General features: G+C 41.6%; 1 protein-coding gene across 1 annotated transcript; it reads right to left on the bottom strand.

Moving 5' to 3' along the window:
* Positions 1 to 34,340: 34,340 nt before the first annotated feature.
* LOC135699806 (vitellogenin-A2-like) lies at positions 34,341 to 48,665 on the bottom strand. The gene is made up of 2 exons (XM_065220152.1): positions 47,500 to 48,665; positions 34,341 to 34,711 (listed from the first exon to the last, which is right to left on the bottom strand). Exons 1-2 carry the CDS (start codon positions 47,903 to 47,905, stop codon positions 34,677 to 34,679), a joined length of 441 nt encoding a protein of 146 aa, XP_065076224.1. The 5' UTR covers positions 47,906 to 48,665; the 3' UTR covers positions 34,341 to 34,676.
* Positions 48,666 to 72,089: the final 23,424 nt, after the last annotated feature.

The raw sequence follows: 72,089 nt of genomic DNA, 5'->3' as shown, positions 1-72,089 counted from the left end.
GAGTGATGGAGTATGATGAGCACCTCGCTACTACCGATACCTTGCTACCAAAGGGAACTACGGAGAAAATGAATTTAACTATCTTTGTTTCTATGCACGTTGAGTGCTATCTTTTTTCTCTCTTTTGCACACTTGTACTTTGACACAAATAAACACGTTTCGCTTGAGTTCGGTCGCGTCTTTATTCCGCTTAGAGAAAAACCTTTGCTATCCGTTTTTACTCCGGTTCCGCCTATCTGCTGGTTGTCCGTCCTTCATATTTGACGTGCTACCAATAATGATGCACTCGTCTATTTTTGATCGCATCTCGATTTTGACGCGATATTTTTTAACAACTTTGCTACACTTAGAGGTGTGCGCCGCTACGCAACGCCGACGCCGCCGACATTTTTTGGGCCACGCCGCCGGCAAAACAATTTTATCGGCGCGTCGATTGCTCAGAAATCGTCACACCGACGGTCAATTTTTTACAGTGCAGACGGCTCTTAGGATGGCGTTTTATTTTTTTTATACCTTACATACAAACCTTGATGTATCACTTTTGATGAATCAGGGGGGTTTTGGAAACTGTGACAATTTTTATGGAGTTTTTCGTCATCACCGATTGTTTAACTCTTTTTTGCTACTAATACCATAAAATACCCTTTTGTGTCACAGCTGTATATACCTTATTGGACTTGACAATCGGGTAGCGATTTCGAGCCAATTTGCTGTCGAATCCGAGCCAGTTTTTGATTGGTCGATTTAGTAGTAGCAATCGTGGAATTAAAAGGACAGAGGGATCGCATCAATCTGACTGGCAGGGATGCCGGAATCAATGTTGACGTCAATGGCGTTGTTAATTGTTTATATTTACGAAAGTTGAGTTGAACAATTGACTGCACTGTGTGTTTTAAGCGATGGATATTGTTGTTTGTTTATGGTTGTTTTTTATTGTGTTGTAAACAATATTTTACATTCCTGGCATCATTGGTCAACTCCGTCAAACACCAATATAACCGAGGGGGGCGACAATCTGCTTTTTTCGATCAGTGTACTTTATTCAGAATAGGCATCCTACTGTTCGCTGCATCAGGTTGCATCTACTTTTTCGATGCTGTAAAAGATGCAGAAGATATACTTAGTTTTTGACTTAGATTTCAGAATAAGAAATGAGAAAAATACATTCGAATATGCACAGAAAAATGTTCGGGTTTTTTTAATCTTTCCGTAAATTTAACTGTTTTAGGTGATGAGTGTTGTTCTATTACATTTCGTATTATACTGTGTGTGGTGCCCTTTACTCTGGGCAACAAGCATACTACATGACTATGATCTTATAAGCCAGACTACCTGTAACGAGAGAGTGACTATGGTTAAGAGAGTGTAGGAGAGGTAGCGAGCCTAAGAACAGAAGGACAATAAACGTTTCGTAAATTGTTAAGATCAAGTGTTGATTATTCAAACAATTACTCACCCGGAAGTACCCTGAGGATTCCACAAGTGGCGACCGTGGATGTGGATTTGTAAATTGGTAAGAACTTTAGTTTTCATCAACTAGAAAAAAAAAACGAAATGGCTGTCCAAGGGCTGCTGTTTTTAGCGCATTGCAAAATAAAAGTGAGGTTAGTTGTGTGCATTTAGAAAAAAATGAATGAAAAATGACTTGTCGATTACAGACAAGTTTTGGTCAAACATTATTGTGCAGTTCGAATATTTATCGCAAAAGAAGGTTTTGCGATAATCTCACACTCCTAAGCAATTGAAAAATGTAGCTGGTGTACGACACAGTTAATAGGTCCAAGAGACTGAAAGTTAAAGCTGGTGCACGGCACAGCAGAGGTCCTCGAGACTGGAAGTTGCAGCTGATGCATGGCATAGCTAATAGGTCTAAGAGACTGGAAACTTAAGCTGGTGCACGGATTAGCAAAGGTCCTTGAGACTGGAAGTTGAGGCAGGTGCACGGCACGGCCAGTAGGTCCAAGAGACTGGAAGTTAAAGCGGGTGCACGGCACAGCAAAAGGTCTTAGAGACTGGAAATTATGGCAGATGTAAGGCGTTAAACACAGATAAACAGGTCATAGAGACTAAATGATGAGACTGGTGCATGGCACAACAAGTATGTCTTAGAGACTGACATAAATAGTTAGTGCAACAGCTTTAAGCTAAAACGTACAACGTTTTTGTGAAACACGAACAATAAATTTTAAATGTAAAACTGACGTTAAAATGATTTGTATTGTTAGGAACATCGTTACGTCTAGTAAACAAGGTCGTTGAATCGAAAAGACACTTGGTGAGACAGCGAGACTGAGGTAAAATTTCATTGTTTGAATGAGAAATGGAACCCTGAGAAATCTTCTAAACTTTTACAGTACCCCAAGCATTCATTGAGGCTACAATGGATAAATGGGATCTTCCTGCATTCAGGTTAAAACTGATCCCACCAAACGAGATCAGAGATGAGTGGGTGCGTTACAAAAGGCAGTTTGAATACTTAGCTCTGGCCAACGGCGTAACGAATAAAACTCGCCTTTAGCACATTTTTCTTGCACGGGCAGACCCGGATGTTCAAGATGTATTCAACAGCATCCCTGGAGTAGATGTTGAGGAAAGGATTGGAGTTGACCCATTCAAGGTAGCAATAGGCAAACTGGACGAGTACTTTGCGCCGAAACAGCATGAAGCCTACCAAAGATTCGTGTTCTGGTCATTGACGCCGAAGGACAAAGAAGAACCATTGGATAAGTTTCTTTTACGTGCAATGAAGTATGCTGGTAAATGCAACTACGAGGATTCTGAACCACGCGTGATATGCTATGCCAGCAAAAGTCTGAGTCCAACTGAAAGGAGATACTGCCAGACCGAAAAAGAAGCTCTTGAAAGATTTTCGACCTACCTGCTGGGGAGGAAATTTGAACTCGAAACGGACCATAAGCCTCTCGAGACAATATTCTCGCCCACTTCTCGACCCTGTGCGCGCATTGAGAGGTGGGTACTACGTTTACAAGCGTTTACCTTCGTTGTGAAATACCACAATGGATCAGGAAATGTCACTGATCCGTTTTCGCGACTGGCAGTCGAAAGCATCTCTCGAGATTTTGATTGTGACAGCCAATTCCTGGTTTTGGCTATTATGGAATCAGCAGCAATAGATACGAGCGAGTTAGAGAAAGCTTCAATTGACGATCATGAGCATCGTCCGTGAGTGGATACTGGTACGTGGATCTAAAAACAGAATGCTAGTTTTAGCGCATGAAGGTCACCCGGGAGAGACCGTGATGAAGCGTAGACTGAGGGACCGTGTCTGGTGGCCGAAGATGGACCGTGAAGTTGGGGCATACGTGACAGCTTGCGAAGGATGTAGATTAGTAGGACTACCGAGTAAACCAGAACCGATGCAACGTAGAGAGCTGCCAATTAAACCGTGGATTGACGTAGCTTTAGATTTTCTGGGACCACTTCCGTCTGGAGACTATCTTCTCGTTGTGATCGACTATTATAGTCGCTACAAGAGATCGAGATAATGAGGCACATTACCGCAGAGGAAACCATTTCACGACTACACAAAATCTTTACTCGGCTTGGATTTCCAGTCACGCTCACTTTAGATAATGCCAGACAATTCATCAGCTCATCATTTGAAAAGTATTGCCAACGGAATGGAATTCATTTGAACTATTCCACCCCCTACTGGCCACAGGAAAATGGTTTAGTGGAGCGTCAAAACCGCTCCCTGTTGAAGCGTCTACAAATTAGCCACGCACTTGGCCGTGATTGGAAGACTGATTTGCAAGAATATTTGTTAATGTATTATACATCACCACACTCCGTAACAGGAAAAACTCCAACTGAACTTTGTTTTGGCCGGACAATCAGATCTAAAATTCCATCACTTACCGACGTTGAGGTTATGCCATCAAGAGATGAAGTAGCAGAGAGAGACTTCTCATTGAAAATGAGGGGTAATGAGAGGGAAGATGAAAAGCGTCATGCTAGACGTTCAGAGTTGAAGATTGGGGACACCGTCCTGGTCAAGAATCTGTTGCCAGGGAACAAACTTACTACTACGTTCAATCCTAATGAATGTGTAGTAGTTGCCAAGAAGGGCTCTCGTGTGACGATCAAAAGCAAGGAATCCGACAAGGTTTACCGCCGGAATGTAGCACACTTGAAGCGAATTACCGATCGTCACGAGGTTGCAGATAGCTGTGAGGATACTGCAACATCGTCTGAACGCCAGGAGCAGGATGACCCGGAACCGTCCCCATCGACGCTGCATACCGATAAGAGTGTACTGACTAACTTTGAACTTTCTAGGGCTCGACGTCCAGTGAAGTTTCCTTCGAAATTTAAGGACTATGATTGCTAAATGGGATTTTGGGTTTTAGAGAAAAAACGAGATGTGGTGCCCTCTACTCTGGGCAACAAGCATACTACATGACTATGGTCTTATAAGCCAGACTACCTGTAACGAGAGAGTGACTATGGTTAAGAGAGTGTAGGAGAGGTAGCGAGCCTAAGAACAGAAGGAGAATAAACGTTTCGTATATTGTTAAGATCAAGTGTTGATTATTCAAACAATTAGTCACCCGGAAGTACCCTGAGGATTCCACACTGTGTAACGGATTCTTAGAGTGTTTTATTAAAATTACGGGATAATGTATTGATCCCCTTGGCTTGTGGGCCCTGTATACTGTTTCCGGGAAAATGATCATCCAAGATCTTTGGCGGAACGGATGTCAGTGGGACGAGACTATCGACGACAAATCGGTAAAGAAGTCGTTCGATTGGACCGCGCTGTTGCCACAAGTGCAGGCAATGGAAATCCCTCGTTGTTATTTCCTTGGGGTGGAACCGTCTGACTATGAGAATCTTGAGCTACACGTTTTTGCGGACGCAAGTGAAGATGCTTACGGGTGCGTTGCGTGCTTGCGGATTCTGATGAATGGTCAACCAAGAGTTGCACTGGTATCGGCGAAGTCCAAGGTGGCTCCCCTACAGTACATGTCGATCCCTAGGATGGAGGTTTTAGCTGCGGTTTTTGGTGCAAGACTGTCCGTTACTGTGAAGGCCAATCACTCCGTGCAGGTGAAACGTCTGGTGATACACATCGATTCCACAACGGTACTCTCCTGGATTTACTCAGACCACAGGAAGTACAAACAGTTCGTGGCATATCGCATCGGCGAAATATTTAGCCTCAGGCCACATCCGAGCTGGAAAGGTTGCTGAAAATTCCGTTATTGGTAACCAAGACTCCCATGAAGTGCGAAGAACATCGTCAAACGGAGAACTACTTGTGGAAAGCTGCGCAGCAAGATGGATTTTCGGATGAAGTCAAGACGTTGCTGAAGAACCAGGAGCTGCCACAGGAGAAGTGGCACAACATTGAACGATCTAGTTCACTGTACAGATTGTCCCCATTTTTGGATGAATTCGGAGTAATCCGTATGGAAGGGCGGTCGGCCTATGCAGAGTTCATTGCTTTCGAGCAGCGGTTCCCCATTGTGCTTCACGATGTTACCGACAAGCTTCTTCTTCACTACCATGTAAAGTTCGGCCACGCAAACCGTGAGACTGTGGTGAACGAACTCAGGCAGCGCTTCTATATCCGAAACATTCGAGCAGCGTTACTGCAGGTAATGAAAAACTGTGCGTGGTGCAAAATCAACAAGTGCCAACCAGCAGTTCCCAGGATGGCACCTCTACCTGTACAACGCCTCACTCCTCAGCTACGTCCGTTCAGCTACGTGGGGATCGACTACAACGGTCCGGTAATCGTCACGGTTGGACGACGATCAGAAAAAAGATGGATTTGCTTGTTCACGTGCCTAGCGACCCGGGCAATCCACATGGAAGTTGCCCATAGCCAGTCAATCATGTGTGATGGCAATCAGGCGATTCATCTGCAGGAGAGGTGCCCCATTGGAGTTCTTTTCAGACAACGGCACAAATTTTCAAGCGGTCAGCAAGGAGTTGGTGCAAGAGGTGCAACGTATCGATCTGGAGTGTGCAGATGTATTCACCGATGCTAGGGCCTTCAATCCTCCTGCAGCACCGCACATGGGTGGCATTTGGGAGCGGCTAGTGAAATCGGCGAAGGACGCACTGAAGGCTTTACACGATGGCAGAAAATTGACGGATGAAATTCTACTCACTGTGCTGGCTGAAGCTGAGGACAAGGTGAATTCTCGGCCACTCACATATGAACCACAGGAATCAGCAGACTTCGAAGCCCTCACGCCGAATTACTTCCTCCGTGGTCTGCCTGCTGGGGAACGTGAAGAGGCTCACGTGCTGACCAATTCGGCTGAAGCGTTGCGGGACAACTACAAGCGATCCCAGGAGCTAGCGGATATGCTTTGGCAGAGGTGCCTGAAGGAGTACATTCCCGCCATAAATCATCGTACCAAGTGGCACGGAGAGCAGGAGCCTATCGAAGAAGGAGAACTGGTGTACGTCGTTGATGGGAACAACCGAAGAACCTGGATCCGTGGAGTTGTGGTGAAGGTCATTCGAGGCATCGATGGAAGAATACGTCAAGCACCATTGATGTAAGTGGAATAGTTACCGTTAAATTCATTGTATTTAATAAATAAATTTTACAGTTTTGAGTTGTAAGCTAAACGGCGCCGGTGGTGTAGTGGTAAGCGTGATTACCTCGCACCCCAGCAGGCCTGGGTTCAATCCCAGTCGGCACCACCGGGATGTTCTGAGGCATAACATCTCTGATCACGCCTTCCTTCGGATGGGAAGTAAAGCCGTTGGTCCCCGGTTCATGAGTTGATGGGTCGATAGGTAAGGTCCAGGTGTGGGAGCTGCCTTCCTGGCACGTCGGTAGCATTGGTGCTCAGCACGGAAAACAAGATCGACGGAAAAAACAAACCAAAGGAGTTGTAAGCTACGGCCTGCTTCAAGAAAGTGTATTTTCTGGTTATTTGATCTGGACAACGAGAAAGAAGCGTTCTATGCGCAGCTGGAGCAGGTGTTCGACGGCTATTCGCAACGGGACGTCAAAATCGTCATCGGCGACATGAACGCACAGGTAGGGCGGGAGGCAATGCATAGAACGGCAGTCGGGCCAAACAGCCTGCATGCCGTATAGAACGACAACTGCCAACTATGCGTGAACTCTGCAGCCTCCCGTGGTATGGTAGTCCGAAGTACCTTTTTCCCCCGCAAGGATATCCACAAACACACAGAAAACCAAATCGATCACGTTCTAATCTTCGGGAAATTCTTTTCCGACATTATCAACGCCCGCACGTATCGCAGTGTAAACATAGATTTGGACCACTACCTAGTTGCAGTATGCATGCGCTCAAAACTCTCGACGGTGCATAACACCCGTCGAAGTCGAAATCCGCGACCCAAGGACTAAGCGCAGCAGCTGGAAGTTGCACTACCCACAGAAAAGCAGCTTGGCGCAGCTACTCTTGAAGATGGCAGAAGGGGCATCCGTTCCGCCACAGGTAGTATTGCTGCAGTGGCACTAGGTACTGTGATCCCGGACCGAAGAAATGACTGGTTTGACGGCGAATGCAAACTGTTAGTAGAGGAGAAGAATGCAGCACGGTTGAAAATGTTGCAACACCGCACGAGATTGAATGTGGAGCGATACCGACAAGCGCGGAACAGACAAAACTCGGTTTTCCGAAGGAAGAAGCGTCAGCAGGAAGACCGAGATCGCGAGGCGATGGAAAATCTGTACCGCGTAAACGAAACACGGAAGTTCTACGAGAAGCTAAACAGTTCACGCAAAGGCTACGTGCCACAAGCCGATACGTGCAAGGACTTGGACGGTAACCTTCTCACGAACGAGTGTGAGGTGATTGAGAGGTGGAAGAAGTACTATGACGAGCACCTCAACGGAGATCCAGCAGAAAACGAAGGTGGCACGGCAACAGACCTTGGAGCACACGCAGAAGACGGCAGGCTACCGGTCCCAGATCTTCAAGAATTTCGGTCGGCTGAAGAACAACAGCAACTGGTGTCGATCAACTACCAAGTGAGCTATTGAAATACGGTGGTGAAGCACTGGCTAGAGCGCTGCACTGGGTATTTGACAAGATTTGGAAGGAGGAGATATTATCGGAGGAGTGGATGGAAGGTGTCGTATGCCCAATCTACAAAAAGGGCGACACGTTTGATTGCTACAACTACCGCGCGATCACACTGCTGAGCGCCGCCTACAAGGTTCTCTCCCAAATTCTATGCCGCCGCCTGTCACCATTTGCAAGAGAGTTCGTGGGGCAATACCAGGTGGGATTCATGGGTGCCCGCGCTACCACGGATAAATTGGCGCCACTGGTCAAGGTGACGATGGATCGAGTGATGTGCGTTGTTCGAGTATCCGGGGACACTCTCGAGTCCGTTTGAATCTCGAAGGGGGTTACGGCAAGGTGCTGGACTTTTGTGTCTGCTATTCAACATCGCGTTAGAAGGTGTGATCAGAAGAGCAGGGCTAGACACGAGTGGCACGATCTTCATGAAGTCCATCCAGCTTCTTGGCTTCGCCGATGATATTGACATCATGGCACGGAACTTTGAGACGATGGCGGAAACGTACATCAGACTTAAGGCTGAAGCTAGGCGGATTGGACTTGCCATCAACGCATCAAAGATAAAATACATGAAAAGAAGAGGTTCTAGGGAAGACAATGTTAGCCTTCCACCCCGAGTTCAGATTGACGGTGACGAAATCGAGGTGGTCGATGAGTTCGTGTATTTGGGCTCACTGGTGACCGCCGAAAATGATACCAGCAGAGAAATTAAAAGAAGCATTACGACAGGGAAACGTGCCTACTTTGGACTTCGAAAGACGCTCCAGTCGAATAAAATTCGCCGCCACACGAAGTTGACTATCTACAAGACGCAGATTAGACCGGTGGTTCTCTACGGCTACGGGACCTGGACTATGCTCGTGGAGGACCAACAGGCCCTTAGTGTTTTCGAACGGAAGGTGTTGCCATTACCATCTACGGTTGAATGCAGATGGATGACGGAACGTGGAGGAGGCGAATGAACCACGAATTACACCAGCTGCTGGGAGAACCATCCATCGTCTACATTGCAAAAAAATGGGCGACTACGGTGGGCTGGGCACGTCGTAAGAATGCCGCACGACGACCCAGTTAAAATAATTCCCGAAAGCGACCCAACAGGAACAAGGAGCAGAGGCATGCATGATGAATGTATCGACAACTTACATTTTTGTAAGAGTGATTATGTTTTGTATGATAATCAAAACATACAAACATGTTATACATTCAGTTTTTCTCCTACCGTACAAACTCTTCTCATCGTCAACAATCATTGATACCATAATGGTGTATTCAGACAACAGCGTGTATGGGCGGTGGGTTTGCGGTGGTATGGAAAAGTCAAAAGTACTACTTGTCTGAATACAGTCAATGAATATTCTTGAAGACATAAACATAATGTTTAGAGTTTCTTCAGATGCCGAAAATTCTAGTAGAAAACGAAACATGGAGAATACAGCAATAGCTATAAGTATCCCGCAAATATAAATGTTTCAATGTATTGATGTAATTTAACTGGACTAAAATAGCAAATAGCAAACCATTGATATGACTTATGCAACATCTTTAATTTTTTTTAGAACTGTACCCCTTAGTCATAAATAATTCGATTCCGGCTTGGCGCTTGCCGCTCTACGTAACAACGCAAATTCCACAAACAACTCTTAACACACATTCAAGGATCCGGTTATCAGCAATCATACTCTATGCTGACGTGTCTGCTATTTGGCCCGTGACACGCAAAAACAAGAAACAAAACACACCACAGCAACAAAAAAAACAGGCCGCAAGCTGATATGCGATTTCGCGCCAAAAATGTTGGCGCGAGCGCGCTCCTAATTCGCACAAATCACCCTCGTCTAAGACGAAATGCTAAGGCGTAGCAAAAAATCAACGCTACCGATCGAGCCCCATCATACACATTTGACCATTCTGCATACATTACCTCTCCAAACCCACAATCGATGGATGGAGCAAGCAACGGACAAAAATAATTTCAAGGACTTATGCTAAAGTCAATGTGAACGGAAAAAGAAGAATTATTGGAATAAATTGTTATGCAAGCAAATACGACACAGCGGCGACGACGACGACGATGAAAACAACAACGGGCCAAAGATGATGACGCGATCGCGACGCGTCCCATTCCGTCAAATTATGGCGCACAAACAACAATAAAACCACGAGATCTCGATCTTCGGCTCCGCGCCGGTTAGTACAGTTTGGTCGTCGTTAAGAACAAATCAAAATTCACCATCAGCTCGAAAATACACACGATCGCAGTTGGCGAGAAAAACGGCGCGAAATCGCGTAACCCACGAAGATCGGTAGCTGGATGACGATCGATCTAGTCATGATCAGGGGGTGGAGAGTCAGAGTTTTGACGACAGACTCGTGCGCATCGGTCGAACCATACCACCATCTAGTATAGTTAACACACGGAGATTCAAATGGCGGGAAAGCGCTAGTCATCGGGATTTACATGAATTTTTACGGATCGAAAGCGTGCTGGGAGCTTTAATTGAATTGACTTGGCGACAGAAAAATAATAACAACCGAAAGGAGAAGTGGACAGGACGTGTTTTAAGGGGGTTTTCCGTGAAATCCGAAACAACGAGGAGCATGAGTGGAGTGCTTTTTTTTTCTCGGTGGAATCACATTTTATAGCGACGACGGTGATCATCCAACGTAGCGCAGTCTTGGTATATTGTTTGTTTATTCTGTGTTTTGAATGTGTGTCCGAGGAGGTTGTGTTGATTTTCTGGCGAGGCTTAGCTTATGAAGGTAGGTTTCAATACCGGTAGCTGCGATAGAGCGTGTGCTGCTGCTTGCTCGGTTCATTTTATTTATATGTTGATTCAATGATCCATCACAATTTTCGAGGTAGCTGGCAGGCACACAAATCTCGAACGGGAGCCTGGCGTTGGAGTGGCTTTATGGTGAGTATAATAAACACACTGCTGGATGCTATAAAGGTATGCGATAGAGCTTTTTTTTTATCTAATTTCCGTCCTACTAAGCACAAACCGCGCTTTAACTTTCTTTTCTGAGCAAGTTTAAACCAAACATGGAATATTTCTGTCAAAGATGACTTCTAAATTTATTCACCTTTCCATACGTACCGTTGAATTTGATAAAGAGTCACAAATTGTTGAGATATTGTTTAAAATCTAATACTGTTTCTTTATTCTAAATTCGTTCTACGAGTTTCAATTCCGTCCTAACGCATTGAAACACCATTAGATTTTCTTCGTCCTACGGATAACCGTAGAAAAAGGGGATTCGCTAGAAGCGCTTCTTTTGTTTTGAGGACAATGCGCGTAAATATTCATGCAATGCATGAACAACAGGATTTATGTTGTAGCTAATGAACTTGAAGCGCCCATACTCCGTTGCGCATCCATGTTTCACTCCCGTGTTGAAGTGCCCAACGTAGAGCAACAACTTTCTTTCTCCGTAAAATGAAAGACAGTGTAGGGTAGGATGGTGCAAAACGCACCGTTTAAGCAAAATCGTCAATTGCTGGCGTATGGAAGCTAAAATCAAGAAGAAAGTAATGGTGTTTGGTTCATTACCATGTTTTCTACGAAGATCAAGTGATTTCGAACTACAGAAGGATGCATTTTCATGATTTTCAAGGTATTTTATAAATTGGTTCCAATATGATAGCGGGGCAAAACGCCTGATTCATGGTGATCTGACGCCTGATGATCATTCCTTTATGTTACATCAGAAATAAGGTCGCAATAGAGTGTTAAACTGTGATTCATTAAGTAAAACATCTAAAAAAATATACGAAAAGTGAATTTGTTCAATTTTTGCGATATATGTTAAAAGCTTAATTTGAAGTCGACGATTTTAACAACTGTATCATATTTTGCACAAAATGCTATTTTTTAAGGGAATCAGTAGGTCAATATATGATTTTATGATCAAGAATCATTTGCGAAACCTCCAGTTGAAAACAAACACAATCCGTTACCCGGAAAATGCATCTGAGGAAAAGTTATCGCTGTTTTTCTATAAGTGGGCATTTTACCCCAGGGGTGCATTATGGGCTGTTCTCCCTTAATTCCATTTCTACTGTATGGAAAAAGCTCTTTGATGAATCAGTTATCCTGAGGTTGGAACTGTGCTCGTCCGCACCTAGCAAACCTCGGATAATAAACTCATCAGAACAACTGCCCCGATTCTTTATTCTTCGAAACCTTTTATGCATGAATTTGTTACTTAAACTCTACACAATAGTTTTTCTCCAGTATGTACATATAAAGCGAGACAGATAGTTTTTCTCTTGGAAAGTCGGTGTCTGTTTTTTTAACAAGAATTAATGCTCCTCGCGGTAGGAACGGCTATGTAGGATGCTTACTCATCAATGTTTACTTTGACCTTTCGCGAAGCACCTAATTAAGCCAGCGCGCATCGCTGACGACGAGGTAGCAACTGTTTATAAACAACTGACCTCGGAAATGTGCGACATTTTTACTGCTGCTGTTAAGATGTGTATTTGCTCCTACCGTATGGGGGTCTATTACTGGTTAATTTCTTACTCAGATTGATATTGGAATTTGAGGCCTTTGCAGAACTAACGCATGGGAACAGACCTATAATTGATTTGTGCACGGTGAAATCATTGATATTATTGATCTTTTCTGATCGATAGAACGGAAATGGATGATTACGACGAAGTAGCGCTCTACACTATATCGAGTAATTTCGTTTATTTCACCTTCGCGGAATTTCACGGAATATTTTGAAACTGTTTCGCTTATATTTTTATTCGTTTCGCTTGGAGCAGAACATTTCAAGTTTAGTTATTTTGAATTTTTTGTAAATGTAATGGAAATCCACGGAATTTCGGTTATTTACACCAAAATTGAAATTTTTTTGAAATTAATTTATTTGTACAGGCTTAATCGAATAAACTTTACAAAGCAAAACAATTGAAAACTTAATTCCAGAAATTTTCAAAATAACCGACAATAGACTTTTCTAACATTTACTCGTTTGGGATAAATTATTAGTATGCATGACAGACAAACAGACATAACACATTGAATATTTCTCACTGTAAAACATCGTCGCTAAAACTTTACCGCCATCTGTTGAGTACACTGTGATGGGCAGTACGTTGAACAGATGGCGGTATGTTTTACGACATGAACAGATTCTGTGATGTGGTGATCGCCGGAAGATTTTTAAAATTATTTTGTTAATTTTAATGTTTGCTTATTTTTTGAACAAAGTTGGTTTGCCAAAATGCATTGCGCCTAGAAAATGATTGCGTGAAGATTTTATAGAAAAATATGCATTCTGGATAAAGTTACTTGTACGCTGCAGTCCATTCCAAGAACTGCCATTACATTTGATGTATGCAACATACGCAGATGATGTAATAAATACAACCTTACAATGGGTGTAAGGGAAATTTACGTTGCGTGCTGGTGCACGTATATGTACAGGGTTTTCTAGCACTTATACTTATAATTTACCAAAATTTCTACTCTAATACTTGCGCAGTCTGAAAAGTCTATATTGTCTCATCATCATCACAGATCTTATATTATATTACTTTGAGCTTCGCACATAATGGTTGAGTTGGTTGAGAGATCAAACTAAAAAAATATATTGCTTCAGGATTTTCAATCTAAAGCCTGGTACGCAGCTGAAAAGAAAACGGAAAAGTAATTTTTGAGGAATATTCCCAAAAGTAAATTTGACAGCTATAGGGAGGTGTCTTTTGCTAAATTTTGAGTTCATAGGTAGGTGTCGTCTAATTTTAAAATCAACAATTATCAATTTTTATGTTGTTAAAATGAATCCAAAACATCATTTTTACAACAAACGTTAAAATTACCTAACGGAATAATTGGTCAGACCATTATTCCGCAAGGAAAATGAAATTGCATTCAGAATGCGCCACCTTCATATCGATCACGATACTAATGTAATCGATCTTTCCTTTACCGATTTCTTTTGAACTGCGTACTGGGTCAAGAAATGCTAAGGAAAAGAAATTTCTTTAGCATTCCGTGTCCTATCCCGTAGCACGTGAAAACGTCATTACTTTTCAGCTGCGTACCAGGCTTAATTAAGGATGAGACATAGGAAAAGACTTCGGCTGAGCGGGGCTTGGAATAAACATTGGGCGATATTGTCATATTAATCGATCTCCATAGATTTTTTTGACGTAGGACTACGCATTTAATTTCTATACTGGGGGTCACATAAAAGATAATCAAAATCCAGACATGTAACAAAAAATCCCAAACACGGACGCAACGATAGAGCGCAAATCGAACACACGACACATTCCCCTTTCTCACATGAGCGAGCTCACCACTCGGTTGACCGCTCACAATTTCACCAATGAAAGAAAAGGAGGAGAAAAGCAACGGTAATAAAAACGCTTGCCATATCGTTTTCTTCGTCATTCTCTGCTTGCGACGAACAACAGTGATGTTGGAGATTTCGGTAAAGCTGTCGAAACCGAGAATACTGCCGAAATGAGCACGGCAAAAGTGAAGCTACCTCTATTGGTAGTGAAAAATGCCCATCCTAATGTGCTCATTGCGGATCTAGCGACGCTGGGCGTTAAAGCTGAATACAAGCTGGGCAGAGTCAGCACTAAAGTGGTGCTCCGTACCAAAACGGAGTTTGACGTGGTCGTCGCCCACTTGAGGACTTCCAAGGTGGAATTCTTTACCCACGACATTCCCGGTGAGAAGCCGTTCAAGGTCGTCATCAGGGGCCTACCAAACTTCGACCCGAAGATTATCGAACATGAAATCAGGGACCGGTACAAGCTGGCCCCAAGTGCCGTGTATCGAATGACAAGAAGAGACGAGAATGTGAATGCGTATCCGGATAGCCTTTTCCTGGTACACTTCCAGAAAGGATCGGTGACGCTCAACGCACTGAAAGCCATCCGGTCCATCAATTCGTCAGCGGTGTCTGAACTTCGGACACGGTACCCGCAACTGCAACATTAAGCCACGCTGCGGAAATTGCGCTCAAGACCATGCCACCTCCAAATGTGCTGCAGATGAAGCTGTGGCGTCCAAATGCGCCAACTGTGGTGGTGCTCACCAAGGATCTGACAAGCAGTGCCCTAAACGCGAGGATTTCAAGCGCATCCACCAACAATCAATCAGGACGAAGGAAGGATAAAGCTCCGGCTTTCAGGGCGGAGGACTTTTCGCCTCTTCATGGACGAGCGAATCCAAGGGTGCGATCCGCCCCCCTTCAAGAAACATCTGGATCTTCTGCCGGACTAAGCTCTCTATCCCCCCCTGGATTCTGGAGACAACCAACAGCTCAACCAAATAATCCCGATCTGTTCTCAGCCGATGAATTGATGGAGATTTTCATCAACATGACCGGTGCTCTACGTAAGTGCCGCAATAAACCCGAACAGATCCAAGTGCTCGGTAAGTTCATCATCCAATATCCTAAACCGCTAACCATCGCTGCCTGGAACGCTTGCTCTGTAAAAGCAAAACAGTTTGAGCTTGCCGACTTTCTCCGCAAGCACAGCATCGACGTGGGCCTACTAACCGAGACCCATCTTAAGTTCGGCGTCAGCTTCTGGGTGTCTGACCACAACATTATCCGGCTTGATCGCACCAGCTCCAGGGGGGGGGGGGGTGGTGTAGCGGTCATCGTCAGAAAGGGAATCAAGTTCTGCACTCTGTCCCACGTCCGCACGTCTATCATCGAGGCCGTTAGTGTGGAGGTGGAATAACCAACTGGAAACGTCCGGTTTATCGCTGTTTACTGCCCACGCCAGTGCACCGCCAACAATGGACTAGGAATCCAATTCAAGAACGACCTGACCACCATCACCCGTACTAGCTCCCGATTCATCGTTAGGGGCTACCTGAATTCCCACCATGAAGCTTGACGGAACTACCAGCAGAACCGGAATGGATGTCTATTGTTCGACCACGCACAACATGGACTGTACACTGTGCAGTTTCCGGACGAACCAACTTTTATCTCTCTGGCGGGAAATCCGTCCACCCTGGACTTTTTCCTGTCAAACATCGTACTATCCAAGCCGGAGGCGCACAACGATCTCAGCTCCGATCACCAACCGGTGGTGACTGAAGTCGGTGTCAACGTGGTTCCTGCTAGAAGCTGCCTGCGTAAAGACTACCACCATGTCAACTGGGTGCAGTACGGACGAATGGTGGACAGCAACATCGATGAAAATCCACTGCTCGACACTGTAGATGACATCGACCGGGCGTTGGAAGGACTCCAAGGACTATCCGTGGCTAACGAGGCGTCCCAACAAACAATTTTAGCTGCAGATTAGCTTATACAGCCAAAATTTGCCTTATGCAGCTAATTTTTGCCTGTATAAGCTAAGCTGCAGCTAAAATTGTTTGTTGGGGTGTGTTCGACAAGTTCCTGTGAGGGGTAAGTTTGTTGCTATTGATTCTCACACCCAATAACTGATTCGGTTGAGAAATGTTCGTAGACGCCAGTTTCAGAGGACTGGAGATCTGGGCAAAAAATGTGAAATGGCTGAATGGACTCACTCCGAAATGAAAGTTTTGGGCGTGTTGTCTACAATCTGGACGACTGCTCCAGACCATTCTGGAAGGTAGCCAAGGTCCTGAAAACTCATCCCAAACCAGTTCCACCTCTCAGAGTCGAAAATGATGACGATCGGCTTTTAATCACCCCACAGGAGAAAGCAAATGCGATCGGCAAGCATGTCGCTTCATCGCATTTGCTTGGCTCGACTAGAGGCGGTGTATAATGAATCACGCCAAGAGTGAAGCCAAGTCTACCTATTGAACTGTCAAACCGGCTACCTATCGTGCAAAGTAAACAAACATTACGATGCTATGAGAGGTCAACGAAAGGTAATGCAATAAAATATAAAATATGATCGAAGAAATGATCATAATCACGCAGTGAGCATTAAATTGTCATGGGATACGTTTGGTAATGATCAGTAATGAGAATTTCTACTATTTTTTGATAAGATAATTTGACAAAATCATTGATATAATGATTTACTACAGCCGCTATTTTTTTTTCTCGCTAGAAGTCATTTGAAGTTGATGTAGAAGTCCCCTGTTGCCAAGTGAAAAGAAAGGGAATCTTTCGAAAACCGTGATGGAAGTTCAACTGTTTTTCTCTTGGCGTGACTCATTATACACCGACTCTAGGCTCGACTATCCAAAGTCCGCTCGAAGATCAGGTTGCGCAATGCGTGCAAATCCTAGATGCCTCCCCTTGTGTCGTGCCTCCGGCGGATATGATAACAGTACGACAGATTTGCTCATCGCTGAAATGCACCAAGAACATGAAGGCTCCCGGGTTTGACGGTATATTCAACTTGATCTTGAAGAGACTCAGCATGAAAGTGCAGTCTCTTCTAACCGCTATCTTTAACAGATGCTTTGAACTGCACTACTTTCCAAGCATCTGGAAGGTAGCAAAAATCATACCAATCCGCAAACCCGGAAAGTATCCCACATTGCCTTCAAGCTACAGACCAATCAGCTTCCATTCAGCGCTGAGCAAATTGTTCGAGAAACTCATTCTCAATCGTTTGCTCAAGTTTGTCGAGGAAAATAACATTCTCAATCGGGAACAGCTTGGATTCAGAAAGGGGCACTCCACCAATCACCAGCTAGTGCGGGTGATGAATAACATCCGAAGTAACAAAGCTGTATCCAAGTCCACAGCCATGGCCATGTTAGACGTTGAAAAGGCGTTTGATAATGTTTGGTATGACGGACTTGTGTACAAGCTTTGTAACTTCAACATTCCATTACATCTGGTTAAAATCACCCGTAACTACCTGCAGCAAAGGTCGTTTAAGGTATCGTTGAATGGTTGTCTTTCAGACACGTTTTCCATCCCAGCAGGAGTCCCGCAAGGCAGTTTGCTGAGCCCCTTGCTTTACAGCATTTACACTTCCGACGATGCCTTAACGCCTTTGCTGATTATGCCACCAAGTGGAAAATCAAAATCAATGTCTCCAAAACTCAAGCGATCATGTTCCTCCATCGGCAATCGCCCAAACTGAAACCGGCTCCATCTTGTACTGTAATCATGGATGGCACAAGGGTTGAGTGGTCTGGCTATGTTGTTCGATGAAAAGCTCCTCTTCCGTTCGCATGTAGAGAAAACTGTAGTCAAGTGTTCTGCCTTGGTTAGGTGTCTGTATCCGCTGATTTGCCGCAAACAAATCATAGCACCTGCGATCCTCTACCCAGCTCCGGTGTGGGAATCATGTGCACAGACTCACAGGAACAAAATTCAGGTCGCTCAGAATAGAGTGCTGAGGATGGTACTTGATCGTCCTTTCGACACTAGAATAACAAATTTACACGAAGAGGCAGGCATTGCCAAAATAGATTCCAGAATTAACGAAATTAAGACTAAATTAGCACAAAAATGCATTTTATCAGAATATGCTTTGATAACCAATTTGTATATAGTAGATTAGGTGTATATAGTAGTTGTAGGTTAGTTGTAGTTGTAAATAGTAGTTATAAGTAGAATCCTTTTTCAAATTCAAAACTAACCAATCCCACCAAGGTGGTCATTCTTAAAACAGGCCTGTTAGGACTAGGAACTGTAATTAATAATAATTGAAATTTCAAAATAACTAAAGTTGAAAAGACGCATCTGTGTCACTTGATAAGTAATACATGTAAACCACACAAACACAAGAAATAGAGATAACTTAAAGTCAAAAGTTTTCTTCGTCATTTGCTTTCGAGCAATGGACGGGTAAGCGTCGGACACGACGTCCAAGTGGAACAGCACGCATCGCACCAATACGAAGACGAAGACAATGACGAAAACATCCACATCGACCGGAGGAAAGGCTTCCCGCAATAGGCAGCTTGACCAGGGCCACCAATTCAAAAACGGAAAGAGTTAAGAATTAAATGATCAACATATTTGTTTCGTCCACTAGCGGTCCTACGTCAAGCTTCCGTTCGTGCCTCTAGGCACAGACCCTTCTACTTTTTTGAAATGATCGATTCGTCAGATATGATTTAAAAATTCACGAACTCAAAACATAGTTATTCGGCTTTTCTATAAAATATTCGAACTTTGCGCTTAACTCCATCCATAAAGGTTTGTACAGACTCCTCAGACACCGTGGTGGCCGTCTTTGTCCTAATTTGTTGGAAGCGTTGGAAATCTTTGATTCCTTGTTTCTTTCCGGAAAGCATTCGCTGCATCAAAGCCCAATATCTCTCGATTGGACGTAACTCTGGAAAATTTGGCGGATTTGCGGGTTTTTGGTACAATATTCACTTGATTTGTTTCGCATCACTCCATCATAGTTTTAGCATAATGACATGCTGCCAAATCGGACCAGAACAAAGGGTTTTCTTTGTGGCTATTGATAAAGGGTAAAATATTGCACTTCTGCAGGCAATCTTTATGGTAAATCTCCTTGTTGATTGTGCCTGTGGTGACGAAAGATTTACTTTTTCGGTTGTTGTGATTTGGCATAGATCTGCCAGATTCCATGGCTGGTATCGGCTGGCCTGTGGCACTCTGCTAGGGTTAGCTCTGCGGGTGGCGATCTGCTAGACGTGCAAATTGCTTGCCAAATAAAGTATTTTTTGGGGAATTTCGATGACTTCTTCGTCCTGAAATACTCAGCTGGAGCATTTTTGGCCATAGCATAGCTGTTTGTAATCCTGCAGGACATAAGTTTCATCGTCCATAACAACGCATGAAAACTTCGTCAAATGTTCGCAGTACAAACGTCGAGCCCGTCAAATTCTGTTTGTCATTGCGATTTTGAACTGTTTTTACAAGTAATCCTATGTACAGAGTTTCGTGGAAATATTACCAGACAATTTGACAACGTGATTTGTTTTGTTTACAAAAGCTGCCAACACTTGCCATGGAGCAAAATGTCCCAGCTTTGTGTGTGAATTTATCGTAGTCTACGTTACGAGTTTGTTTGCATACGTTGTTTGAATTCTCAGTGAACTGGTGAACTATTCTTGCCAAGTTTTGCCCTAACCGCGGCTAGAATTTTGCTGACTACCGTCGAATTTTTCCTAGTGAATTCTATTCGTTTTGGCTGTGTATGTTACAACGATAATTATTTAATGGAATCTAGTTAAAATTTGATGCATCTTCCAGTACCACTTCGAGCACATGCAATTGTATTTTGATAAAGAATTAAGATATATTGCTGGAAAAAAAACAGAAATATTGCGAACTTCACACCAAAGTGGACAAATAAGCGCGTTTTCAATATAAAAATTAATTGTTATTAATGATACAAGCAATAAGTTCTCCGAAAATACGAAAACGATTTGACGGAATTGTGCACTGCTATCAACCCTAATAAAAAAATTACCATAACCGGACGATAACCCAAATCATTGAACTATTCCACTAATGGTTTGGATAATACCCCGAACACGTCGGTAAGAAAATTAACCAAACCATTTTTATAAGGGTGGTTGTTGCAACTTACCCAGTTTCAGATGCAATCACCAATATTATTTGAACTGAAAAATCTATTTAAAACCAATCGCAATTTATTATATGATTGTTAATTATACTTGAAACTCTCTTATGTTAACATGCGCATTTTACAGCTATAAGGTATAAGTTATAATTTTTTTTATTCATTAACGTTTTGTTTGAATTTATTTCATCCCGATTACAATACTTTTCAACGCAATAAGAAATCCTACGAATATTTTCTAATAATAATGCTCGTTTGGCTCACATTTTGACAGCTCCCGCAGCTCGATTGCTAGTTTTTACTTTATATTACTTCAGCCCCAAACGCTGAGTCCGCTTTGAGAAGCGTTGGAGAACGGTTTTAGAGCTCGGGCTATCTTTGTGCTTGCGTGTAGTTTTTCGGTGCTCTCATTTGAATAGTTTTTGGGGTGTTTACATCTGTGCGGATTTACTCGCGCTATTGTACTCGTCAACTAGCACGAATTTCAGTTGCTCCTGAAAGTTCATGCTGGTAGACACTGATGTGCTGTTTACATTATGCTAGTGAGCTTTTTTTGCTAGTAGCTAGCTCATTAGCGCTAGTGAAATAGCATAAGTGTAAACACCCCATTTCACACCCCCGGGCGCGATAATTTGATTTAGAATGGTTTGTGCTGATGTTTTCCCTGAAGCTTAGGTGCCTGGTGTGCTCTCGCTTTCCTTTGTTGCCAGTGTGACTCGACCGCGCGGATCTATTATTAGGTTTTTGCGATGTGCATTGCTATTATGCACAGAGTGACTTGAAAAAGGAAAGAGATATTTAGTTACTGTGCGGTTGGAATCGCTGGAGGAGGAATTGTTTAAAAATGACTAGAGAAAAATAAGCATCAAGAATGCGATATCTTGATTTGGTGAGTACGTTCCAGTTGAAGATTGTTCTTATACATTTCTCGATTGTATTTTCGAGGGGACGTGTCTGCTTTTGTGGGCAGTGCGTTTGATGGTCGGTTTGGTGTGGCTGGTGGCTCACCTGTGCGTGCTGCGCCGCTATCAGGTAGGGAAAATTTCCCCTATCTTATGGTGATGTTGGCATGCGTGGGCAGGATGTTGGTGCATGCTTGGCATGCACAGTTGTACACACCAACTGCTCATTTGGTAATAACTTTTCACTCAGATGTTGAAATTTATTTTTCTTAAAAGTAATTGATAGATTAGGCTCATAGTTTACTATAGGTATGCGAAGATTAGGTAAAGCTTAACATTTGAATCAACACTAATCAATTTAACACTTAAATTCCGAGATGTGTAGTCAGCATTTATCACCTCATTTTTAAAACGCAAAAACAAATACAGTTTACTACTAGCATTAAAATTTACTTTTTTTACATATCTATAACAAGCTTACACTCTATTCTATCTACTACTTCAGAGAGAACTATGTTCCGTCAACTGTGTGCAAAGTTATTAGCAAATGAGTAGTTCGTGACCAAAACTGTGTATGCCAAGCATGCTTCGGGGGAGTAATCGAAATTTATTTTCATCGTTTCCCATTTGCCAGAGGGATGGCCTCGATCGCATGAAGCATATTCCTCGGTTTTTATGGTTAGGTTCCTACGAATAATGAATTTTGATGTTTTTCATGTTGAAGCATGATTCGTTGAGAAAATAAATGTCGCGATCGAACATGCTCTCTTGGCACTCGACCGATTAACTTTTGTTGTGTTGTTAGGTGTGTTAGCATGATCATGAGGGCCGTGGTTGAAGACTGACGGTAGTCACTGCTGGTCGTGTTTGATTGTGGGGTTTGGTGGTTTTAACGACGAAATATGAAGGAGAAAACAGTAAATTGGTACGCAATAGAGTTTGGTAGAGATAGCTTAAAAGATGTGCAATAGACTTCTCTGACGTTTATGAATTGTGTGGTGACCGACTTCTTTTTCGCCGTCCATTTTTTATATTAAAGATTTTTTTTATGACAACTGTACACTCCAAGATTAGTTTTCTGAATCAAGCGCAAACAGAAAATGATTATCGTTATCCTCATCGAAAGGTATAGCCTCTTGAGAGTGATGTATCAGTCTTGAGAGTGCATCTGCCACGTTAGATTTTCCAGGGATCCTTTTCATTTCAAAATCAAAAGGCTGTAATCGAAGAGCCCATGCATCTGCCCGTACCACCGCTCGTTTGCCGACACGATGGTTTGATCCGAATATGAACTCGTTTGCCTCCGCATCGGTTCTGATGATGAAATGCCTGCTTAGTACGTACGATGCAAAACGCTCTACACCCCAAACCACAGCCAGCGCTTCTTTATGAGCATGAGGGTACTTTTGCTCGGTGGGCGTTAGTGATTTTGAGGCGCATGCTATAACTCTGGGTACATCATCATTATAAAATTGTACTAACACCGCACCCAAGCCAATGGGCGATGCATCCACATACAGTTCTAAAGCATCTGTTGGGCTATAGTATCCAAGCGTTTTTATAGCATTGAGTGCGTCGTCTTGTAGAAAACGAAACTCCTGTTCTTCCCGATCTGTCCAATAAAAATTGTTAGAATTTGCCAATGCCCTCAAGTGTTCTGTTTTATCCGCCCTGTTAATGATAAACCGGTCGATGAAAGTCACTAATCCGAGGAAGCTTTTTAGTTCTCCGCAATTCACCGGCGTTCTGAAGGTTTTTATGGCGATTAACTTCTCATCATCAATTTGCCAGCCTTCGGGTGTCAGGATAAATCCCAGGAATAGAACTGATTGAGAACCAAATACACATTTTGCTTCATTCAACATCACGTTATGCTCCCGTAATCGAGCTAGAACTTCAGCGAGATTTGCGTCGTGCTCCTCCTTTGTGCTCCCATGAACCAATACATCGTCCAGGTAATTTGTGACTCCTCTGCATCCACCGAGTATTTTCCTCTGCAGTACCTCCTGAAATATATCGGGTGCATTGCACAAACCAAATGGCAGTCGCACACAACGGAACATCCCGAACTCGGTAAAAAAAATTCGTCAAATGACGTGATTCAACATCAAGTTCGACATGGAAAAAAGCATGTTTCAAATCAATCGTTGAAAACCAGTTGGCTCCGTTTAAATCCGCAACTATACTCTCCAATGTGGGCATGCTGAACGGAGTTCGGTGGATGTACTTGTTAGGTCCTCTGAGGTCAATTACAAGTCTGATGTCGTGCTTTCCTTTTGGTACCACGATCATGGACGAGCAGAACGAGGTATCCATGTCATCTGTCACCGTTTCAATAATATTGGCACTTACTAGTTGCGTTAGACGTTCTTCAACTAGCGGTTTTACCGCCTGTGGAATGCTAAGGTAGATGTTCCTGCAGGGTGGTTCTGATTTGTTATATGCGATTTTCACCGGGGGAATGTTGAACTTAGGGAAAATATCATTCGTATTGATAGCAGCGATTTCTTCTGTCAAGAACGGTATCGTAGAACTTCCATCTATTGTCGCTGGTACCTTAACTCCTAGCATAAGTACCCTGTATCTTGTAGCCGTTGTTCTACTTAACAGAGATCGAAGCTCTCTTACAACGTAGAATTTCTCTAGAAACACCGGTCTATCGTCAGAAATAAACAGGTAGGCTTCAAACATTGCTATATCCTCTATTTCTCCCGCAGAAGCATATGCTTTAAGAGAACGGTCTGATTTCTTCTGTAGATTGAAAACTCCCTCGCAATACTTAGGGTCGGAGACCATAATGCGAAAAATACCGTCCGTTAACGTATTGACCTGTGCTCCAGAATCAATGAGGAACTGACATGGCATGCCAGCAACGGTACCTTCGATGACTCCTTCATCTGGCATATGTGAGACAGTAGTGATATGAATAACAGTCTTTCCGTGTGCTGCAACGGCTACGGCCTGTCAGAAGAATATCACAAAATGCTGAATAAGTGGCATATTCCCTTCATTTGTTGTTGTTTTTTTTTAATTCATTACTACTTATATTTGTAATTCACGTCCGGTGACTTTATTTATCAAGCATAAAAAAATGTTTACGAATGACCATTTCATAAGTAATCCAACAGTTCAAGTTTTAATAATAATAATAATGGTCTCAATAATAATGGCAGTTTAATTTTCAGTTTCATCACTTACATTTTCCGTAGGTACATTATCGTTGTCCTGTTTCTGGATGGCATCAATCTTACGTGGTGGAACATCTGGTGTGGACATGTCATACTCAGCCTCTCGTTTAGTTCCCGCCTGAACTTTTGTCTTGCAAGCGATTTGGATATGACCCTCTCGTCCACAGCTATGGCATATTTTATCGATGGCATGGCAAGCAGACGGGTCGTGGTATACACTAGTACATCTCCAGCATCTGGAACCTTGAGCCGATCTGTGATTACCTGCCCGTGTGAACGGTGGCCTGCCGTTGCCTACGTAGCGTTGATTTCCTGAACGACTGTACTGACGCCCTGAGTAGCCACGAGACATACCACGTTGATAGAAAGAAGCATTTGGTCGTCGATACTGCTGAGTGTTCAACGGGAAATCGGCACTAACTGGAGCGATGCTGACTTGTTCTGACGGTGCATGTCTTTCCTTAAAGAATTGCTCACTTAGGCGAATGCACTCAATTTCACGCACCTTATCGATCAGTTCCATGAACGATCCTTTGCGGTGCAACAATTTAAGGGCAGCGGTACGAACGTCCTTGCATCTGGCTTGATTTGCTACGGTACCCACACTGATAAAAAATCTGAATTTTAATTGTGATGTAAACATTCAATCATGTAGACTTGTATTTCATTTCACGCAACCGAGTAACTTGCAAACAATGTTGTTAACAAAGATGGGCTTTTGTATACAATATTTGCTACATTGCATGAAATGTGTCAGAACCTTACATGATATATAATGTAAACGTATATGATATGTGACACTCCATTTATGTGCATCATATTGAACAGAAATTTACACTATTTTTTCGAACTGTGTACTTAATTGAATGATATCAAGCGTTTCTCAAATGAGAATGATCATGCCTTCGTCAAATGACTCAGCCAACTGATATCACCCAGGTCCCTTTGATAGCGGATAGCTATACTTTTCTCATTTTCATCAAATATGTTCAATTGATCTTGAGAATTTACAGCACTGGTGGGCAGTATCTAAAATGAGCTAAAACTCATCAAATCACGTGAGAAAGAAAGGCACATATCAACGGTAGCTGGACGTATCAGGATTAAATGAGCTCAAATTAAGAGGGGATATAATTATTTTAAAATCTCTAAATTGTTTGTTTGCCATGTAAGTCTTCCAAACATATCCAATGGATATGATATCATATTGATTCGTGGAAAGGTTTCCTTTTGAGTTCTCTACACAGTTCAAAAAAGTAGTGAAAATTTCTGTTCAGTATGATGCACATAAATGGAGCGTCACATATCATATAAGTTTACATTATATATCATGTAAAGTTCTGAGACATTTCATGCAATGTAGCAAATATTGTATAAAAAGCCCATTGTTGTAAACAACATTGTTGCGTGAAATGAAATACAAGTTTAGGTGAATAAATGTTTACATCACTATTAAAATTCAGAATTTTTATCTGTGCAATATAACTTCAGACTCTCTATTTGCTCCATATTCGCACAACCGGGCTATAGCTCCAACCCTAGTTATGTAAGCCGACTCTGACTCTCCTTGCTTCTGAAACGTGAGAGCCAGTTTACGCCGCTGCAACATTACGTCTGAACCAGAACCAAAGTAAGTATTGAGCCGGTGCATCGCGTACGAAAACGGATTAGACACTGCATCTGGCGCAGTTTCGTCTGATTTGGTATTCCTGTAGATGTCCAACAATTGATTGCCTGCCTTTACCTTGAAGATCATGAATTGAGTTGCTTCATCTGAAATACCAGCCAGCTGCATCGAATCCACCAGCAGATCTTTCCATTGTTCGAACGCGTGTCGATGAAGTTCTCCATCATCACCAATAGGCTTACACTCCGGAACATTGACGGATGAAATGGACAGTTGGTTGATTGATGACATGAATCGAGACTCATCAAATGAAGCTGATGTGTTGTGTTGGGTGCTGTGTGGTCTGAAGTGTTCATTAAAATCACTCATGCTCCGGTTGTCAACATCACTTGTAGCTGTCTTAGCAGCCGCTTCAAGTTGTTCCTTCTCCACCCGAATTTTCTCCAATTCATTACGAAGCTCAGCAGTGAGCGACCTTTCAGTCTTCAAATCACTTGCCATAGCTTCGCAATATCGGGATTTACGAACATCTACCTTCTTCCTTTTCTTTATCGGAGTATCATTGATCTTTCTTGAAGTCGAGTTTTTTCCTTGCACCAAAGAAACATTTGTTTGCTTCGTTTTCTTCTTGGTTGCTATTTTCCTAAAATAAATGGATCACAATTCTTATAAATATTCAACCTATTTTTTTATGGATTTGTATTTATTGCTGTCTTTTATTTCTTCAACCCACTCGTACTTTATGGTGAGCTTACTAAATTTCATTTTTTTTTAATGTTTCAGCCTTCTCATCACCACCATTGTGACATGATGAGTCTACTGAATTTCATTCATTTTTTTTAATGCTGCTTTGCCTATGCCATGATGAGCCTACTGGGTCAATCCAGGCTACTCATCACCATCAGAAATATATTCAGTTTTTTTTTTATAAAGCAAAATGGCTGCCTTCAAATTTGTTCTATATATCAGAAAAATCATTTAAACTATACATGTTACTATTTACTTTCTTTATATCGTATTTCCATTAAAATACTTACTTAGTGGGAGCGTTAGCTGCGCCATTGTGGTTACCGACTTCTTTTTCGCCGTCCATTTTTTATATTAAAGATTTTTTTATGACAACTGTACACTCCAAGATTGTTGTGGTTATTAGTGTATATTTGAAGAGCACGTCTCCAGTTAGTGCTCTCAATTTTAGATGCTGCAAGAGCTTTCACTACCCCTTGGTTCTGTCGCTCCACTGCCCCATTTGACTGTGGGCTAAGGGGAATGGATTTACGCACCTTAACGCCTTTGTCTTCCCAGAACTTAATGAATTGAGCACCTTGAAAAGGAGGCCCATTGTCACTCTGGAGGATGAGGGGGCAACCCCAGATCTGAAACACCTTGCAAAGCGCAACGTTCGTGCTGTCAGCATCCATGTGCTTCATTTCAACTACTGATAAGTAGCGCGAGAAGATGTCAACAACAACTAAAAACTCGCCTGATCCAAATCCGGGAATACTGAGGAAATCTACTTGAAGAATCTGCCACGGGCCATCAGGCAACTCCCTGCTGATAAGTGGAATAGGAGGATTCTTTCTAGAAAGCCGAAGACATGTTTCACATTCTTTGACAAAACGCTCGACATCACTAGACATTCTCGGCCACCAGAAGTATTCCCTCATAATCCGCTTCATCGCAACTTCACCGACGTGACCTCCATGTGCCGTTTGCATGACACGCTGTCGTAGGGATACTGGTAAGATGACACGATTGTTCTTGAAACATCATTAATCCAAGAGCATGTAAGTACTTCTTTTGAGCCTCATACTTGCGGAGCTCTAGTGGCCATTGATCAAGTTGAATGGCGGCACGCAACAGTTGAAGCTCGTCATCGTTCTCCGAGCTGATTTCAATTTCTTCCCATGTAACGTCTAAGGAACCTATTTCGGGATAAATTGGTTTAAATATACTAAAATAATCGTTATATTTTCTGATACCACCTGAATCAAGCGCAAACAGAAAATGATTATCGTTATCCTCATCGAAAGGTATAGCCTCTTGAGAGTGATGTATCATGACTTGCTGTTACTTTGGGGACGACCGGAACTGAAGAATCAATGGACAAATCCGTATATTTAGCATCTTCGATGTCGTTCGATGAAACCATTTCTGCGGGAACGTCCTCTTCGTCCGATGAGTAATCTGCTATTCTGAGAGCCCTCTTCACGTCTTGCACATTACGTGCATACTGGATACCACGTCTGCTCATCACAACAACTTTTGAACCATCTCTGGCAACAACTTTATAATGTTCGTGTGTGAAAACACACCGTATCGCCAATTTTAATATCTGATTCTTTCGCCCCCCGAGCTAAATCTGCGTTTCGTTTGCTTACCAGTTTCGTTTCAGCATCTCTTTCACGGATATCGGTACGATCAAGCTGTCTACCTCCATGTTCCCAAAGACATGGGAAATGTCCGCGAAATTTCCACCCACACATCAGTTCGAACGGAGTTACCAACAGTCTCGAGTGTGGAACAAGATTGTTGTGGTTATGAGTGTATATTTGAAGAGCACGTCTCCAAGTATTAGTGCAGAACTTTGAGTGAATGCAAACGTTTTCTTGCACTAATACTTATAATTTACCTCAAGTTCTGCACTAATACTTGTGCGATTCATAAACGTCACAGAAGTCTATATGTGTACGGTGGTAAAATCGGCAAGCGTGAAGAAAGGGGCACGGTAGCCCAAATTTATGGATTCTGTTCCCATCTTACGTAAGGACCAAATCGAAACAATGAACGTCACGTAAGAGTAGAATTTAATGAAGGCATAAGGTATTTTTCGTAGCTTTGTTGTGGCTGGATTTGTTCGGTTGTTTTGATTAGATGCGTATGTTGAGTTTGAAATTTCGGAAAGGGTGTATTCGTGCCCAAGCCTCGTTATATTACTGAGTTGATCTATCCAGGCCTATATTGAAAAAAAAAACAAAAAATCGTGGAGGTGCCGGGCAAAGGTGTTATATCCTAGACAAATTCGCTGTTGTCGTCGTCGTACGCGCCGTCGTATTTGCCATCGTAGTCGCGGTCGTAATTGCCGTCGTAGTTGCCGTAGGCAGTACCGTTAGTATGTTTAAAATAAACCTATATGAATTATCGCGTATTTTTGTTGTGTATTACATACCAAGGGAAAACTTAATAATATTTTGTCGTGGAGTGTTGTGGTTGTGAGATGCTCGATAACCCTGGAGGAATCGGTTTTGCTTAATGAGGAGAATATCATGGGTTTAATCCCAAGCTCTCCCACAACAGAATAAACCACCATCGTTGGGTACCGAGAGCATAAAGCGCAGTTAATAACCAAAAGTTAAATAGTTAAACCATAAATTTCGGAAAGGGTGTATACGTGATCCAGTTTGGAAGACATTGTTGACTGCTTTCATAGACGTTCATTTGAATAACTTTTTGTTGAGTCGGTCGTAGATTGTGGTAATGTAAGGGGCATGGTGGCTATAGAGCAACTTTTTTGGCGTAGGATTACGTTTTTCGGCAACATATTGGGAGTGCAATTTCAAAAAAACCAAAATCGACCGCATTACGAAAATAGGTCAGGTTGTGACCACATATAGCTCTGTCAATAGCAGATGAATTTTAATTCTAAACAAGCCAATGAATTGGGAATTTATCGACTAAATTGAACACTTTATTAATTTTCAATAGGTCACTATTGAAAAATACACAAATGTCCAACTGTTGCAATGGTGATCAAAATTATCACCGATTACCTGCAAACAGCGTATTCCCTAACACAGATTTAAAAATCGAATTCGATCCTGTGTCACTGAACGGTCCCAAGTAACCATAGGCACGTTATTTCGCGGTTTTGGCTATATACGGGTCTCATCAGAACTTGCAAACACTGGAATAGCCGTTGTTCAGCTGTATATAGCCGGAAAGGCGAAATAGCGTGCCTATGGTTACTTGGGGTGCTCATTCAATCACCGTGTGTGGTGGTATCCGGTCGTCAACGTCGGCAGCAGCAGCATCAGCAGCATCAGCAGCAACAGTGCTTTCAGCGTGTGGCGTTAACATTCTTCTCCAGCACACCACGAAAGGCAGCCTGCAAGCAGTGAGCTGCAGAGCCCGCATGAGCACCCATAGAAGGAGGAAGAAGCCGCTGGATCGAAATCAGTTTCCTCGTGAGTAGCTGTGGGTCATCTATGCCAAGCGTGTCAACACCGATCAGATTCTCCGGATTTTGTACACTGAGAATGGATTGCTAGTCCCAAGCCCCATTCATATGCTTCTTTGAGCAAATTTCGCTAAATCTGGTCAATCACGGAGTAGCAACTACTGAAATGTATGGTCGTCAATGCTCATGCTCATGCTCATGCTCTTCTTGCATAAGATTCAAAAGTCTACTCGTAATATTCAATTTGTATTCATGATGTAAATAGGGCTTGCAACTATCCATTTGGTTAAACATCATTCGAATTTTGTATGATTAGTGATGATTTTCTTAAGGTGGCCAAACTGCCTCACTTTCCCCTACTAGTGATATCGGCGGTGAAATGGGACGTGTTCGTGATCTCGGTCAGAATCGGAAATCATTTTGATTTTTTCTGAGAAGCTCATTCCATGAGAATGACTTCTTTACTACCGTTTTTCTACTGATTCTTTATTTTGCGTGGCAGTTCATCGTCGTCGCCGCCGGGTTTAATTAATTTTATAACAACTCGATCACAAGTGGTGTGTTGTGATTGTGTGGGCACGTGGGGGATTTCGATTCAGCTTCGATTGTGAATACAGGTTTTTTTTTTCTAAAGGCTGACTAAAAATAAATTGGTATGCACAAAAATACCTGTATCTCGTGATTAAATAAGTTAAAAAAATCCATTGCGGGTTGCTTTACAGTACTTTTAATAAAACTTCAAAGCTACAATTAGATGGTTACATTTCTCCAGTTTGAACGAAATCTCGAACCTTCCTCTTGATGGAGCCCATCAGCACAGTGGAAACGGACACGGAATCAGCACATTTTTTTCCATTTTGGCCGCATTTTCTGGATGTCCTTGACTGCCCTGCCGCTTCGTCGAAGTCGCTGATTTGAAATTGCCCAGTATTTTTCGATTGATCGAAATTCCGGGCAATTCGGAGGATTCATTAGCTTGGGGACAAAATCGCTCTTGTTGGCAGCATACCACTCCTTAGAGATGAACTAGCCTAAGGCTAAAAATCTCTTTAATAAAGCTTAAAAAAAAAATACCACTCCAGAACCACCTTGGAGTAGTGGCCGCTGGCTAAATTGGGCCAAAAGATGACTTCTAGACGGACAATTGAAATAGGCGGAACAACCAAACGTAAACAATGGCTTTAAACATAAATTTCTCGAGAATCCCACGCAAACTAACAGTGCCATTCGATAAAGCAAGTTTGCTCTATCAGATGCTGGGGTTAGATTGCGTGGATGTGGTTTGATTCTCGAGAAATTTGCCTTTAAACCCATTGTTTACGTTTGATTGTTCCGCCTGTTTCAATTGTTGGTCTAGACTTTGCCGCTATGCTTGCGGATGAACGACAATACACGCTTTTTCAGCCATTCTTCTATGTAAACTTGGGATGTCATCGTCGAGGATGTGACGAATGGTTCCGTTTCTAGGCCACAACTGCAAATCGTTTGCCAAATCATGGCCTTCTTCGCGAACTTGTTGGCAAACACGAACTTGAATATTCCCGGCACATCCCCACGTCCGGTCGCGATGAAAAACTTTTGACCGGGGAGCTGCTTAAAATCGAGTTTGACGTATGTTTCGTCATCGATCAACGTGCAGCCCTTGTGTTCTGCTTCATCTGCCGGTTCGAATGTTTACTGGCTTTATACGACTTGCATCCTTCTCTGGAAAGGGTGTTCCGCACCGTTAGTTAGTTGGCGTTGTACCTTCTGGTCACAACTCGGATGGAAGGACCGGGACTGGCTTCAACGCACCTCAACACTTTGCTGCGCAGCTGACGATCCCTGATGATCGCTGATTCCTTTCCACACTCAGGGTTTCCTTGTAGGTTTTGAGCACTCGACAAACTGTTGTTTTCGGCATTTTCAGCTCTTTAGGCAGCTTGGAACCGGACCACTCCAGATTTTCCAGGTATTTGTGAACAATATATTTTCTTCTTTCGAGTTCCATTTCTGAACGCAATCGGCTACTTTGATCAAACTTGCACCAGTTGTTCTCGATAGAAGTGTACACAAACCACTGTGCAAGATTTTCGATTCCTAACACTAGAGGCGCGCGAGGGGTGTACCCATTTTCTTTTAGTCCGCCTTTAGCTCTGATTTAAAGCCAAATTTGAATATGTTGCGATCTTACAGCCCCTTTTTTCATTTTGTTTAATGTTAGAGGTAAGCTGAGTGTGATATTTTATCTTAGACTCGTTCTGGCTGTTTCATGTATGTCGATTTCATGTAGTTGAACTGAACACCGCTTATCGGCATTCACCCGTAAACACGTAATAGAATTCGGCCGGAATTGATACGCAGGAGAAATTGTATTCACGGGAGGTGTGTTGGTCGAATGAAGTGATTGAATCCTTCCAGACTTCGGAATAGCTTTTTTGCTGCAGTTTCGTTTGCGTCACCGTTAAAGCCACCACCGGAATTGAATGGCATTAACAATAACTGGATTGTTTTTGTGATATAAGGAGCTCGGTGATGCAGCAACCGTTTGTCATAAATGAGCAGAAGATCATGGGTTCAATCCCAAGATCCTTTATATTAAAGAGTTCTAAGCATCAAGATGCAAAGAAACGGTCACATCACTTACTTATTGTCGCATAAATGGCCCTTGTGTTCACTTTTCACACAGCCGTACGGCCGTACTCTAGCGGAACTATCAACCTACCCTCTTCAGAACTTTCTCTAGCCAATCAATTACCGCATTAAAGTTACAAAAATCACTTTGAATGCAATTACGCCAAGTTTCATGCAAATAGGAGAAGGTCACATCAGATCGATTCGTCATTTGGCGTGTAGAACTGTGCTCTATTGGCCCCATAAGAGACAGGCGGGTTTCACTTTCGGATACACACTGAAATCAAACGACCGTGATTTTTCATTATTATTGCTATTTATTGCAAAAAGATCAATTGAAGTTGCAGCATTCTCTGTTGCTCATCGTAAAAAGAAAAAAAAAAACACATTGCTAAATGGTATCTAATCGTAGAGTTTAAGATGGTTCCGTTCAAACTTACATGTGTGCTCAATCTCAAAACCTGACATCACTTCTGCACTTCTCTACTCTCTATACAGTTCACCTTACACAGTAAACCTAAATCAATAAGAATGATAAATGAACCGGACGTTTCACTTTGCTCATGGCAATGAAGATCTCTTCCTAAAAAAAAAGCAGTATTATAGATTAACCTACAAAATTCAAGCAAGTAGTGAGTGTGTGTGTGTGTGTGTGTGGGTACGTTTTTTTTTGCGTTTTCGGGAATTAGTTGGGTAAATTTTGAACTCGACATTATGAAGAATGACCATTGAAGTGGACCTGCATTACAAAAAAAAAAAAGTACGGGCGCAGATTCGACCGTCAAGGTTCGCGTAGAAAGCTTTGTACTGAGCAAATCTTCAATTGATTGGTTCATTTTTGTTTTGTTTTTTTTTTCGATTATCTAATATCTATTTGTTATTTCCTCTCTCTTTCTAATAAAAAAACAATTATCAATAAAATTATGAGATCACTATGAATTTTTCTTTTCTTTCCCTCTTTCTTTGATTGAGTAGCTGAAACAAAAAAGAAAAGAAATAGCTAATGAAAGCGAAAATCGGGTTTTCCTTTTTTTTTCTTCTCGCGGCGGACTCGGCCGTCGCCTAATTCGATCGCTGTTCAAAAACAGAAACTCTAGGAATAAAACTCTACCCAATGAGAAAAGGCCTTTTCTGCGTCTTCTGTGTGGAACCTTAAAAACTACTCAAATAAAAGTTAAAATTTCGGTTTTAATCAACAAAATTTGCTATAAATTAATACAACAATAAAAGTGGGGGATCTTCACTTCACCGAGTCGCCGTTGTTGCTGGCACCAACAGTGTCGCCCAAAAACCGTACTGGTTTTAGAAGGTATATCACAAGAATGTTTGTGTTTTTTTTTTGTTCACGTTTATCTTTTCTTTATTACTTTTGCTGATTGGTGGTTCCCTCGACGGTTCTTTGCTGGCGGCGTTCAAAGCGTCCGGGAGGGATAGGGGGGGGGGGGGGGTTTCTTTTCGCACTTAATCTTTTCTGTTTTGTTTTGCGTATAACATTATCGAAGTGTATATAATGTACAAGGGGGCGGGGTGGATGTGTGCTTCTCAAAAAGTTAAACTGGTCCAAATTGAAATGAGCTACGATGTTGAAAGTGTTGTTGCCGATGGGAGAATCAAATTCTCCGCGGTAATTTTATGGAAGACTTCCGTTTCGAAAGTCGCGTCTTGCCTTAACACTGGCGTTTGCCGTATTTGCCGGACAGATCTGGAAAGAGGGAAGGAGAATAGAGATGGTTAGTTAAATTAAGGTTTTTTGGGGTTTTAGAATGATTGATTTGATTTAACGAGTTACATCTGGAAAGTTCATATTCTTCCGACTGGTGGTGATCGAAAGGGTGCTTCATTTTTTTTAAAAAAGTGTTAAATTTCTTGTAGGCCATGTAAGCATGTTCTATAATTTCACCAACCATTTGGCATCCACTCTAATTTATGATGGTTTTATAAAGGCAACGAACAATCCATTTAGTTTAAAAACAGCATTTCAAAGTGTAAAACATTGCTGTTTTGTAATTCAGCTTTTCGCTGTTTCAAAAACCTTTTATAGTCTGGTGAAAAAAGTCGACGATAAAAGTTAAATTTAAAGCAGTTCTCAATCCCTTCATAAAACTCTTCTGTAATTCATTCATAAACTTCTGCAGCAATTGCTTATTAATGTCTTGATCAAATACTGTTTAAAGATGTTCTATCATTATAAAAGCAATCATAAAATCATTTGGTTTTAAGTGAGAGCAAAAAGCACATTTTAATGCTGTTTAGTCTTTTTGTGTATCATAAAATCCACAATTACTCTGTTTACAAATTGAACTTAAAAGATTTGGATCCCCATAGTGAATAAACCCAACATTTATGACAAGGAAATCTCGAAGGAAAAGAAGAAGTAGGATGACAAACTCAAGCGATTCCAACGATCGAAGGGAAGTCGATTTCATCCAAATTTACTTGTTTAGAAGAACCAGCGCGTCCGGCTGAACCGGTACCAATAGGTGACGATCGGAATTACTTGGATCAGTACCGACAGCAAACTACCAACTGGCAGCGATTTTATTCGGCAAAAGGGTCAACTCATCAAACATTTAATTCAAGCGTACATTCCTGCGTCGTTTGATGGTGATTTTTGGGAACCATCCGGAAGAAGGGGATCTTCTTCGCGAACAAGCTGTTCGAAATGCTAAATATAATACAACAGTATCGCACCATTTCTGAGTAAAGCTGGGTTTAGACTAGGCAAGTCAAATGATAAACTCAGTTGAATTGAAGTGGCTTGAAAAGTTGAACCTGGTTCAACTTTTTCAATTCAAGTGAGTTGATCAAGTCAGTTGAATGGTATGGTTTACACATTTAATTCGCGTTCCAGTCAGTTGATCAATTCACTTGCCCTGTCAGCTTAACTGCTTCCAATCCATTGCTTGGAAGAACGCTGGATCGCACAGTGCAACTATAGAAAGATAACAAACTTTGACGTTTAAATTTTTGCCGGCAGCTTTGCCTCCATAAATGCTGCCATAAATCTGAATGGGTTAGGATCAAGCAAAATGGTTTTAGATAAATACAATTCAGTCTGCAAGTTTTCTCCATATAAGCCTTTTTAAAACCTTTTGAATTTTTTAACGATTTCTTGAAAGCAAAACAACTTTTTCACAAATGGTCCATGAAAATCAACTTTTATGCCTCCTCTTTAAACAAATTCTTGGCTAGGCTTGATGATCGATCTTAAGTATAATTTTGTTTTTACTGAAATTTAAAATAATTAGTAAAATCGACGTTTTCGGAGGGCGGACTAATTTTTTTTCGGTGTTATCACGTACATTTCACATAAGATTTAATATGGTACCTAAAACTGGGTCACTTTATGAGAACTGCTTAAATATTTTTGGTAATTCAACAAAATTTTGATACGTTCAGTTTTTATGTTAGTTATTTTGATAAGATCGGATGGTAATTATGAACTCTTTTCTGTCTTGATTGATGCTTTTCTTGTGGATTTAGCAAGCGGCTAGGGAAAACGGCTCAAGAACGGGTTTTATTGTTGCCAAACAGCTTCTATACGGTATTCAAATGGTTCTCAATGCGTTCGTCATTGAACCTTCTTGCAGTAAATCAATCTTGAAGAGCTCCGAGAATACATCTTTCAGAACCTTCTACAGGCTGGGCCAACTAGACCGATTCTAGTCTTAATGAAGTTTTGGTAGATGCATCAATGGCAAAACAGCCTTGACCAGGATTTTATGAATGTTGTTTTATTGTAGCTTTGTAGTATTTAATAAAACTTAAAACGTTACTTCCCAAGTTTTATTGAGGTTTTATAGAATTCTTCAAGTCTAAGTCATGGTCTACAGAACCCTCATAAAACCCAAATTGTTACTTGGGTTGGGTTATAAGTGATGCAGAAAACCTCCCGTGTTTTAAAAGAGCTCTGTAAATGTTTTCGAGCTACTTCCCAAATTTGTTCATCCTCCAAGATGATAATTCTTGGCTTTGATGTTTAAAAGTTATACAAGTGTTAATTTTACTTTTACAATACTAAATCAAAAAAATTAAAAGATTTTAAAATGGCTTCACAATGATTGACATTTATCTCATCATTCCTATACATTAATTCAACTGGAAAAGTTTAGGTTGTCATAAAGGGGTTCAGTGTTCACTCGGCTGTCGACAGAGGCAGACCACTCTCGACGAGTGTCACGTGATCGTCTGTTGTACTCCTCATTGTTCTTCATCAGCAGTTCTTTCGCTCGAAGCTTCGTCGACTTTAGAAAGCAACCGTTTCGTGATGAGTTTATGAGTGATGACCACGTTTTGCATCCATTGCCAGGCATGGAAAATCATTTGCATTAATTTCGTGCATTCATTTACATTCATTTGCCCCTAACTTTTTTTTATCAATAGCATTTCGCAAAATAATGTATGGAGCTATTGTAGGTTTTGTTATTAGCTACAACTTTTGTTAACAACTCAAATCCGTATCTCTTATGCACGACGAACCAGAGCTAACATAATCCACTACTGTTTTTCAGTGAATGTATTTTACATTCACTGAAAAACAGTAACAAGCTCTGCTCGCTCTAATTCGTGATGCATAAGGGATACAGATTTGAGTTTTGAGCAAAAGTTGCAGCTAATAACAAAACCTACTAAAGCTCTTTACATCATTTTGCGGAATGCTGTTGATGGCAAAAGTTAGAAGCAAATGAATGTAAATGAATGCATGAAATGAATGTAAATGATTTTCCATGCCTGTCCATTGCTGCAATGGAAGCGCTCTGCCCCCCGTTGGTGATACTGCCATACAATGAAACCACTGGAAGCGGCTCCAGTTCTGATGGATGAGGCTTATTGGCTAACGGAAAATAAAGTGTTTATTGTGCTGTACCTTTTGACAATAGTTTGAAGCTGTTTTGTGTAGTGAACAAGAATCCTCGACTCTTTATAGTAAATCCGATTGAGCCTTATCAAATCAATCAATAAACAAAAGAAAGTAGAAGAGTCTGTGCCTAAGGCACAAACGGAAGGAACGCGATTGATCGGTAGAATTTGCTTCTGCCCTTAGATGAAAGTTGGTTCATCCGGAAACTCCTCTGTGCACAGCCCATGCTGCGAGTGATCAAACAGCAAGCGTCCGTTCGGGTTCCGCTGATAGTTCCGCCAAATCACCTTCAATGACGAATCGAGAGCTAATTCGAGTGATGACGGTCAGATCGTTCTAAAATTTAACTCCTAATCCGTTGTTTTCGGTGCACTGCCGAGGGCAGTACACAGCGATTAACCGGGCGATTCCCGTTGGCAATTCCACCTTCACGCTGAGAGCTTCGATGATGGTGGTGCGGCAGTGGGGAAGAGTGACGAACTTGATACCCTTTTTGATTACGACCGCAACACCACCCCCCTGGAGTTGGTGCAATCAAGCCGGATGATGATGTGGTCAGGCAACCAGAAGCTGTCGCCGGACTTAAGGTGAGTCTCGGTAAGGAGCCCCACGTCGATGTTGTGCTTTCGGAGGAAATCGGTTCCAGATGACGATAGTTAACGGCTTAGACGTCATACTGGATAATGTACTTACCGAGCACTTGGATCTGTTCAGACTTACTGCAGCACTTACGAAGTGCGCTGGTCATGTTGACAAAAATCTCCATCAGTTCATCGGCTGTGAACATATCAGGATTGTTGGCTTGTGCTGTGGGTTGACTCCGGAATCCATGGGGGATGGAGAGCTTTGTCCAGCAGAAGCTCTACAGGGGGTGAATAGGGTCCACGGATTCGCAGGACCCCGTTTCGTGGGGCGGAGTGGCGGAATATATCTATCCGGACACCGGCGACTTCTCCTTCATTCGTCCTGTTTTCGGATCTGCTTAAGTTCTTCGCGTTTGATGCACTTCCTTTATGCGCACCTCCACAATTGACGCATTTCAACACCGCAGCTTCATCCGCACATTCGGTGGTTTGATGGTGCCGTGTCCAAAATTCGCTGGCACTGGGTCACATCGCGACGGCCGCCACGATATGGCTCCCATCGAACGATGATCGAGTTCGCATATGCCTTCGCGGTCTTGTCCTTCTTCGTGATTCTGAAAACCACGATGGGAGCCAGCTTGTACCTAGGCTAATCTCAGCCTCAATCAGCTTCGGGTCGTAGTTTGGGAAACCTCTGAAAACCACCTTAACCTGGCCTCTCACCAGGGATGGCATGTGTGAAAAATTCCCCACTGGCATTTTTCAGGTGGGCGGCGACCAAATCGTACTCCGCTTTTGTTTGAAGCACCACTTTGGTACCAGCTCGTCCCAACTTGTGTACCGCTTTCACTCCTAGAGCCGCCAGTTCGGCAATGAGTTCGTTGAGGTGAACATTTTTCACCACCAACGGGGGGGAAGCTACTCTTTCGCTGCACCCGCAGCATTGGTATTTTCGGCAGCGTCGCCGAAGTTGCTGACGTTCGTCGTAGCAACTTCATCTTGACCACTTAGAAAGAGCGACTTTGTTGTCCATTAATTTATTTGATAACGCTCAACCGAATTAACTTTACAGACCCGAGGATTCTTGGTCATCTTAAAACTATAGTCAAAAGGTATAACACAATAAACACTTTATCTTCCGCTATCCAAAAAGCCTCCTCCATCAGAACTGGAGCCGCTTCCAGTGGTTTCATTGTATGGCAGTTACGCCATCGTGGGGTGAAGCGCTTCCATTGCAGCAATGGACGCAAAACGTGGTCAACACTCACACAATCATCACGAAACGGTTGCTTTCTGACGCATCGACGGAAAGAACTGTCGATGAAGAACAATGAGGAGGACCACACAATGGTTGCTGCCGAGAAAACAGACGATCGCGTGGCACACATCGAGAGTGGCCTGCTTTTGTCGACAGCCGAGTGAACACTGAGGCAGAGCGAATGAAAACCCGAACTGAAATGCTCTACGTTCAATCAGCGAATGAGATTGATGGTAGAAGCGATTTGGCAGACCCTTTTGTAGACGAACATTGCGGCTGCTCTTCCTCTTGCACTATTCTTGCGTAATCAGTTTTCACCGAGCTCCGACCAGATCGACTGTCTTGCCAGACAGCGCTGTATAAAAGGCAAATTTGCGCACAAGCTGGAAAGTGATGTCCATGCGTGAGAATTTAGATTCATTCCATCCGTCCGTTCTTCTGATATTTTGTTCGTTAAATTTCTTAATTGTTTACAACAAAAAGTAGCTGAATAGTGTCCCCGTCCAACGACATATTGCATGACATATTTCCCATTAATGATTTTGAGAAATATGCGTTTGAAAACACCCCCCATTTTCGTTTCAAACCTCATTTTCAATTTCGTAATATGACCCTTGAGTATAGTAAAGAAATACGTAGCTCTATGTCAAAAAGGTTTTTGTCCTCTACACCAAACAAATTCGCACTTTTATGAAAGTTAATTCTAAAGTCAGGTCTTTATGAACGATATTTCTAAAGGCGGATGTTAATTAGTACTGATTTATCAGCATTAGTAGTAGTATTAGAGCTGCTTGCCCCAGTACGAACCGCCACGCCATCTAATAGCGAATTCGTTTATTATTCAGTTCCAACCTGGATCGGGTATCAAGATTGGGTCTGCTTGTTTTCTGACAAACGTCAGTTTGTTCGTTTGTTTTTAAAACCTAGCTCAGGTTGAGGTTCGCACTGACAAAAAGTTCGGTTTCGCACGAATTCGCTATAAGATATGTATATTACAGTGAGCTGTTGTCCCGCCTACTGTTGGAGTTTTCAGTGCCAGCTGACTGACTTGAATACGAAACACAACACCTTGATGAATTTTACATTGGAACACTTGTGGAACAGTGGTTAGCGTTCGTAGATTGCATGCCGAACATAGGGGGCTCAAATCCAGGAAATCGCTCCTTATTTTTTTATGTTTGGATGGAATATTGATGCATTGCACAAATAAAAGAATTGTGATTTATTGAGCCACTGATCATATTCATATTATTCATATTTACGTACATGAAATGTTGTTACTAATAAAGGCTTGTGCGCCAAGAGGTAGGTCACTCCGCATCTCAATCTTGGGTCATCTTTTGTGTCAGTGTGCCGATTGTGCCGATCATAGAGCAAGCTGCGATTTTTTGTAAAATATCCATCCCGGCAACCCGGTATTTCTGACACCTTGAATGTTTTGGTTTGAAATCGCAAGGATAAATCGGATTGAGGATGACGCGGGAAGTGGCGGGTGTGTGAAATTTTAGTGTTTTGTGTTGTTTTGTGAAAAGCAACAGTCTATCAGCAGCCGGAAAAAAATTGGAACCGGTGGGGAACATTGTTGGAGACCGACTTTAGAGGATGATGAATAGACTTCTGTAGTTTGTTTTGTGTGAGTTGCAGTATTGTGTGAATTAAGGGTATTAATGAGGTCTGATTAACTGCTTCTTTCCCTTGAGCGCACTCTAGAACCTACATTTCGTATTTAGATCTATAAGTGAACTGCTGGTCTGAGTTCCTCTGGTATATTCTATTAGAGGATGTTTCTGAATATACAGTCAAACCTCGAGTCAAACAACACGTAATGTTGTGAACAACTTCAATGACAGTTGTCCAGCAGTGCTCCCATTTTCTTTACAGCAATCCAATGCATACGAGATTGTGCCGAAGGTGCCTAATGGTGGATGTGCCTAAGCTGTGCCTGATCTAATTTCGGCACAATATTCTGAGTGACTTACCCTTTGTTGTGCGCATTGTTTTATGTGGGCTTTGACGGAGCTTTTTAGAAACTTTCAAGTTGCTAAGAAGTTCCGCAGGGAACTTTTAAGAAACTTTAAAGTTTCTAAGAATTTTCGCTGGAAATTTGTTCGGAACTTTGTTGCGGTCATGTTTTCAGCCTTGCCTGAAGTTCCTAAGACGTGCTTGAGGATGCTTTTTGTAAGTTTTTTTGAACCAAGTTGCTAAGAGTACACATCGGAACTTTTTGGAACCTGTAGTTCCTCTTGTGCTTTCTTTAGCTTCTAAAGTAGCCTGAAAGTTCTGTTGGAACTATATATGCACTTTCTGGTACTTGAAAATGGGTTTTATCGTGGAATGTGGATTGTTTTGGTAGCTTGGGAAGAACTTTATTTGAACTTTATTGGACTGGAAAGTTCTGTCCTAACTTTGATCGAACTTTATGGTACTTGAAAGTGAGATTCATCGTTGAATGCGACTTTTGGTTGCTTGAGATGTTACAACATCAACAAAGTAAATGTAAAGTAACGATACAGCAGGTGTGTTTCCGTGTTTGCTTTTCTGTAGGATTTTGTACAGCAGAAAGCAAAAATATGTCCCCGTTCTTTCTGCAGCATATGATTTTTCTACAGCAACTTACAGGAAAAGAGCACTTCCAGGCAAAATAGTGAAAAAAAAATTGCATTATTGAATCGACCTTCTTCGATATGTCTAGATAGAGCTGGAATTAGGGCCTAACAGCTTTTGTAAACAATGGCTTCAATCGATGCTTTCTAGAAATTCAAGGCTCGCCCACGCAAACCAACCTCCTCATCAGGTAGGGAAAGACTTCCCCTATCCGATGGTTATGTTGGTCTGCGTGGGCGTGCCTTGAGTGCCTAGGAATCATCGATAGAAGTCATTGTTTACAAAAGCTGTTACGCCCTAATTCCAGCTCTATCTAGATGTATGAAATTTGCGTAATTGTTTGTTATAGGCAATGGCTCAAATTTTTGCTAAAATTCGACCAAGTTCTGATTTAGTTTCCATTTTCAAGATATTTCGTCATCACAATCACAATTTTTCTCATTATCCGGCAGATTTTTGTGGTTTTCCACAGAAAAAACATGAGGCAAATTTTTTCATTGCTCAACTCTCTCGGCTGAACTCTTGCACTTTCTGCGATTATGAGTAAACTTAACTCAAATTTGGGTCGTTCGCATTCGCTGTGTATGCAAATTATATTCATCAGGAAAAAACAATCCTGATGAAAACAAATCACTGACACAACAAACTTTAGCAAAAGCACTTTTGTTTAGGTTTAAGTCATGCATCATGTTAGATTACACTTTTAACTATATGTCAAGCTAATCAAATCAGCCAGAAAATGCGAAGTCTTAAAATGGGATTAGTTTTTAGGGGATCAAAATTCGGAAGTGGTTTTCTCGATATGGTGATTTTTTGAATTCCACCCTTTTCAAATGTTGGTCTGGTCCTGTTTTGAGCACCCTTCGGATGCGGTTGTGTTGTAAATTTTCTCTCTTATTTGTGCGTGCGTTTGCTTTCATAGTTTTCGGGTGCTTTTGTCTGATTAGCGCTGGCACTCTGCCTCCCGGACGGTTATACGTGTGTGATTGGTGGAAGTTTTAGAATCGAGAAAAAAAAACGTGTTTGTGAATCAGAAGAGATGTCGTCATCTACGTTGTTTGTTTTTTTTCTTCGCTTGTGCTACCGGAACAGTAATTTAAGGCATCGCGAGATATAGTTTTTAATTTCAGTTTTAAATAGTTTTGTGTCCCGGGTGCAATAATTTGATTTGAACGGCGCTGATCTATTGTTTGGGTTTTGCGATGTGCATTGCAAAAGTGATATTTAGTTATTGTGTGGTTGGAATCGCTGGAGGAGGAATTGTTTAAAAATGACTAGAGAAAAATATGCGTGGAAGCATCGGCATGGAAGCTTACTCATCGCTTAGTTCCTGCACTTTTGGTGATTATGAGTAATTTGGGTCGTTCTCATCGTCGTTTTTTTCCACTGTATGTTATTGTGATGCTTCAATTGCATTTAAAATACATCAATTTCCATCCTCAATTAATTCATCTTGACATTTGAAAATTCATCTTGACATTTGTTTCAATCACCGAACTTTCAGTTGAGTGTCACTTCCACTGGAAATATATCATGAGTATTCCACTAAAAACCCAATAAGGCATTCCATGATACAACCATAGAGGTAACTCTAAGACTAGAAGGTCCCAAAGAAACGTGATCAACTTTTTGGCTCAGCTATGGTACTCTCTTCGGTCCCAAGCTAATGGAAGCACCCCTCGAAACATTGGAAAATCCACGAACCCCTCATATGATCTGTCAAACATTCATAGCGAATCAAGACAAACATAGTGTAGTACTAGAATTTCAATTAGAATGGGGTACGTTAATCGATTTGCTTGGGACCAATAGACTAACCAATTTAAAACCGTTAGTTTCCACCGGTTTATACAACTGCGGGATACCCCTCACCGTCCCTCTCCCACGGGGGAGTTTGGTAAAAAGGGATGATCAACCCGATTCGTACCTTCTTCAAAGTTGTCCTTGCTTGCATTCTACTCTCTATATACAATTTTCACACTGTCATACTCTAGTGGAACTATCAACCCTATACTTTCATCTCCGACTCCGACGAAAATCACACCTTCAACTATAAGGAAATGTTGTTTTTAGGGTTATTCCTCGGGTTTTTTCCTTTAAAATTTTAGTTAGTAGTTTATTAGTGTGTATTGTAAGAAAAAACTATTTGAACTAGGCCCTTTTAATAAAACAAATCAAGTTGACAGTTAGCTACAAGTGTGGTTGTGAGATGATTCATTTGCTTCCATTTGGATAAGAAAAACACATATATCAATGATAATCGGTTTGACAGAAATAAAATCACCGTCTTTTTCTTTTACATGAGCTCTTACGCAAGCAATAAGAGTGACGTCAACAATGTGGTCTGCATTTGAATGATAAGGAACAATCACGAAGTGAGATTTAGTGTGCCAAACGGGGGTTGAAACAGTCGACGTTGTTTACGACACTCGCTTCGTTGTCATGTATGACAGTCTGTTTGTTTGTATTTGTACACCCATGCTCTACCGTCATCTCTCTCACACAACACAAACGGTAGAATAGCATTCGAGCAAATAGAAAATTATCAAATAACTATCTTGTGACATTTGTGATTTCGTTCTAAATCCTCAATTTGGTGTAAATTAAACCATTTCTGATCAGAAATGTTATCATTAGGACATCATTGCTTGCTATTTTCAGAATTCACACAAGCACAACATCAGCAGCTCTTATTATGAGAAAACACTAAAATGCATACATTCGTGACGGTCTTCGGCGACAGTGTCATATGTCATATGACATTTTAGTTTGGTACTTTACTATGATAGCTTGTTTTGTAAGTGTCAGAGGCTTCACAGATTCACAGTTCGATTATCACAGAAAATGTGTCGACTACCGTAACCGCTGACAAGACTGGTGCCGAACCGGTAGAACATCATCATGTTTTGATTTCGATATTATGTGGTCGCTTGACGGTAGTGGAACATAAGTTAATGTAGTTTTCGTAAAATTTTCTCTGTGAAATGTTTTGAAGAATTTAGTTAACAGTGATAGTGACTAAAAAAATACAAATGAAAACGTTACCAAAAATGCTATTTTAAGATCAAACAGAATGGGATGAAGTTGCATCCATGAATAGGCCCAATTTAAGGACAATAGACCGATATTACATCCATGTCCCTGGAGAATTTTCGTCTTATATAAGTAATTTTTTTCAACTTTTCGTTGTACCTAATAGCAAACGACATGATAAGCATATCTAAGCATACGATTTAGCAGTAGAATATCGTGTTCAGCTAAATTAATTAATGAGTTTTGATTATAAACATAATCGACGCTTATTAGTCCGCGGTTAGGGACATAAACCCTATTTTTGATCGTGATATCTTAAACTGCAACAGCATTTAGTCTAACCCTTTACTTTAATTTCCACCCACATTTGTCACGCAAACGAATCACAGGCTGACATGTGCACACACGTTAAAACAAAAATACTTGAACATATATTCATTTCACCCATTGAGAATTACATAAAGAAGAAATCGGTGACTGTTAATCCGAATCACCTTGTACTCATCCTAAATGAGAACAACATCAAGAAAACATGAATTTGCGTTAAACAGAATTGAGTGTATTCATAATTTAAACAACATCAACTTTGTAACTTCACACTTCAGCACATTCAATTCGACCTACCCGGTTAGTTGTCGTTACGATACATCAAGCAACAACAACATCCTCAACCGAGCGATTCAAAAACTCATTACCAAAACATAACCCCAAAATGGTATATAAATGTCATATCAAGCAAACGTCCGCAAAACAATAAAAAAAAAACAACGCCATAAACGAGTGTGCCCACATTGGTCACCACCCGCCCAATAATGGTTTGGGGCACTCCTCTCGAGTGCAGCAAATGTAAACAATAAACAAATCAAAACTCCCTCTCGCTGTAGGACACATATGGGGAGCCCGTTTCCTTCCATTTCAACCGATTGATTCCAACCGCGCCTATAAGCGTTTGACTTGTCGTCGTCGTTGAAGTGCCATATCATTTATGGGGGGTTGGTCCGAAATGGGATTGTTTGTGCAGTCTGCAGTTGATAGGTAGTGGTATAGGAGGCCCCATCACGTCATAAAGTCTGAATATTTCGCACAAATGGGAATGCAATTAGCCGTCATCGCGCAAGCGGACGGGGTAGCAAATTTTGTTGCTTAAACGTTCGATGCATTTTAAATTGAGCGTGCGCTGTTGGGTTGCATCCAACACTGACGGACGGACGGTTTTTTCGCACTTTTATGGGGGTAGTGAAGCGCATAAATTAACGGAGAATCGTGCATGCGCATTCTCGAGTTGATGCCGCAAATGGATTTCTTAATAAAGGTTTATGGGATTTGCTGCCTTTATTGCTGCAACGGAATTGAGTCAAATTGAATGTCATGATTTTCCTGCAATGACACTCGCAGAGGTTACACAATCGGCATCGGGGATCGCTTCCAACAAGCGCCCAGTCAAGCTCCGTCGAGTTCAAATTAAACCAGTCAGTGTCTTATGCTAATGGCCAATTTGCTATTAGGTTTATTCGACGGTTGAAGGTTTTTCGATGGTCAAGGAACCGGTTTCGAATGCAACTCAAATAATTAGTTTTTTTTTGAGTATTTACATTCGCCAGGACCGAAGCAGGAAACGTCCGGCTCAATGCCAAAAACTACGGCCATACCTATTCAATATGAATTCGTAAAATAGCCAAAAGAAAATTAAAACGCTAACCAATCTGTTGACTGTGTATTCGCAAGCGAGTTAAATTTCGCGCCATTTCTTCATCCCAGACAGACAGGCTGCAGCAGTTATATTTTAGAATTTTACGCGCGCACTCTCTTGGTCGCTCCGTCTCCTCCGCATTCGTATACACCTTTGCACGGCACACCTCTGCACTCTCGCCAAATCGGTTTGAATATGTGTATGAGGAAACAGGTCAAACCAACTCAAGCAAAAAACGAAAAGCTCGACCGACGAATGTCTTCTTGTCTCGAGCTCTCTCTTTTGGCCGTCGAAGTTTCGGCTCTTGAACGCGCCAGATTTGCTTCTTGTTATTTTTTGCGAATGCGCACACACACCTTGCACCCTCCCTCACGTTTCCTTCGTTCGGTTGTTTTTGTAGGCGACATCCCTCAACCTGAGACCCGTTTTTCGGGGGGAAATTTTTTGGCGGGAAACTCACCTATCGAAGATTTCTGCTGCTGCTGTCTCGTATAAGGCTTCTTGGAGTCATCTATTGGCTTGCTGTAGTCCCTGGAAGGGCTGCTGCGCGAAGATGATGACGATGACGACGACGACGACGACGACGATGAAGATGATGGGATGGAAGATGAGCTTCTGGCAGGTTGACCCGTCACGGTATCGAAACCATACCGAGTGATGAATCGCTGACGATCCTGTTGTACACTTTCATTGTACAGTCTTTTAGTTTCATTTGAGTCTGGTATGCCGAAGAGGCATTTTTTCGTCCTGTTGACGTTCTGTGGTATCTGGCTCGGATTCCGGTAGTTGTCGAAGGCACCATTCCTTGGAGTCGCTGCCGATGCCGTCAGGAAGCTGTTCGGGCGGGATATCTTACTGGCTGTCATTTTGCTACTCTGATTTTCAATATAGTACTACTCCGATAAAACTTAAGCACATAATATTGCTACACTTGATTTTTTTTTTCTCCCACTGGCACCTTTGTCACAGCCTCAGTATTCGTTCTAGTACTGTACTTCTTCAACACACAGTTTCAACTATTTTTCCTCTGCGTCTCCAGAAGCATTCACACTAATGTAGTTGGCACAAATATTTACACTATTCAGCTCCCCATGACTGGCAGTGGCTGTACTTCTTCTAAGCGATGGGGTCACACACAATCTCGACAATTTGTCCGATAGCACTCGCTGACAAATAACAATCAACAAAATCCGTAATAAAACATACAACAATCCAAAGCACTATCCACTGTTCCTCAGGCACAGGCACGGTCGGAGGTGGTTACACAACGCGCTCCAATACTTAGTGTAGTAGCCGCCACAGTGAGTGAAAAATTAAGCGCACAAAGTGGCAACAGCAACTTGGACACCAAGATGACGGCGAAGAAGCAGCGATACACTCTCTTTTTCGAGCCGGCAAATTTGTGCGCGCGAAAAAATGTCTTTTCTTCTAACTGTTCTTATTTATATCTCGCGAACGAACGAAAGGAGATAGGCCGCACGGTTTCTCGACAAAATAATACAAAACAACACTGCCTGTGTGTGTGTGTATGCGTGTGCGCGGGCGAGCGGACCGGCGGATGAACGCGAAGATTGGAACGTCGAACGCGAAGCGAAGCGGTCTGAATCGAATGGTGGTTTGAGCACGAATGTGCCGAACTTGCCGAGAGCGGGAGAATATAACCTAAAAGAAATAAAGGCGCGCAGGTTTCGTTCGTTCGGATTTTTTTTCCTCCGCTTCGCGCTCATTTCGGGAGAAGCATGTGGTTGTGATTCTCTTATTTCTTGCGATTCGTTTTCGTTCTATTTGTTTGTTTGCTCGGTGGTTCTCTTCTCTCACGTGGTCGGTTCGTTCGGCTGTGGATCGTGATTCCACAAGATGGCTCTGCGCGCCAAAACTGCCTTGCCGATCGAAGCATGCTGCGTTCTGGGGGTGTTTGTGGTGGTTGATGGAATACGTAAACAGGTTGAGTCAACTGGTTGCACAAAAATCACTGTTTAGGCGTTCTTAAAAAAAAAAAAAAATAATAAAATACATTGTCAGTTACAATGTTTATCATTTGATAAAAAGTCAGTTGACTGTTTTTCATTTGCGAGTGAGATTTTCTTGTACCATAAAACCGATAAACCTGAATATTTTTCCAACTATATTTTTGGCACACAAACAAATACCTCTCAAACCTGTAGTAGCAAATTTTTTTTTAATGCATGCATTTAGTTTTGAAATCGCATGCTTCATTTTAAAATCGAAATTAAATTAAAAATGCATATTATGCACTAGTGGGGTGAAGCTAATCATACAGTTTTTTATGAAATGCAATGAAAAGAAGTTAGCATTTATAGGGGAATTTACGTATTCTCGTCATTCTAAGCAGCAACCGCACTTCTATTACACTTAAACCGTTTACGAAGTCTTTTTTACGCAGTATTCAATGTACGTCGCTCTTTTTAAGAAGTAAATCCCAAATAACGAGTTTTCTTTTTGCGAAATAAATTCCAAATAACGAGTTTTTTGCAATTTTGGGAAACTGGGAAATACTGCGAAACTCCCCACAATATGGGTATCGTTGGAATCTAAGTGACGTAAAGCAACCGGAAATATCTGCCTGACACCATTTTGAAATCCAAGATGGCAGCTTCCGGTTACAGAAAAAAATGGAAAATACTGTCAAATACTCTACAATATGAGTATTTCCAGAAAGGGAACCATATGTATAGGCCGAAAATCAATGCCAGACGCCATTTTGGAATCCAAGATGGTAACCATCGCACAGAGGAGTATGTGACCTAAAAAGTTGGCCAAAAATCTAAATCTCTGATTTTTCAAGAAGATTAACTGAAAGTTTGTTAGAAATGTGATTTTAGATGAGTTGCCATCAATATCAGTGAAAAAAGCCAATCCCCCTTATAGTTCACTTTGCACTTTTTCTATTTATTCTGTTTTTCTCAATTTGTGTGTGTGTGTGTCGTTTGGCATCTGAATCAAAACCCTCTCCGGAACATTCTTCAGCACTGCTTCCATCGTGATCGCTGAGGAACGGATCTGAGCTGAAAAGAAGCCTGTTGCACTGGATTCTGGAAAATTTTCTTGAGAAGTTGAGTCTAAAGCTTCGGAAATGTTTAATTCTTGCTTCCGCAGCCTCCTCAGAAAGTTGACCGATCGGTAGTATTTAAGACATGGCGGATTACTTCTGCTCCATGCGTGAGAATCTTATGTAGTGTTGGTGTCATACGATGCCAACCGTACAGCTTGGTGGTTTCCATTGCAAATGTGGCAAACTTGTCAGCGTCAACTTGGTATCCACATGATATTGTTTCAAGAATAATTTTCAACCGGTGAATGAGACGAATGTCAAGTCCTATTATGGCTGGTGACTTTTCTGGATTTACAAAAAAATCGTGACGTTTTGCCGTCGTTAGTGTTCCCAAAGTCAGCTTTGGGAACGTCAACTATAAGCCCCATTTCAGATTTGTTTCCTGCGCTTAACTATCTGTTTCTATTCAGGATCTCTGACCTAATGGAAGTTTAATTGAAGATGATTTAGATTTGGATTTAGTTCAAAATATCTTTTCTTTATATATATCTTATCTGCCATTTCTTTATAGTTAGTTTGTAAGAAATAAGCAACAAAGATTCAAAAACCTAATCCTTGCATGTAAAATCGACAATCCAAATGTGAACGATTCTGGATTAGATGGCTGAAGTTTGTCAAGACTGTTGAAGCTCTTAGAAATTTTTCCACAAATGTAGCATCTCATTGTCGAGGAAGTACTTGTAGCAGAGTTACATACTTTGCCGTCCACCATTGCTGGAAATAAGACATGACTTACTTTTAATAATTTATCGTTGTTTGTCTTGATCTCCCATTGTTTTTTTTTTCCTTTGGTTTGTTTTTTCCGTCGATCTTGTTTTCCGTGCTGAGCACCAATGCTACCGACGTGCCAGGAAGGCAGCTTCCACACCTGGACCCTACCTATCGACCCATCAACTCATGAAAATGTTCCTAGTGAATTTTCAGGCGGTATGCAATTTGGCTGTGTTTCATTATCAGTACTTTCTAAACATGTATCCGGTAAAATGTAATCCTCATCACGACTGTCATGTCGTATGCAATGACTCTTGAATGAATACCAATTAAAATATTTCTGATTAAATTCTTGGTATGTACAGATATAACGATAATTTACAGGAGTTTTGAGTTTGCTACGAAGATGTTAAATATAGTTACTGCTCAATGAAGCGAGCAAACATGTTCAATTCAAAAGATATGCCTTTAAACTATTAATACACTCGTACTGCTCCTGCACTGGAACGTTGTAGAAGAACGCGGATATAAAAAGCCAAACCAGTCTTGGAATACGAGAATGCTCCAGACCAAAAAGGGACAGCTCTATGGGGTTGTACGCAATGGTGATGTCGGACTACGTGGTCTTATATAATAAATCTTATTTTTACCTGCATCAGGAGCTTGTGTTTGGTGTAGGAATAGGAATTTGAGCGGGGTTCTCTCTGATTATACTCTTTAGTATGACGCGCTTGACATAGATGGCCGAGAGCGACTCACGAAGAGCTACGGAATCCGATCAATAGCGGTGCGGTTTCTTCTTCCTTCTATGGATGCTCATGTGAAATGCAGCTCGCTGCTTGCAGACAGCCTTTCGTTGTGTGCTGAAAAACACCACCACTCACCACGCGGTGATTGAATAAACACCGTTTGGTGAGACCGGATGGAATTCAACTTTGAAATCTGTGTTAGGGAAATCGCTTTTTGCAGGCAGTCGGTGATAATTGTAATTATCATAGCAATAGTTGCAGATTCGTTCAATTGTCAATAATGGCATTTTGAAAAATGATGAAGTCTTAATTTTAACAGATTTGTAGAAAAAATTCCCATCGATTGGAGTATTCAGAATTAAAATCCCTCATCTCTGGATCAAGATAAGACCACTTTCATGTCGTAACCGACTGTGGTTTTTGAAATTACACCCCCAATGTTGTCTTCAAGATCATCTGTCCATGATGTTTAGGAATTCAAGGCACGTCCACGCAAACCAACATTAGGCTTACCCTATCTGACGGTGATGTTGATTTGCGTGGGCGAGCCTTGACTTTCAAGACATCATCGAAAGAAGTTATTGTTTACAAAAGCTGTTGCACCCTAATTCCAGCTCTATCTAGATATGGGAACTGACATCCGATTGATGACCTTGACAAATGTCCAAAAAATACTCTTTTACAAACTTATGGTGGTCCTGAAAAGGATCGTTTTGTCGTGATGGTTGAGTATTGCTGAGCTATTAGGGTGTTAAACATAGATGAGGCTAGTGAGTTATATGTTGTTTGGAATAAGGGTGACGCGCTTGGCATAGATGGCACACAATGACTCACGAAGAGCTACTGATTCCGATCAATAGCGGTACGGCTTCTTCCTCCTTCTATGGATGCTCATGTGGGCTGCAGCTCAATGCTTGCAGGCAGTTTTTCGTTGTGTACTGGAGAACAATGTTCAACGCCACGCGCCGAAAGCACTGCTGCTGCTGCAGCTGATGCCGACGACCAGACACCACCACACACGGTGATTGGACTGAATCCGATCAGTGGTTGAAGGCAGCCTTGATAGCTAGCTGCTTGCGAGGAGCCTTTCGTTGTGTACTGGAGATCACCACCACTCACCACGCGGTGATTGAATAAACAACGTTTGGTGAGACCGGATGCAATTCAACTTTGAAATCTGTGTTAGGGAAATCGCTATTCGCAGGCAATCGGTGATAATTTTAATTATCATAGCAACAGTTTCACATTCGTGCAATTTTCAAAAGTGAAATTTTGAAAAATGATTAAGTCTTATATTTAACAGATGCGTAGGAATATTTCTAATTGATTTGTGATAAAGTTATTGAAATTGGTCTAGGGGCAGTTGAGCTATTAACGCTCAAAATCTTTCATTATTTTGTTACATGTTCCATTTTTGGTTTTCACAAAGTGTACGCCCATATAGAAATCACAGACGTAGGCCTACGTCAAAACTACACAGAATTTACCCAGAACATCTATGGATCGATAACTGAAGTCCTGGAAACGTACCTATAACCTCTCTTCAAGAGATTCAATACCTTTGCCGATGAATGTCAGTTTCGGGACCGGTTGAAATCCATACTTAGCATAGTCTTCGTTGAATTTAGTGAAGACGCCAGAATTCGTTTGATGCCGCAAACAATATGATTTCTTCCTCTGCCAAAATCGATGGCTTAAATTTTCGAGTTACCTTCGTTGGTTTTAGAACATTGTTCAGAAGCAGGAAGACGGCACAGGTTTTCACATCTAAAATAAATAAAATATATTAGTAATTCACTTCGACTCACTTACCTAAGTCAGATTCTGGAAATGTTAGGTATTCCAGAATTTTCTTTGAAAAATCGTCTTTGTATGGTCGATCTAGGTATTTCACCAGTTTTGGAAACGCCAAATTCCACTTCTTAACTCCATCGTCGATGCCATACATCAACCGAAAATCAACGTTGATCTTCGAAGAGAATAGAAAACATATATGTCGTAATCGCAAAAAATATGTGTGGTTTAACGAAACTTGACAACATAAAGGTGCACTTGTATAAGCACTTCGATACCTTGTTCCATACTTAAATATACGCTCCTAAGGCCCAAGCGCAATGATAGTGGAAGCGGAACGGCAGCGAAAACTAGCTAGAATCCAATCGACTTCGGTAAGGCATCTTGATGTCATTTGTGTCCACTGTCAAACATGCTGTTTCCGTTCCGCTTCCACCCACATTGCGTTTGGACCTTAAGAACGAGCCTCAGAATTGATGTTTGAGTAGTATGCAGTGAGAGTGGTGCGGAGGTGAGTTTTTTTTTTTTATTTTTATAAAAAGTTGTAATGCCAAAATCGCTCTGGTACCAGCAGATTGGAATAGTTTATTGGATGGTTCTAGTTGCTGGTTTCTCTAGTAAGTTAAATAAATAGTTCTAATATTTGTTTAACCGTTCGATTTTTCCTAACAGGCAGGTATTAAGTGCTCTCCCCTAAAACTCCAACAGTATCGGATAGTTTATCCACCGACAAACCGACATGACACTTAATTCTGACTTATGCCCGAAAATCGTAAACGGCCGATTTAAATTTGCAGTGATCCCAACTGATCTAGATAAAAATAATTTGTTCAGAATGGATCAGACACGAACCATTTCATTTGCATGCGGTTCTATGACTTAGCTAAATAGTTCCCGCGAACACGGAGCCAGATGTCAGTAGTGGGTTTTCGTCAGAAATTTTATTGATTTTGCTATGGTCATTCATGTCGGTTTGCCGGTGGTTTGTCTGCAGTGTAACTACAGGAACGGAATGGAACGATGCCAACCAGGAACGTAGTAGTACATAATCCATGCGCATTAGAGTGATGCAAAATTTGAAATTTTCGCTCCACAATGCTTAAACGATTCCAAATCGGATCCTGACAAACCTCTCAAAATTTGAACCTATTTGGTGAGAAACTGAGATGACACAAACCATTTGAAGTTTGTATGGGAATTACTATGGTATACCAAGATTTGTGTTCATGTCTATCTAATAATTTACCATATCCGTCTGCTTCAAAAGCTTTCAACTGTACTTGTACGTTACAACTTTGCTGAAGACCACTTTTTGATTAAATGCAAGGATCGAAAGGTATCAATGGTTCAATGCGCTGATGTCTTATAATCATGCTCAATCAACTGCTCAGAAATCAACTGGACACAAAAATCATGGCTACAATGTCAAACTGCAAAATACAGTGTTGCCTACAGAGCAGCTGCTTGATCATGTCATAAGTTTACCAATCTCTTAAATAATTAATAACTTATTCCTGTCTCGTTTAACATAGAAACAATTTTCAGCAAAGTTGTAGCTGAGAAAATTTTCTATAGAATGGCTATCGAACTGTTTCGCAGCTCAATATGGAAAAATACTAGAAGGCAATGAACAAAAAGTTGAGATTTCCCATAGTAATTTACATGTAAACTTCAAATGGCTTGTGCAAAGTCTGTTTCTAACCAAATGAGTTGTAACTTTGGGAGGCTAATCAGGACCCGATTTGAAACCATTTAAGCACTGTGGAGCGAAAAAGTCAAATTTTGCATCAGTCTACTGTTGACCTATAAAATCCTCAGCATTCCGATTTTTTATGAACTGCGCCGTCGACGGAGAGCAGGCTGCACCAAAGGTGACGACATTTATAACGTAAACCTCCGGTGGTTGTGTTGGGTCCCTTCGGTATAGGAACAATTGCGACTGCTTATCTGCCAAACACATTTTTAACTGCAAAAACATTTCGCGTATGTCCCCTGAAACCGCTATTTTCCGTTGGCGAAATCGTAGCAAAACTGTTTTTAGTGGCACTAGAAAGTCAGGTCCCTTCAGCAGTTGACTGTTGAGTGACACACCATCGACTTGCGCCACAGCGTCCCACACGAGGCGAATCTTCGACTTTTTCGGATGCTTCACTACGCCGAGTGGCAGAAACCAAATTCTTCTCGGATCGAACGTTTCCAGCTCTTCCTGGGTTACACGATGAATGTACCCTTTCTGTTCAAAATCTTCAATTTGCCGCTCGACTTTCATTTTTAGTTCTGGATCCTTTTCGAATCTTCTTTCGAGACATTTCAATCGATTGATTGCCATGGTATAACCATTAGGGAATTCTACGTGGTCGTATTTCCAGATTAATCCGGTCTCAAATCCAAATTCCGTCCTTTTCGTCGATCGCTGCAAAATTTCCATAGCTCGTTTTTCGTCTTTGCCTAATGGCTGCTCCGTTACCCAAGAATCTTCAAGAGCCAACTGCGCTTTTACCATCTGATGGAGCTCCTCGTCGTCCTGGATTCTGGAACATTCTCAGAGGTGAATGCAATTTGTGTTTACCTGGCCTTCCGATCTTTTAGTCGAGGCTCGCCCATAAATAGTCCAACCAATTCTAGTTTTGACAGCGATTGGTTCGTCAATCTCTCCTTCTCTTCTCTTCAGAGGCGAATGAACGCGAACGTGGTCAATTCCAATTAGAATCCTGGGCTTCACAGTTTGATAGCTTTCCATGGGTAATCCGCGAAGGTGCCGGAAATGTTGAGCAAATTGATGGTAATCCAAAGTTTGCGATGGTAGTTCAGGGTTTTCGACGGTACGGACATCAGTAAGTTTATACTTCTTGTTTGATGAGATCCCGGAAATCGTCAATTGAATCTTTCGCGAATTGCCTTCCGTCCTCGTCACATCCCCAGTCCAGCGTAAGCATAAGGGTTCCTTCTCACCATCGATTCCCAGCTGGGCAGCTAGGTCGTCTTCGATCAATGTAGTGGACGAGCCATCGTCAAGAAACGCGTAGGTGTCTATATATCCACATTTGCCGTAGAGCCGAACTGGAATGATACGAAATAGAATAGCAGGCATTGCGATATGCAGCCCAATCATCCCGGATCCGTCGTTGAAAACCGTATTTTCGGTAGTGCTCTCAGTGTTATTCGGTGACGAGTGTAATAATGTATGGTGTTTGTATCTGCACTCGACTGTTTCGCAGCCTTTCCAGTTTTAACATGGCCATCGTCCGTGTTTGTTCAAGCAGGTTCGGCAGAGTCCTTTCCTTTGGACCAGTTTCCAGCGATCTTCGACGGCCATCTTCCCGAATTCTTCACAATCGACAATACGGTGGTTTGCCATATCACAGCAGAAACACTCCAACGATTTATTATTGAACTGGTGTCTTGGATTCCTTACTTGCTCATCTGGTTCGCATCCATCTTCTGACACTTCCGCTTTTGCTGCGTGAACGTTCAATTTTTCCAGCTTCACCTTTCCCTTTCCTTTTCCAGCATGTTTTCCGACGAAAGCTTCAGAGACCAACGTAACCTCCGCAGCTGCATCCACAATGAAAGACATGAAATTTCCGAAATTTCCAGATCGACTTCCGGTAGGCTACGTTTATGGCACGCCCAGTCGAGTTTAATGTTGGCCGGCAATTTGTGAACGCTGTTCTGCTGCAATGAGATGATCACAAAAATTCTTCACGGTCATTCCAAAACATATTATTGTCTCCAATTTATCTGCTCTAGGAGCCGGAGCGGCACGAATTTTCGCAAGCAACGAGTTGATCACCACTTCCTGTCTTCCGAATAACTTCCTCAGGGTCTCTATCTCGCTTGGTACGGAGGATGGGATCAACAAACGACTCCTGACAGTTTCCAAGGCCGCGCCCTTCAATGACCGCTGCAGGCGGACCATGTTCTCCACTTCCGTATAGCCGCAAGCAGTTGTAGTCGCTGTGAAGTTGCTAATAAATAATGGCCAGTCTTCGGGGTCCCCTGAAAAACTTGGCAGTTCATCTTTCATAACGTGCCTGGCAGCAATCTGCTCCTTGCTTGGACCCGAAAAGCGCATGTAAGATTCCTTGTTCGGAACTGTCGCATGATATGGATGATTTTCGACATACTTTGATGACGTTCGAATGTTACCGGGCATGCCGACCTGTGCCGTCCGCTGCAGTAAGTGAGACGTGCGTTGCGTAGATATTGACCGTACAGAACTACAATCCTCTTCCTTTTCTCCGTCACTGATAGGCAGGTCAATTGGGTTTGTCCTTTCTAGACCCGTACCTAGCGTGGCAATTTGCTTTTGCTGGCTTTTCATCCAATTTCGGACCTCCTTCTGGTGTGATAAATCGCTGATTACGCTCGTTGAATCTTGTGTCATATTAACGCCTCGTCTCAAAGCTAGCAGCTTCATCTTCTTGTTTATGAAATATTCTTCTTCTTCGAGTCGCTTTAGCTTGAAGGCCTCTTTCTGTTCAACAAGCTTCCGTTGGCGTTCTTGTTCTGCATCTATCTTTCGGACACACTTAATCTAGCTCGGTAAAATCTCCAACAGCCGATTACTTCGGCATTTACTTTTGCTGATATCTCTGCAAAATATCTGTTTGTTAGCTGATATCTCAGCAAAATTTTATTTGTTTGCTCAGTCTCGGCAATTGTTTGACTGCATCTCAGCAAAATAAATTGCAGAATTACTCGACTGTTGGAATCTCGGCCAAAATTTTAAAGTGTGGAGACGGATTGCCTTCATTTCTTCGAGAAGTTTTATCGGGATCGGATATATGTGAGCTGATACTCTTGAAATCCGATTTAATAGCAGCATCCAGCGTTTGGCATTTCTGGCAGTGGAAACTGCGTTCATCATTTCCTATTGATTGGTTTACGTCAACACAACCAAAATGGAACCAGCAGGAACAATCCTCACATTGTACCATATTGTCGGCAGAATTAGATCTGTCTCATAGTGGACAATCGTATTCCATTGTTCGTTTTCCTTAAAGAAAATGTTGCAAAGAAAGTAGTGAAATGCGATCCGTCCTTTAGTTTGCTTTTGAGAAACTTTAAGGCTGCAATTTATTTGAACATTAGGTTATGACTTTACAGAGTTAAACAGGCTACTTAAAAAACGGTTCTCTTTCGTATGCTAACCTAACTTTCTTCACTGCAACAACCCGAAATTGTGGTTAGCTTATCTTGAACAACTCTCGATCTTACATTCAATTATTCGAGTTCAGAACTAGCTTTCTGATTTGAGATATAATCGCGCAAAATGAAATTCTAAATTGTGAACACGTTTGTTTTCTGTCCTTCGTTTCAACTCACTCTCTCTTTTTTGACACCTCTTGGATCGTGCAGCGTTCCCAGTTACACCTTTCCGTTGCCCAATCGAGGGGCTTTCTCAACATCTAGTCTGACCATAGATTGCCAATCACAACTACCGTATCAGTTGGGTTGTTTACCTACCAGCAGCAGTATAGATTCAAGTTCTATAGGTATTGTGATTTTTTTTGGAAGCTGGATTTAAAGGGAAAATCCACCGACATTTTTTTTTTCAGTAGAGGGGTGATGCACGTTTAATATCGAATCACCCCCCGTTACAATTCTGTCAGCTGTCAACTCACATTCAAAACAAAAACAAATTTCAAGATCAGATTCTGTTTTGTGTTTCGCTCCTAGAAATTTTATGTGAAATTATCTGATATAATTTTGATTATAACACCCCATACATACTATGGCATATATAATGAAATATAGGCTGTCTTGCAATGAGCACTCATACATAGGATTTCCAGTGAAAACTAGATGTATGGGTGCTCATTGCAAGACAGTCTATATTACATGTTATAAGCCATACTCTGTACCGGGTATAAAAGTAATTATATATTGCGCATTTCACACCAAACTGGACTAATAAGCGCGTTTACACTTATTAAAAAGTGTGATTAAAGTGCGAGCTTCCGTCTAATCGTCTTGGTGTCTTCTGTGCACTTATTTCTTATGATGCAAGCAATAAGTGCTCCGAAAACACTAAAGCAATTTGACGCAAAGGTGCACTTTTATCACACTTTTTGCATTTTTTGGGCAGTCCAGTTTCAAATGCAATCAGCAATACCGTATGTGTGATAATGTTTGCACCATCGTTCAAATAAGGTTCCCGTTTCACCTGTGCATACAATTCAAGCGGCGCCGGTGGTGTAGTGGTAAGCGTGATTGCCTCTCACCCCAGCAGGCCTGGGTTCAATCCCAGTCGGCGCCGCCGGGATGTTCTGAGGCATAACATCTCTGATCACGCCTTCCTTCGGAAGGGAAGTAAAGCCGTTGGTCCCCGATTCATGAGTTGATGGGTCGATAGGTAGGGTCCAGGTGTGGGAGCTGCCTTCCTGGCGTCGGTAGCATTGGTGCTCAGCACGGAAAACAAGATCGACGGAAAACAAATCCAAGGAAAAAAAAAAACCTGTGCATACAATGCCTTGGTTTTCTTTGCATGCACGTAACCTATTGGCGTTGGCGGCACCGTCGAAAAATGTGCTCTTCCAGCAAATAAGGACAGTTTCTTATGGGAATTTTTGGTGGAGTGAAACGATAGTACAAAGTCCGCCATGTTTCTCGCACAGTCTGACGTTTGCTTATGGATTTTTTCATAGGAGTAAAGAGCTACAGAGTCGCCGTCAACGTCAATAGCTCAACCCGTAGTAGGCTGTGTATCAGCGTTGCCAGAATATTTTAAAGCTTATCGGTGTCAAAGGTTTTAAAAAATAGGTATTTATTGGTATTTACTATTTCAAATAATTTTATATTTTTGCCGTTTTTGAAAGCGACATTTTTTTTTTACTTTTGGACTATGATCTGAAAATTCTGGAAGAAAACTCCGGGGAATGTTTGAATTAGCTTCCGGAGGAAGCTGAAAACAACATCCATTGAAAGAAGCTCTCCTGGAGGAAATTTGAGAAAAGTTCTGAGAGAAGTTGGAAAAACATCCACGGATCTTCCAAAGCATAAATTGAGAAAATTCCGGCGAAAATTTAAAGAAATTTTCAGAAAAAAAAATCGGATTTCACATTCAAATTTCGGAAATTCCAGAAGTAGCCAAATGGCTACAAAGGGGAAGCCAGAAGAAGCTCGGAAAAACCTTCCGATAGTAGTAAAAAAAAAAAACAACTGGAAAAAAATTCCAGAACTAGACGAAAGAAATTTCTGAGAGATGTTTAATTGAACTTCCTGGAGAAGACAGAAGAAACTTCCTGGAGACGCTGGCAGGTAGATTGAAAAAAAAATCTGGAGGAAGTCGAAAGCCTGAGCGCTAACAGAACAGTCGAAAGAAACAAGGATATAATTCCGGAGGAAAGAGCTCTTGGGGATGTTCTAATGATCCAGAAAATTTTCCAAATGGTCATAAAACATCCCTGAAGACCTCGCAATGCCCTGAAGTTTTTGAAACATTCCTGAAATGTACTTAGGATTATTCCATGCAGTTTTCATTAGGAAAATCGGCTGGAGTAAATAATTTTGATGCTAGAGTTATTCAAGATTGCTTTCATGTCATTGGCCACATCTTCCTGGACCTTATTAATGAATCATTACAAACTGGACATGTGCCACAAATTTGGAAGGAATCTTTGGTGGTCCGTATTCAAAAAGTTGCTGGAACGATTAAAACCAAAGAGTTTCGTCCCATCAACATGTTGCATACATTAGAGACAATTTTAGAACTTGTTGTTAAAGGCCAGCTGTTGGAGTATTTAAATAGTAAAAGTTTGTTGATACCAGAACAATCGGGATATCGGGAAGGTCATTCTTGTGAAACCGCGTTGAATTTGGTATTAGCGAAGTGGAAAAATAGCTTGGAGTGTAAAGATACGATTGTTGCTGTTTTTTTGAATCTTAAACGCGCTTTTGAAACAATTTCTAGACCCTTATTGTTCAGATCAATCAAGCGCTTTGGAATTACGAGTACTGCATATAAATGGTTTGAAAGCTAATTGTCTGACAGAACTCAACGGGCTGTTTTTAATGATTCTGTATGCAGTCTCGTGGGGAATAACCTTGGAGTGCCCCAGGGAAATGTATTAGGGCCCCTGTTATTTATTATGTATATAAATGACTTGCGACATGTTTTACGATTTTGCGACATTAATCTTTTTGCAGATGAAACACAGTAAGGATTTAGATGATTCCGTTTTACACTTGAATGAAGATTTGCGTTCTCTAAGTAGATGGTTGAAGTATAAGCAGTTGAAATTGAATACAAGTAAAACTAAATTTATGGTAATTTCGCGGAATCGATGATGATGATGATGTGACTATTCGTCGCGTTCGGGAGATTAAATATCTTGGCGTGATTATTGATGAAACACTTAAGTTACACTTTCACATTGACAATGTCATCAAGATTATTGCCGAGAAGTATGGAATTCTATGTCGCCTGAAAAACGATTTAACTACTGCCAGTAAAATACAGCTTTAAAAATCAATCATCTCTCCTCATCTAGACTTTTGTCCTTCCATTTTTTTTCTGTCCAATGCAACACAAATATCGAGATTATTTACAGTGCTTGCAGGATAAAATAATGCGTTTGATTTTGAGATGTAATAGATTCACTTCCTCAACTTTTATGCTAGACGCCTTACAATGGTTGTCGGTGAAGCAAAGAATTGTATATTTGACTATGGTGTTCATTTTAAAAGTAGTTAACGGTTTACTGCCTCGATATTTGTGTGATCGAATTGAAAGAGGAAGTGACTATCATAGAAATAATACTAGAAACGCGGTTGAAACAAGAACACCACATTTCTTGACTTGTGCTTCACAAAATTCATTATATTATAAAGGAATAAATGTTTTCAATTCGATGCCTAGACATATCAAACGTTCAGCAACACTTACAGAATTTAAAAGACACTGCATTTCACACGTTAAAACTGTCTTTTGAAAGTTATCCATTGATTTTTTTTATGAATTTTTCAAATTATGTATCTTAACGAAATTATCTCTAACGAAGTTATCTCTCTAAATTTTATATGGATAGCTGTCATAATGACTTTTTAATAATTATTGTAGCACTGCAAAAACTATTTCTGTTCGCCACGATGGTGGTGATGGATTTTTAATATTTGATTAAATAGTAGTAGATTAAAAAAAAGAGTAGTCTACAAAGGTTTGAGCCTCGCGCGTGTATTTAGGACATAGAGGACTGAATTTATCACTTGATTAAAAAAACTGCAATTTTGAAGCTTATTTGGAAGATACCTTGAGTTAGTTGTAAGTTTTCTGGCAAATGTTGGGGGTTCGTGAGCATTCCTGACATTGCTGAAAATTATCATAGCATCAGATTGCGGGGTTGCTAGTGTAATAGGATGCTTTGTTGATTGTTCATTAACTCTTGATTGCTTGTAATACTTTAGACAAAAAGGCGAACTAAGAGGTGGACGCCTGAGCTTTTCCATAAATGTCGCTGCGAAGCAACTGTAAACTCTAGAGGGAATTTATATCTGTAACTGTAACCAGTTCGACTTTGTTTGCAAACCTGGTTAAAATGTTATATTTAGTTATCTTAAAGATAAATCGTCCAGCTCAAACCTCTGCAGGGGTAAGAGGTGGAACCATCATCATCATCATCATCTTTGACATACTTGGAACTTCCCTGATTATGATGAGACTACCGGAATATCTCTTATCAGCTTTGAAGGTCTCTAGACTTTCTTGAAGATTACGAAATTTCTTAAGCGCTCTCACAATTTTCTTGAATTTATTGTAACATCAGCATTGAAGTTCTCTGATCTTCCCGATTTTTCTAATTTTTAAAAGTTATCGACACTGCCATTAATAAGCACGGAACTTCCCATAAATGTTCTCGCAATGTGCTAATGTTCGTGTAACTTCCCTCACGTTTCTTAAATTTGCATGAGCCCCTCGGAACGTTGCTGAAGTTTTCGGAAATTGCCTGAGTTTCTCGGAACTCCTTTAAAATTTCAGCGATTTTCTTGAAATTTATAGATCTGATTGTCCTGATGATCTCGGAGCTTCCCAAAGTTTGCTCAATTCTCCTGAAAGTAATGGAACTGTCCCGAAAACCATTAAATTTACCATACGTTCTTTGAGCTTGTGAAGTATCCAAAATATTTATGATGTTTCCTTAAGTTCACTGGAGTTCGCTGGACTGGGTTTTAGAATTTTAACAGAAGTTATTGAAACATTCTTTAATTTATCGAAACTTACTTAAACGTCTGGACTTCTCTGAAGTTAGTTGGTTTTCTTTATTATGGAGGCTTTCAGCCTGAGGATGGTTCGACTCCGGTGTTTTCTGAAGTTTCAGAACTTTTTAAAAGTTCCTGCAGCTAGTGTGGATCCGCAATCAAAATCTAGAAGCATCCCTGAAGTTCTGGGAAGAATCATTCGAGCGAAGGCTGAAGAAGCTTCCAAGGCACAGTGTAGCTTTTTGCCGTTTTCGTGCGGTTTTTCAATAGCTTCTCAAATATTGATTTTAGGGGTATAGTTTGTTCAAAGATGTTTTTGCATATGTTAATTCGCTTATTTTGATGTAGACGGTTTGGTGATTAATCCACTTAAAAGTGAGATCAAAAAATATTTTTTAATCTAATTCAGATAAAGACTCAACGTCTTCAATAAAGTTGTAGCAAATGATGATTTATGTCTAAGTAACTTTGCTGAACACTTAAAATTTCTAGCTCTTATAAATTGCGAGATATGTATCATTTTTCGTGAAAGGCCCCTTTAAATAATGTTTTTTAGTATAACTGATTTTCTCTTGAAACAAAAAAGTTATTCTTACATAATCGATATTTTTAGGGGTATATGCTCCTCAAATAACTATTTCCGGCGCAAATTGGCGTAACATTCTAGGAAGGATTCTGAATCTATACTTATTTTACTGCCGAAAAGTTATAAAAACATGAGGCAGCACGCGATCTTTTAGGTGTTTCTTAATAACTAAAAAACTCCTGCAAATGTCTAATTTTTGAAAACATATTTTCATTTTAAGAGATAGCATGTTACAATGTTGAGCAAAAAAATGTATTTTTGTACGTCAAACAACTTTGTACAATATGTTAAAAATATCGAAAATCTAGAAAAAAAAAGTTATACTTAAAACAATGATTTGAAGGAGTATACCCAAGTAACCAAAAGTTCCGCATTCAACGATTAAAATCACTTCCAAGTTCCATAAAGTTCAAATAAAGTTCCGAGAGAACTTTCAAGTTCCATAAAGTTCGAATAAAGTTCTTACAGAACTTTCAACTTCCATAAAGTTCAAATAATGTTCCGACAGATCTTTCAAGCCACATTAAGCAATCCGCACAAGTCTTTATTAGTAACAAAATGTAATGTACGTAAATATGAAATGATCAGTGACCCGAATAAATCATAACTATTATACATATATGCAGTGCATCAACATTCTATCCAAACATAATAATTAAAGAGTAATTTCCTGGATTCGAACCCGTGTATTTGGCATGCGATCTACGATTGCTTACCACTGCGCCACAAGTGCTGTGTTTCGTATTCAAGTCAGTCAGCTGGCACTGAAAACTCCAACAGTAGGCGGGACAACAGCTCACTTTAATATATATCAGATGACGTAGCGCTTCGTGCTGGGGCTCTCACGCAGAAGGACTGGGATTAATTCTTCAAATCGCTCCAATTCTACTACTAATGCTGATAAATCAATACACATCAATACCTGCCTTAAGAAATAACTTCATAAAAGTGCAAACTAAATATAGAATTGGTGTAGAGGACAAAATCCTTTTTTAATTTATTTTCTAAAAGTTCCGTTCAAGTTCTGCCAGAAGCTGCTTAGAATGGTCTTCAATTATGGTACCGAAACTTTCAAGTTCTTATAACGACTTCAATATGAGGCTGCTTAGAATTCTATAGATCACCTTCAACCAAGCTGCTTAAGCCACAAATAGCCTTTTATCAGAACTTTTGGTTACCTGAGATGTGTGTTGCTTGGGATCTTCATTGCCATGTGAATTCGTGAAATACAACGGAACAATTTTCTTCGAGCAGTTTGCCAACGTGCTTTGTTTTTATGTTTTTTTGAACCACATCTAAGCAGTCGAAGCAAATCTTGATGCTAAACTTCTTCCATGTTCCATTCGCCAATGAAAAGACTTCATTCTCATCTGTTTCCAGATTACAACTGTAGCTTCTCTTGACATAGCTGAAATTTTTGATGATGCCTTGATCAATTGGTTGAATTAGAGACGTGGTCTTTTGTGGCACGTTTAAAAGCTTGATGTTGGAATTGCTTATGGTGGGCGGATGCTACGGAGCGTTATCATGGAGCAGCAAGGCCTTAAAGCAAAACTCCTCCAACTGTGGTGAGAAGTAGTCGTCTATCCAGTCCTCTCTTGTTGCTACGATAATGCACAGGAAGATTCACTTTCTGTAAATTTTTGACCCTTGGATTCGCGAAATTGTGGATAATCAACGGCTTCATCATAAGGGACCCTTTCGCGTTAGAGCAAAACATGATTGAGAACCCTTTTTTGTCCCCATTCTATCCCGGCATTGCTTTCAGATGCTCTGAAACATAAGATCTTAGAGGCGTGTTTTGTAAAAAAAAGTTCTGTTTCATCGCAGTTGAACACTTGGTCAAGACAATACTGAACACTTTCAATTTCCTTTTAGACCAACGCTCAAATGACATCGATCTCCGGCCTCTACACGTCGTCCCCTTTCAGGAAATACCCATATTTTAGGGTATTTGGCAGTTTTTATTGAACCGATGGCCGCCATCTTGGATTCCAAAATGTAGTCTGGCATCGATTTTCGGCTTCTACACGTCGTCCCCTTTCCGAAAATACCGATATTGTAGGGTATTTGACAGTTTTTCTTGAACCGCTGGCCGCCATATTGGATTCCAAAATGACATCTTCCAAGTCTTCCAAAAGAACCGGGCTAAGAAAATACATCAAGTACCACACCCTACAACTCAAGGACCATTATGCGAGAATCAATCATGCGTATCAACGAACCAGTCGCCAATGTTATCGGCGTTATCAACGAGATGTTCAACGGAAGCTTCGATCTCACCGGAAAACTTGTTGGAATTATGTGAATGAACAACGAAAGGAGTCTGGCCTTCCATCGACTATGGTACTGAACGGCGAACAGGACATTTGCCGTCTGTTCTCAACCAAGTTTGCGGGTGTATTCTCGGATGATAACCTACTTGACGAGCACGTTTCTCTAGCAGCCAGTAATGTTCCAGCAATGTCTGGTCAATCTTTGGCAGCTATCAACATAGACCTCGCTATGATAACTAGGGCGGCTTCGCAACTGAAGTCTTCATTTAAGCCTGGACCTGACGGAGTTCCTTCCGTCTTTCTCAACCAACATATCGATAGCCTGGTGGCTCCACTCTGCCGACTGTTCGAAATGTCCCTCTCCAGTTGAGATATTTCCAGTGCATAAGAAGGGATACAAAAGAAACATCGACAACTATCGCGGCCTCACATCGTTGTGTGCCATATCTAAACTGTTCGAGTTGGTCGTTATGGAACCATTAGTCTCTCACTTCAAGCAGCACTTGAGCGAAGACCAGCATGGTTTCATGGTAGGGTGGTCAACTACTTCCAAACTTCTGTGTCTCACCTCGTACATTACGGAGAGTATGATAAAGGGTGTCCACGATGAAATTGCAACACTATGAAATTGCTCTAACTTTTTAACCGTTGGGTAGAATTTAATGAAAATTTGGGTGGATTTAGTTCATAGTGCATTATTTACATCCTTTCCTGTGATCAAAACTCGTGGAAATGGAGTCGAAAGAACAGCTCGTGCGTGATAAAATCTTGCGCATTCATCACGAGAACAAGGATCTCTCGCATCGTTCCATCGCTAAAACGTTAGGAATCGCGAATTCCACGGTGTCGCGAGTGATTAAGCGGTTCGAGGAACGGTTGACCACCGATCGGAAGCCCAGAAGTGAAGGAAAAATTATTCCGTACAACACCAAAAATCACAACCGCGTAGTTGGGGCCTTCAACCGAAATCCGAACGCCTCCGTTAGGGATGTGGCTAAGAAGCTGCACCTAAGCCGAAGTTTTGTCCAGAAGGCCAAAACTAAGGCTGGGCTTCGAACGTTCAAGGTACAAAAGGCCCCTAATCGCGACGAGAAGCAGAACAAGTCCGCCAAAACCCGTGCCAGGAAGTTGTACCTCAACATGCTGACGAAAGTTGAATGCTGCGTCATGGACGACGAAACATATGTGAAGGCCGACTTCAAACAGATCCCCGGCAACCTGTTTTTCACGGCCAAGGATAAGTTCAGCGTTCCGGAGCATGTCCGCACTCAGAAGATGTCCAAATTTGCGAAGAAATTCCTGGTTTGGCAAGCCATCTGCACGTGCGGGAAGCGGAGTGCACCTTTCGTGACCCAGGACACGATGAACGGACAGGTGTACATAAAAGAGTGCCTCCAGAAGCGGCTGCTTCCTCTCTTGAAGGCCCACAACGTCCCAACAATCTTCTGGCCGGATTTGGCCTCATGCCACTGGTATGCGGACAATAAGGTCAATTTCGTGCCGAAAATGTGCCACCCTCCCAACATTCCGGAGCTCCGCCCCATCGAGAAGTACTGGGCGATTATGAAGCAGCACCTTCTTAAACGACCTAAGGTAGTGAAGACAGTCGAGGAACTGAAGAAAGTATGGGTTTACATGCAAAAACGGTTGATTCACAGGTTGTGCAGAATCGTATGGCCGGGGTTAAGGCCAAGGTGCGGGCATTTGCGTATGGACTGTAAATAAAATACGAGTAAAATGGTAAAATGAAGTTTAATAGTTATTTCTCAATCCCTGAAAATTTGATGGCAATCGGATGAAAACTCGAATTTTGCGAATCAATTTTGTGTGTGGCAATTTCATCGTGGACACCCTTTAGACCATATGCAATGAGATGTCATCTACGCTGACCTATCAGCCGCCTTCGACAAGTTGAACCATCCTATAGCGATCGCCAAACTGGATAGGCTCGGTATAAACGGCAGTCTCCTACGATGGTTCGCATCCGCACCTCTGCCCGTTGATATTTCTTGGGTATTTCAACAACTTCAATTTCGTCCTCGACGGTCCACGACTGTCGTTTGCAGACGACATGAAAATCTATCTCCGAATCCGAGCCATCGCTGACTGCCACCTTCTCCAATTCCAACTCAACGCTTTTGCTAATTGGTGCCAACTGAACCGCATGGTTGTAAATCCAACTAAATGGATATCCTAGAAGGCGTTGAAGTACATCGTGTGAATCACATTAAGGATCTGGGAGTCATCTTAGATTGTCAACTCACATACAGCCAGCATATCTCGTACGTGATCGACAAGGCATCCAGAACGCTCGGCTTCATTTTTAGGATAGCTAAAAGTTTCACGGACATCTACTGTTTGAAGTCGCTTTACTGCTCCCTCGTCCGGTTAGTGCTAGAATACTGCTGCCATGTATGGAATCCCAAGTACCAGAATAGTGTACAAGGAGTAGAATCTATTCAACGACGATTCATCTGGTTTGCCCTTCGACGATTGCCTTGGAGGGATCCTCATCGCCTTCCAAGGTACGAAAGTCGGTGCCAGTCAATTCACCTGGATCCTTTGTGGAGTCGCTGAGGCTACCTATTCGTCGTACAAACTATAGTCCGTATGGTGATGGTATCAATGGGCTACAAAGGGTTTTCAATCGTGTTGCTTCTGTATTTGATTTTCACTTGGCACGCGAGACGCTGCATCAGAGATTCTGTGATATATTTTTAAGAATTAGGAATTAAGTTCACTTCACGGCCTTTGCCTTCTTGACTATATTGTATTTCCTAGTATTAATAAATCCATCATTAGGACTAAACCCAGTCTGTTGATGTAGAACCAAATAAACAAATAAACAAATATACATCTGGCATCGATGTCCGGTCTTTACACGTCGTCCCCTTTCCGGAAATACCCATATTAAAGGGTATTTGACCGTTTTTCTTGATCCGATAACCACCATCTTGGATTTCAAAATGGCGTCCGAAATCGATTTCCGGCCTCTTCACGTCATTCCTTTTCCTTTTCCTGTTCTCACGTTGCACAGCAATAGCTTATAAGGATAAGCTTTCGGGACATAACGTATTAAGGAAGTTCATGTGAACACTAGCGCTGCGTAGTGAAAGATTTCTGAACTAATACGATCACCATCCGAAAGGACTTGGTCACCTTTTTTTTTTTAACTAGTTCGTTTATTTGGGAGGCTCAATCGCGTTAGCTTTACGGAGCCGATAGTTCAATGTTCTTTGTTTATAACAAAATTCACTTAATTCTATGTCTAGTAGGAGTTGGGCCGAATACTCGCGGCTTACTTAGAGAGGTACATTGTCGAAGGATAGGATCAGGGGAGGAGTTTGGGGGTAAGGTTTCGTTGTCTCATCAGAGCGTTGTCGCCAGTATGAATGGTAGTGCGGTTCTAGTTACGTCTGGAGTTCGACCGGCTATGGTGACCAGTGGGCGACGATGAGACTCATCGAGACGGGGGGACAAGACAAACAAAAACTATTAAAAAGACAAAGGAATTAAATTCTTATACTAGACATTTGAAGAAACACATTAACCGACTGCATATAGCAGATATCGCGAGTTCCCAACACGTCTCTGATAGGAACATAGGGTTGTCTTCCTTGGGCCTCAAGGGTATTCAAAAGTCGCTCTCTGGCGGCGTCATTATCCGTACATTGCCAAACTGCGTGATCGATGTCATCGTAACCGTTTCCACACCGACAGATGTTGCTGTCTACGAGGTTTATTCTATTGAGATGAGCATCTAGCGAGTAGTGGTTGGACATAAGTCTACTCATCACGCGAATGAAGTCACGACTTAAGTCCAAGCCTTTAAACCACGCTCTCGAAGAAACATTAGGAATAATTGAATGTAACCACCGTCCAAGATTTCCATTGTCCCAATCGGTTTGCCAACTCGAAAGGGTACTCTGACGCACTAAATGGTAAAATTCATCGTGTGAAATTTGCCTGTCATAAAATTCGCCTTCCTGCGCGCCCACCTTTGCGAGAGAGTCCGCCTTCTCATTGCCTGGGATTGAGCAATGTGATGGGACCCATACAAAGGTAATCATATATGATCTTTCGACCAGTACACTCATCTGCTCCCTTACCTTTGAAAGGAAATAAGATGAGTGCCTACTTGGTTTCATCGACCGAATAGTCTCAATCGAACTGAGACTATCCGAGAAGATGAAGTAATGGTCTGCGGGCATGTTGGAAATCATCCCCAATGCGAAGTTGATTGCTGCCAGCTCAGCAACATAAACAGTACAAGGTTCCTGAAGTTTGCGGAAGGCGCTAGAGTTTTCATTGAAGACACCGAAGCCAGTGGATCCATTGAGACGTGACCCGTCTGTAAAATATCTTTTCACGCAATTGACGTGTTGGTACTTTTCAGTAAAAATACGCGGGATAATAATAGTTCGAAGTTGATCTGGAATCCCATGAGTTGCTTGTTTCATGGTCAGATCATATTCAATTGAGGAACTGCGATTGGTGAAGTGAGCACGGTCTGGAGTGTAACAAGGAAGACACATATCTGACGATATGTAGTGGTGGTAGATTCTCGTAAATCGAGATTGTGTGTTCAACCCAAGAATTTCTTCAAAATTTTCAATTATAAGTGTGTTCGTCACTCCGCATTTGATTAGTATTCTGAGAGAGAGCTCCCAGAAACGGTTCTGGAGGGGTGTTACTCCTGCCAGAACCTCGAGACTCATGTTATGCGTTGAGTGCAAACAACCAAGAGCAATACGCAGACAACGATATTGAATTCGTTCCAATTTTATTAGGTGACATTTTCTTGCCGAGAGAAAGCAGAAAGAGCCGTACTCTAGAACAGAGAGAATAGTTGTTTTATAAAGCGTTATGAGGTCTCCCGGATGAGCACCCCACCATGTGCCGCAAATTGAACGGAGAAAGTTGATCCTCTGCTGACATGTTTGCTTCAAATACGTAATATGGGTATTCCAAGTGCACTTTGAATCAAACCAGACCCCAAGGTACTTGAAAGACAAGGATTGAGTAATGTTTCTGCCCAAAAGATTAAGATGCATTTGGGCTGGGCAGTTCAGTTTTCTGCGGCGAGAATTCGATCCCTAGATTCCTAGCCCAAGAAGACAAGTTATCTAAGGAACTTTGCAATGGTCCTTGCAAGTCCACGGCATGTGGACCTCTTACGGAAACCACACCGTCATCTGCAAGTTGTCTTAGCGTGCATTGTTCAGCCAAACAGTTGTCGATATCTTTGACATAAAAGTTATAAAGAAGAGGGCTGAGACATGAGCCTTGGGGCAGGCCCATGTAGCTAATTCTGGAAGTTGTCAGTTGTCCAAGGGAAAAGTTCATTTGCTTTTCTGACAACAAATTGTACAAGAAATTATTTAAAATTCCAGAAAGTCCACATCTGTGCAGATTGTCTGACAGAATTTCAATGGAAACTGAATCAAAAGCCCCCTTAATGTCCAAGAATACTGAAGCCAATTGCTCCTTGTGCGCAAAGGCCAGTTGAATATCTGTGGAAAGCAGCGCTAAACAATCGTTTGTTCCTTTGCTCTTGCGGAACCCAAACTGTGTATTTGATAGCAAGTTAAAGGGTGTCCACGATGAAATTGCCACACACAAAATTGATTCGCAAAATTCGAGTTTTCATCCGATTGCAAT

This window comes from Ochlerotatus camptorhynchus, unplaced genomic scaffold (assembly GCF_037179485.1).
Source record: "Ochlerotatus camptorhynchus isolate MF236.1 unplaced genomic scaffold, CSIRO-AGI_Acam_v1.1 ptg000116l, whole genome shotgun sequence".
In the NCBI taxonomy this organism is placed as follows: domain Eukaryota; kingdom Metazoa; phylum Arthropoda; class Insecta; order Diptera; family Culicidae; genus Ochlerotatus; species Ochlerotatus camptorhynchus.
The sequence above is the reverse complement of the archived record's forward strand: the minus strand, read 5'-3'. Positions and strand labels throughout refer to the sequence as shown.

Excerpts from the sequence above, each read along its gene's own strand:
- LOC135699806 (XM_065220152.1), bottom strand. The coding sequence starts at position 47,905 with ATGACAGCCAGTAAGATATCCCGCCCGAACAGCTTCCTGACGGCATCG. Across the intron at positions 34,712-47,499 it reads GCAGCAGAAATCTTCGATAG|ATCTGTCCGGCAAATACGGC; the intron begins GTGAGTTTCCCG and ends CCCTCTTTCCAG.